The 70362-nt window shown below is 36.8% G+C and overlaps 9 protein-coding genes, 1 long non-coding RNA gene and 1 pseudogene across 13 annotated transcripts in view; 6 read left to right on the forward strand and 5 right to left on the reverse strand.

The window, feature by feature from the left end:
- The first annotated feature begins 4668 nt into the window (after positions 1–4668).
- LOC121784776 (LOB domain-containing protein 38-like) lies at positions 4669–5779 on the forward strand. Its single transcript, XM_042183008.1, has 2 exons — positions 4669–4934; positions 5080–5779. The coding sequence occupies exons 1-2, from the start codon at positions 4751–4753 to the stop codon at positions 5514–5516; spliced, it is 621 nt and encodes a 206-aa protein (XP_042038942.1). The 5' UTR covers positions 4669–4750; the 3' UTR covers positions 5517–5779.
- Positions 5780–12793: 7014 nt separating this feature from the next.
- LOC121784770 (molybdate-anion transporter-like) lies at positions 12794–16726 on the reverse strand. The gene is made up of 9 exons (XM_042183002.1): positions 16325–16726; positions 16078–16222; positions 15676–15844; positions 15331–15589; positions 15106–15194; positions 14369–14551; positions 14190–14275; positions 14006–14090; positions 12794–13288 (listed from the first exon to the last, which is right to left on the reverse strand). The coding sequence occupies exons 1-9, from the start codon at positions 16512–16514 to the stop codon at positions 13157–13159; spliced, it is 1338 nt and encodes a 445-aa protein (XP_042038936.1). The 5' UTR covers positions 16515–16726; the 3' UTR covers positions 12794–13156.
- Positions 16727–17527: 801 nt separating this feature from the next.
- On the reverse strand, positions 17528–22684 carry LOC121784066 (casein kinase II subunit alpha-2-like). Its single transcript, XM_042182248.1, has 9 exons — positions 22679–22684; positions 21213–21407; positions 20347–20504; positions 19174–19264; positions 19021–19086; positions 18586–18668; positions 18378–18441; positions 18184–18252; positions 17528–17833 (listed from the first exon to the last, which is right to left on the reverse strand). The coding sequence occupies exons 1-9, from the start codon at positions 22682–22684 to the stop codon at positions 17774–17776; spliced, it is 792 nt and encodes a 263-aa protein (XP_042038182.1). The 3' UTR covers positions 17528–17773.
- A 1415-nt stretch (positions 22685–24099) lies between these two features.
- Positions 24100–28116, reverse strand: LOC121784771 (molybdate-anion transporter-like). Its single transcript, XM_042183003.1, has 9 exons — positions 27694–28116; positions 27447–27591; positions 27045–27213; positions 26699–26957; positions 26474–26562; positions 25737–25919; positions 25558–25643; positions 25334–25418; positions 24100–24612 (listed from the first exon to the last, which is right to left on the reverse strand). Exons 1-9 carry the CDS (start codon positions 27881–27883, stop codon positions 24481–24483), a joined length of 1338 nt encoding a protein of 445 aa, XP_042038937.1. The 5' UTR covers positions 27884–28116; the 3' UTR covers positions 24100–24480.
- Positions 28117–28894: 778 nt separating this feature from the next.
- On the reverse strand, positions 28895–34771 carry LOC121784774 (casein kinase II subunit alpha-2-like). Its single transcript, XM_042183005.1, has 10 exons — positions 34327–34771; positions 33283–33412; positions 32580–32774; positions 31714–31871; positions 30541–30631; positions 30388–30453; positions 29953–30035; positions 29745–29808; positions 29551–29619; positions 28895–29200 (listed from the first exon to the last, which is right to left on the reverse strand). Exons 1-10 carry the CDS (start codon positions 34410–34412, stop codon positions 29141–29143), a joined length of 1002 nt encoding a protein of 333 aa, XP_042038939.1. The 5' UTR covers positions 34413–34771; the 3' UTR covers positions 28895–29140.
- A 5921-nt stretch (positions 34772–40692) lies between these two features.
- LOC121784775 (probable esterase D14L) lies at positions 40693–42191 on the reverse strand. The gene is made up of 2 exons (XM_042183006.1): positions 41801–42191; positions 40693–41284 (listed from the first exon to the last, which is right to left on the reverse strand). The coding sequence occupies exons 1-2, from the start codon at positions 42169–42171 to the stop codon at positions 40831–40833; spliced, it is 825 nt and encodes a 274-aa protein (XP_042038940.1). The 5' UTR covers positions 42172–42191; the 3' UTR covers positions 40693–40830.
- Positions 42192–45647: 3456 nt separating this feature from the next.
- On the forward strand, positions 45648–46127 carry LOC121784067. Its single transcript, XM_042182249.1, has one exon. It carries the CDS (start codon positions 45648–45650, stop codon positions 46125–46127), a length of 480 nt encoding a protein of 159 aa, XP_042038183.1.
- Positions 46128–54427: 8300 nt separating this feature from the next.
- Positions 54428–56025, forward strand: LOC121784777 (annotated as a pseudogene).
- Positions 56026–59354: 3329 nt separating this feature from the next.
- Positions 59355–63565, forward strand: LOC121784764 (pentatricopeptide repeat-containing protein At4g20090-like). Of its 4 annotated transcripts, none has more exons than XM_042182991.1 (4): positions 59355–59602; positions 61068–61113; positions 61199–62998; positions 63405–63565. In XM_042182991.1, exons 1-3 carry the CDS (start codon positions 59407–59409, stop codon positions 62976–62978), a joined length of 2022 nt encoding a protein of 673 aa, XP_042038925.1. In that variant the 5' UTR covers positions 59355–59406; the 3' UTR covers positions 62979–62998; positions 63405–63565. The 4 variants fall into 4 exon arrangements, with proteins under 4 accessions (XP_042038925.1, XP_042038924.1, XP_042038926.1 ...); XM_042182990.1 differs by adding an exon at positions 59734–59913 and having other exon boundaries at positions 59468–59602; positions 61068–62998; XM_042182993.1 differs by lacking the exon at positions 59355–59602 and adding an exon at positions 59761–59913.
- Positions 63566–64533, forward strand: LOC121784780. Its single transcript, XR_006046780.1, has 3 exons — positions 63566–63620; positions 63759–64101; positions 64195–64533. It is a non-coding gene; the product is annotated as an uncharacterized LOC121784780 (long non-coding RNA).
- A 4470-nt stretch (positions 64534–69003) lies between these two features.
- Positions 69004–70362, forward strand: part of LOC121784768 (xyloglucan galactosyltransferase XLT2-like) — a 1940-nt gene continuing 581 nt past the window's right edge. Inside the window, exon 1 of the mRNA XM_042183000.1 lies at positions 69004–70362. This exon is cut by the window's right edge and continues 581 nt beyond it. Within this exon, the coding sequence (XP_042038934.1) occupies positions 69113–70362 (1250 nt within the window). The 5' untranslated portion in view covers positions 69004–69112.

The following is a 70362-nucleotide window of genomic DNA, read 5'->3' on the forward strand; positions in this document are numbered from 1 at the left end:
ATACAGAGAATATTAGCATGACACTTGATTATGTGAATAAATCCTATGTACTTTTGGCTTAGCTTATGCAGTAACTTTTTCTCGAACAGTAGATATTATAATTGACTAGATAAACTTTGATTTGTCATTGGCTACATAGTAGAGACACTAGGCGATTTGGGTTTAGATTGGGCTAAGACATTGGAGGCCCAGTGGAATTTCAGGTTGGGCACTACAGTTGTTGGCCTGGTGAATTTTTGAGCCGGACCGACCCGGCCTAGTTTGAGGAAAAGCCGGATTGAGCTCGGTTCGATGCAGCTCAGGTAGTTAAACATTTTCATCGGGGATCTACTAATTCATACTCCCTCCGTTCCAAGTTACTTGGATCGTATTCCATTTTAGGTTACCCCAAGTTATTTGAGTCATTTCTCTTTTTGACTAAAAACAAAACATCTAATCACACTTACTTTATTCTTTCTTTTACTTTACCTTCTGATCACCTCTTTTATACTTTATTCTCTCTTCTATTTTATTTAACTCACTAAACACAACTTTCTTAAATCCCGTGCCGAAAAGAAACGCCTCAAGTAACGTGGGACGGAGTGAGTATATTCATAATGTCATGAGATCATTGCCATTTGAATAATTATTTTGTATCCCAATTTTGAGTTACTATTGGAAAATTATCAAGTACTACCAATCTTTAAACCATTTGCAAATTTAAACTCTCCAACATTTTTTCCCAACCAAATATTCAAAACCAATTATTCCAGATATTGATTTCAAAAATCAAAATTATTCGAGATGAAGATTTGATGTATGATATATGATTCAACGTGTATTGGTGACTCGTTTAGAAAAATTCATTGCTAAACAAGTACTAAACGTCATGTAACAAACTATTTCAAATAATAACAATAAATCATTTAAGTTAGCTCTCAAGGCATTGGAGCATTAGCACTGGGCCGTCTAAGGGATGCCCTAAAGCCCGCCCTATGCACCGTCACGTCAGCATTTTATCCTCTTACCCTTTCACCTGCAGTGGGACGCCCTATAAGCCGCCCTATAGGTTTCACTATTGTTTTGTTAATTAATTTAAATGTTTTCAAATATGTCAATGCAAAATAATTAAAAAATACCACGATTAATTAAAAACGGCAAATCCTACATTGATTAAAAAAAAGTTTTACACGAGTTAGAAATGAAAAAAAAAGTTTTACACTAGTTAAAAAAACTCTCCGTATAAATCCGTACTGAATTTGGGATCGTACTGCGTGTTGGAGACGGCTCCATGTCAGACAAACAGTACGAATCCGTACTGAATTCGGGATCGTACTGCGTGTTGGAGTCGAACGGCCGATATTCGTCAGGGTCTGTACCCGGCCAACGTGCACTACCCCCAAACATCGGACTATTCGGACTGGGGTATTCACCGGAATCCATTTTATAGTGTAAATTTTTTTTTATATAGTGTAATTTGAGTGTGGAAAAGTGAATGGAAATGTTACAAATGAAGGTGGGGTAGGGGTATTTATATAAATAAATTTTTCGGAATTAAAAAAAAATAAAAAATAAAAACGCGTTGTATCGTCCGCGCGATCGTCCGCATCGCCCACAGTGGGCGGACGATGCCGCGGACGATGCCTTATCGTCCGCGTATTGTGGAAAATGGATAAATTTTATCAAAAGTGACTAAGCATGGATTTGCAAAAGCATTCCCAAATCTTTGCATTTAATTTGTAGGTGGAAAATGGGGATATTTGCCTATTAATAGGCTCTGCTTCCTTCATTTGAAAAGTCAGCAGAAAGAAATCAAAACCAATTTAAGAGCAGAGCTTCTTCAAAGGAAAATTGCTCTTTGAGTTAGAGTAAGAGAGTAGCATTGGATGGCTATGATTCTATGTGAAATAATTCCATCCAGATTATATATAAATTTTATAATAAAATATAAATAAAATAACTTAATGAAATATTGATGAACCAATGAAATGATATGAAAATTTTATTATACAAATAATAGTATTAATAAATGTATGTACGATATTTTAAGTATAGGATAATAAATTTGAATATTAAAATACTAACAAATTATATACTGCATTTATTATAAAATGCTCTCTGTCCTATTAGTGTTGAAGTGTTTCAAAGCAAGAAATTTTCTCTAATAAGTAATCTAAAATGTATCTGCATAAATACATTTATGATTGCTGTTGCTACATATTCTTTGTTTTAAATTTTAAAAATATGCACAAATAGCTTACAAACTTATAAGCTAATTCCAAAAGCCAAGATAATTGTGTGGTTTGTGGAATCAATTAATGTGCCCCACACAATATACTCATAGATATTTCTCTATTTTGTTTTTAACTTTTTTTTTTTCTGTCGGAATCGATTTGTGGCCGTAGACGCAACCATGAAAAAGGTAGGACATTCGTTATTGCTCGTTATTGTGCCCTCGTTTTAATTGTACAACTAGTAAGGGCACCCGCAACGCGTCTCGCGGGTGTCCCTTATCTCGTCCCTCCGAGACGAGACGGGCGGGGGCGTGTTGCAGCGTCCCGTCTCGTCCCCAGCCCGCCGAGACGCTCGTCCCTCCGAGACGGCGAGCGAGATGTCTCGCCACGCGCTCGCGCGACGTAGCGCGCTCCGGAGCCATGCGTCACGCGCACTCGCCGGCCCACGAGTAGGCTTTGTCACGCTGATGCAATAAATCTTTTTTTAAAAAATTTTAGTTTAATAAAAAAAATTAAAATTAAAAACGGTCATATGACCGTTCAACGATAATTTTCCTTTTTTTTAATGTTTTTATTTTTTTACTCTATAAATACTCCTATTTCATCCTCATTACACACACAAACACACATCTATTCTTCTCAGATCATCTTCATTTCCTCTCCAATTTTCATCTCAAATCATCTCTTTTATTCTTCCACCAAAGTTAATCCATTCATGGATCCATTTGAGCAAATGCGTCGAATAATGGAAGAATCACTTGAAGAAGACTGACGTAGAGAGGCGGAGGAAGCCGCGCCGCCCCAAAGACGATCCCGGACTTACATCCATCATAACCGGGAGGAAGCCGCCGCAAGGTTAGTTTTCGACTACTTCTGTGTTTTTATTAATTGAATTTGTTGGATATAAAAATAAAAAATGAAATTGAATGAATAGTAAGTTAAGAGATAGTTAAGAGACGGATAAGAGATGAAGGGTTGCAGGTTCTGTCTCTTAGTTAAGAGATGGAGTGAAAAGTATAGTGAGGCTCATGAATAGTTAAGAGATTAGACGGTTAAGAGACGGATAAGAGACAGCGTTGCGGATGGCCTAAGACGTCTCTACGCACGCATCGCAAATGATAATTTTATAATCAATTTGTTTACAAAATAATATTTCATTCGTCTCAATTAAGTTGAGTCAAAATTTTTAGACACGGAGATTAATAAATTGTGTTCAAAAATAGAAAAGAGAAATAAAATAATAGGAAATATAAGAGGAGAGTAAAGTAGGTGATATAATAAAATAAAAGTGATTTGATGTTTTGTTTTTTATTAAAAAAATACTCTACTTAATGAGATATCTCAAAAAATAATATGACTCAAAATAACCGGGGCGGAGAGAGTATAGTCATTTTGTCGTAACCTACTAATATTCAATTATAAACAAATACTACTAACATTGTCCATAAAAAATAGTTTCTCTATTTATAATAATAAAAAGTTTCTAGAAAGGTGATTCTCATTTTCACTAGTTACACTTTTTTTCCTACTTTTTTCTAGCTCTTATTTTATCAATTTTGTATTAAAACTCATGTTATTTATTATTAAGCCAATTTTTTTAGACTGAAATTGTATAAGACCATCTCCAAATCTTTACACCAAACTCATACTCATTTTTTAGTATATGTCACACTAAAAAGTAGTTTTCTCCAAGCATTTACATCAAATTCAAAATTTACACCATTTTTTAGTTTTTATCTCACAAATTTTTTGCAGTAACACCATATTTGGTGTTGTTTTATAAAAAACATAAAAAATGAGTTTGAGTTTAGTGTATGGTTGGAGAAGATTTCTACGCCAAAACTCATTTTTGAAGTATGGTTGAAGATGGTTTAATAAGCCATCCGCCACATAAAGATAGACTAATTGAAGATGACACTAATTTAAAGAGAATGAGAAAAAAGTAATTGAAACAATGTTATGGAGGATGGAAATCAATAAATTAAAGAGAAGGAGAATAGTTCTATAAATGAATTTGGACTATTTTTATGAGACAAAAAAGAAAATTCAGCCTAATTTTACACAACGAAATGAGTATATAAATAGGACTCATACACGTTGTATTATTATTTTCATCAACTTTCCTTCATATTTTTAAAACTCATGCCAATACCAATTCGGGACTTTAAATCATAGACGGATGAGGTATATTTTATACGTAATGTTTAAAAATAAAAGTGAAAGTGATAGGTTATGTAGAGCAAATGAATGGAGAATCCAACGGTTGAGGATAGCCATCCGCGGAAACTTGGAGCCGCTATTGCCCAATACTTTGGGAATCTAAGCTAACCACGCACCCACTCCCACTCTCCTTCCTTCAACTCAACTCAACTCAACTCAACTCTAGTTAACTACTCCAAAACTTCAACCCCACTCTTCCCATTTCCTCTTTTATATATATCCCTCTCCATCCCCTCATTTCAATTCCATTACATTCTCTTTCCCCCTTCCTATATTTCACTATTTCTCCAACAAAGGCGTTTGATCGATCTAAGAGCATGAGTTGCAATGGCTGCCGCGTCCTTCGAAAAGGCTGCAGCGACACCTGTATTTTAAGACCTTGTCTCCACTGGATCGACTCCACCGAAGCGCAAGGCCACGCCACCGTCTTCGTCGCCAAATTCTTCGGCCGCGCCGGCCTCATGTCCTTCATCTCCGCCGTCCCCCACTCCCAGCGACCTGGTAATTCATTAATGATTGACACCGACCTTTCAATTTCTATTTATTTATGAATTAAAAACAATATTAGTGGCCTCTAAATTTATGTTCCTTTATCAATTTAAAAAAATTATGTTCGTATTTACTAATGTGGTTTTTTTTTGCGCAGCTCTATTTCAGTCGTTGCTGTTCGAAGCGGCCGGAAGGACGGTGAATCCGGTGAACGGGGCGGTGGGGCTGCTGGGGACGGGCAATTGGCACGTCTGCCAGGCGGCGGTGGAGACGGTGCTCCGAGGCGGCGCGTTGAAGCCACTCCCGGAGCTCCTCGGCGGCGCGTCGGCGCCCGACGACGCCTCGGACTGCACCGATGCGTTCCGCCTCCACAGCCCGGTGAAACGGCGCCGTTTACCCGAGGAAGCAGCGGCGCCGAAGGTCGCGCAGGTGGCCGATCTCGATCTCAGCTTGACGCCGGGTTTCCGAGGCGGCGTTTTGCCGGAGAAGCCGCGGCGGCTTGGGAGCCCGTCGATGAATTCGGAAGAATCTGTGACGACGACTTGTGGAGATCGGCGAGCGAATGAAGTGAAGTTGTTGAATTTGTTTAGTTAAATTAGGTTTTTCGATTTCTTTTTTATTTTATTTTGGTCCTCGTAGAGAGGTTTATTTGCCGGAGATTTTTTCCGGCTGATTTTGAAGTCGTCGGCGCAGGATTTCCCTCTTTTTGCTGGTTGATTATGTGTATAAGGAAAAAGTAGGGGAAAATGAATGTATTTCCAACGATAGCTTTTGCTTCCTTATCTGTATCTTCTTCTATTTTCTGCATCCAATGACTGTTGGAATTTGAATAATTGAGTTGCTTTTAGCTTTTTCAACTTTCTTGTTTTCTTATGCATCATACTATTTCTACTCAATTGAATATTGATTGAGAATTGTTAAATTTAATTATGAAGATATTAGTAAATTTCAGTACAAGATTTAATTAAACTACCTTCAAGGTGGGAGGACTATTGTTTTAATTTATAATTAAACGTTATATAGTCGTAGAAAATAATGTACGCCTCACAATATTGATATTTTTATAGGACATGTACCACGTCACGATCCATGTTACTAGCATTCTCCATTTTCCACGGTAACTTTGATCAAATGAATTATTCGATGCTGCTATTTTTATCCACAAAACTGTAAATTAGTCTCGCATATATGCCCACTAATGACTAATCATGTCGTGTCCATCGATAATTTTAAGGAATGAAACTATTTAAAAATATAAATCAAATGTGCCCTCTACTTTGACCTAAAGACACCTCAAATCCATGTAAGAATTGCGTGGCAAATAGGCAAGTTTGCTTATAAAAACCAAAATTTCGTACTTATCCAGACTTCAAGAATATCATTGGGCAGAGATAGTTCCAGGAAAATTGTGTACCTTTTAAATATTTTATTTGAAATGTTATGTAAAGAAATTTGGACAAGTTGGGGTTTGGAGGGGCACTGTTGGGGTGTGAGTTTTGATTGGCTTTAATTAGGGTTAGGGTTAGGGTTAGGGTTGAATCTTGGGGACCTTTCGGCGGACAGAACAGCTTCTTAAATTTGGTCGGGGTGAAGCAATTTGTATGAGAGAGAATCAATGAAGTTGGCTTTTGGAGTGTGTCAAGAGCTGCACCTAAGCATATTACATCATCTGGACCTATTTCACTTTGAAATTTATGTCCTTGTTTTAACATATTCTAAAATTTTAATACTACTGTATTGAACTACCACCTTTTAAATTATGAGCAAACGTTTATGGTTCTGGCGGATTGTTACGTGGTGTGGGGTGGGTTCAATTAATTATACTTTATTCATCTCACCATAAGAGTTATATTTTTAATAATATTTCACTAATTTTTCAAACTTTCTATACTTTATATTTCTTAGTATAATTGAGTTTAATTTTCGAACAAAGTTGCACCAGACTTTTCAGCAATATTATGTTTGAGTCTGTTGGGCTGCGAGCGTAATTTTCCAATTGATAACCTTAATGTGCATATGAATGTAGCCCAATATAGGATAGTTGTACTTAAGAAGATGAGTGTGTAGTTTGAAAAAGAGTGAAATGTATAATTGTGAAAGTGAATATGAGTGTGTAGTGAGAGAGAGAGGGACGTATAAATGAGAAAGTGAATAGTATTGACTATTTACGAGTTGAGTTACTTCGTTACGTGTTGATGTCTAAGCTCAAAAGTTGAATTAACGTTTCAGTGAAGTCCACAACAATTCACTTTTATGAATAACATGTTTTAATCTTAGAGTTTTTTGTGTTCAAGACGAAGGAGATGCTTCGCCTGCACTATTTAAATTAATTGAAGGTTCTGAGAAAACTGTGACAATCTCTCTATATAATAAAATAATATTGAAATAACATCTACTACTAGTATAAAACCCCAACAAATCTCATCATTCCAAATAGAGAGGAAAACAAATTAAAAATGTTGAAATAGAGAGTGCAGTTAAACTTGAGTTAAATATATGTGACATGTTGTGAGGAACAAAAATATTTGGTTGGACATTTCTTCCTATATTCGAGGGACTTGTGTGGGGCCCATAGGTAGGTCAAGTGGTGCTTATATTAAAATGATCCACATATTCCAAAACAGGGACTGTGATGGGTGGGGTTGGAGGCACCGCGCCACGTCAGCGGACCCCATTCATTTTGGTGTGGGCTTGCGTTTGTTGACTTGCGTTTTCATATCATTATAATCAAATTGTGCTCGTTTTATTACTTGAGTTGATTGCATTTTGATCATTATAATTAAATTTTGCTCGTTTTGTTAATCGAGTATAAGGCACTTTACATAATGAGTTCAACATAATTTTACCACAAAAAAAACATTTTGTATAAACATACCCACAAAACTATAGTGCTTCATAGCTACAATTCATTTTTTTACTTCTTAGTAATTCATTCCTATTTGATATAATTTGCAATAGTAAACCATTTCATATAGGTACGATAAAAATAAAAGTAATGGATCCAGAAAATAAAAAATCTTTGGGTTGGATATAGTGAAGAATTGACCATTTTTATACTCCTATATTTAATAATTCTTTCTTTTAAAATAATTTATTACTATAATTTTTAAAAATGTAATATTTATTGGTATATGTTGAATATTATTATAAAAAACTTAAAAGTAAAATTAAATCAAAGAATTATGTTTTAATTACATTTTAAAATATTTTACACATGGTTTATTTTAAAATCAAACCAAAAAAACAGTCCATATTCAAGCATTTAATATAAATATTAAAATAGAAAATAAAATCCCAAATTTCTGAATAATGTATAAGTCAGGTAAATATAAATCTCCAATCCTTTCGGATACTGGGGGAAAAATCGAAGAATCTAAGATGCACGAGAAGCACGGTGCAAGAATCAAAATAAAATTTAAAATAATACTCTAATAAAAAAAATATTCTAGATTTACTATACTAGGACTCTAGGAGTACAAAACAGGCCGACCGTATTGTTCTCTAAGAGCATCCACAACCGTGCTCTTGCCAGCGGCACGGTTGTGGGCCCGGGCGGTACTATTCATGCCTGCTCTCTGGCAAGAGCACAACACCCACAACTGTGCTCTTCCGCAAGGACGAGCACAATTAATATAAAATTCAATTACACAAAAACATTTTCATAATACTAAAATTCATTAAAAAAACCACAATAAAAATAACAAATTACAAATAAAATAAAAAGACATAATTAAAATCCTAAAAATTAAAAATTACATAATTAAAATACTAAAAATTAAAAATTACATAATTAAACTCCTAAAAATTAAAAATTACATAATTATTGGCTAATATAACCCGAGGAAGACTACGCATCCGGCGGCACCAACCCCAATTGTTTTTGGAGACCCAATATCATGGACTCGTGCGTTTGAAGTTGCGTGGGGGTCATAGTTGACCTATCGGCCATATTGAGTTGGGCCAAAAGGGCCCACAACGAGTTGTTCGGGGGTGGAGGTGGAACATAGGGTGCGGGTTCGGGAGCAGGGGCAGATGGAGTCGCGGCGCGACGTCGTTCGGCCGCCGCCTTCTTCCTACCTTGCGGTCGGCGTCGGGAACCGCTTGGTTGGGCATCGGGGCTACCCAAGTTAGCTTCGGCGAGTTGGCTAGCCACTTCTTCGCCGGCGTCGGATAGGGATGCCGACCGTGAGCGTTTGGAGGAGCCGCTAGAGGAGGATGTTATGCCTCCCTTATACTTCGGGTGCGTCCGCGTCTCCTGCCAAACGTTAAGATATTTGAACGACTTACCGTTCATGGATTGGTAGGTGCTCAGCGAGGCGGTGATGATGTCGACCTCGCTTCGGCCGCTCCCGGCATTCCGGGACTCCTGGATGAAATAGCCGTTGAACTTGCCAATTTCTTCGTTGGCTCGGCCGATGCAGTTGCGCACCATACTCTCGTTGCGCTCGATCGTTCCCGGCGGCCGGTGTGCATTGTACCGGCTAGAGACGCGCCACCAAAAGTGATCGCCGGATTGGTTCGTTCCAACCACCGCATCTTCGAAGATTTCCAAGTACGCCTTGAACAATCTTTCCATCTCCCCCGGTGAGTACGGTGTGCGGACACCGACGCGAGATGGAGGATTCGGCATTTGGGAAGGGGCGCGAGGCCTAGGCTCCGGTGTCCACCCGTAGCGCCCATCGGAGGCACCTTGATCGTCGATTGGGTATGGCCGGTAGCCACTCGGAACGCCCGAATCTTGGGTGAGAGGAGGGGCCGAATATTCCGTTTCCGGACTATGAAACGGTTGCGAACCGAACCATTCGGGGTTCCAACCGTGAGAGCCGCTTGGGTTGTCGTCGTTACCGGACATAGTGGTGTTGTAGGGTGTGAGAGGAAGATGAAAATGGATATGAGAGATTGATGATGAGAATTGTGTAGTGAAAGTGTGAATTTTTTGGAGTGAAATTGGGGGTATTTATAGATGAAAGTGTGTATTTTTGGGGTAAAAAAAATAAAAAAAAATTAAAAAGTGGGGAAAAACGGTTATAAACGGATATAATTTTTTGGGGAAGTGAAAATTTTTTTTTTTATTTTTTATCGATTTTTTTAATAAAAATCCGATTTTTTTAAAAAAAAATAAAAAATGTTTGAAACCAACGGCTATGCCGTTGGCGAATGGGAGACCGCCACGTGTGCGTCCGCTGGCACGGACGTGCTCGATACATCGAGCAGCGCCGTGCCAGCGGCGCGGTTGCAGCGGTGGCGGTCCTTCGCCTTGCCGCTGGCACGGACGGCGGTGGCGCCAACCGCCACCGCTGCGGATGCTCTAAAATTCATATTTAGTAAACTCAACAATTATTTAGAGAAAATTGCAATACAAAATACAAATAATGAAATTTAGTCATACGGAGTATATTTTTTCAATTATACTATTTCAAAATTAGCTAATTACTAATTCCATATATCATAATTTTGACATTTTTTTAATTGTTCCATTCATTTAGGTTTTTGGGAGAAATTATTTATGACGTGAAAGCCAAAATACTTTATCGAATCTTACAGTCTTTATTTTTCATACTAAAATTAAAGGTTATTATGAGTGAGATACAAAATTGTAGAAAGATCATGGAATTCGACATCCAAATCATACACAATTTCCCCTCAATTCTAAATCAATGGGATAATTAAGAAAATATCAAAGTTATGATATAATTGACTAAAGTTACCAAATTAATCAAACTTCGACCAAACTTCATGGTTTTTCCAGCAATTAGTTCATTTTCTTTATTCAAAATTTTTCCTCGAACTTTCCTCTTCAGTTTCACGTTCTTCTCCTAAGTCCTAATTTTCTTCTCAATTTTTCAATCCACATTGATATTTTTATTTTTCTTTACCTTTCTAGTACGCACTTCTTAAATTTTCGTGAGGTTGGAGGCTAAGTTGTCATGGCTCGTGGCCGATTACGGACTCATCGGCCGGCAATGAGGCCGACCGACCACAGTACATGGATCGGTCATTAGTTCATCCTCTTAAACTTGGTAGTGAATGCTAGAGATCGACATCAAACTAGGTTTAACTCTATATGTGTTTTTACATTCCAATTTATTTGTCAAACTACACACAACAAAGCATTGCTTCATAAACCTAATGAAGTCACACATCTAGGTGACATTACTATTGAAAAAGTAAATGTTTTCGCATCAAAACACTAGTTAAACCACATTCACACAACGCCAATTATTTGTCTTACTATTAAGCTCTCAGTTATTTGTAGAATGTTTAATTATCTAATATTCCAGTTATTATATTCTTCTTCTACTTTATTAATTTTGACAAATAAAATTTGTGATCGTTTTGTGCCAAAATTGTTGATTTTGACAAATAAAATTTGTGCTCGTTCACTGCCAAAATTATTGCCAGGTGTATTTTTTTTACCTCCATTCTATCTTATTCATAAACACAATCAATAAAATACATTATCCAGTTGTAGCCATTTAGAACTTCGAACAAGAATAATTTTCCATTTATAATGCATATCACTAGATGGGGTCAAGGTTTTATTCATTAACTAACCTTGTTTCCAATCAATTAATTACTACTACTACTACGATATTCAGCACTGCCTCATATTTTGGTTTTGATTTTTCCGTTTGGCGTGAGTGTGACTTCTTGAAATTATATATACTAAAAAAATAGTAATGGCTTAAAGAGTTGGATTTTATCATGCAAGTTGGCACTACTAGTTTGGGTGAAAGTGGATGGTATGACGTTAACCCTCTTCTCAATTTTAATGGATTAAACCAAACAATGCTTTCTTAAAAAGCGTGCTTCACTTTTCTTGGCCACGAATGGGCATATACACGTGTACAGACATCCGGCCTTTCATGGGGATTTAAGGTCATTTTATCTTATTCCAGTAACTAGATTAGCCAAGAAATAACTTTTAGTTCCACTTTTGCCCCTTTCGTGGTTCGAAAATGTTGGATTCGGACCCGGACCCGGACCCGGACCGTGTAAGACGGTTCTGGTTCAAACCGGGAACATGGTTCCGGCTCAAGAAGTGTAACCACTGATTAAGTCCGGTTACGGCTAATCCGACATCTACGGGGGTGTTCGGTTGGCAAGATTAAATCTCATGATTAAATATGTATCATGTTTGGTTCATAAGATTGAACCCTTCAACTTAATCCTAGATGTATAGTCTCATGATAATTAGTCATAGCCTCCCCCTCCAACTAAAATAATCTCACAACTTAATCCTAGATGGATAGTCTCATGATATTAGTCATGGCAACCGAACACCACAGTAGTAGAATAGGTGTATATAGGATAAATATAATATGATTTCGAGCCGCAAATTTTAAATAAAATCTGAACAATTGTTGGTCCTTATCACAAGCTATATTTGATTTTTTTTTCTCAAGATTTTAAAATTTAACAACTAATTTCAGCATTGAAAAATTACTACAATCTGACAAGTTCACAATTTTATTTACCAATTTTAAAGTTCATGAAAAACCATATTTCACCCTAAATTTTTGGTTTTAGCCACCAATTGCTAGTTTTCTATTGTGTGCACGAGCCTTTTTAATTAAATTCTTCAATTTTGTGCTTGACCTTTTCTAATAAAGAAATACTTAACAAAGAAAAAATAAACTTAAAAAATTAAAGAAACAATTTTGTTGACCTTTACATCAAAAAATTAATGCGTAGCCAAAATTCATTTGAAAATAATTTTTGCGTTGTAAATAATTTTTTGTTAAGTCCGTTACGCTTTGAGAGTGGGTTTTCCAACTTTTAACAAGAAAATAATTTTTGGGTGAATTTCTATTATGTTTTCAGTTCGCAATTTCAGGAGAGAACAAAAAACATTATTAAAACACACAAAATTTGATCTTTTTGTTAAATTACCATATTTTGCACAAATGACTACAGGTGGTAATGTTCAGCAAGTCGCAATCCGGAGCATCAATGCAATGGGCTACCATGTACGCAACTGATGACTGCATCTAACACTACCTCTTCTTGAAACTACCAAACCCGTAAGCCATTAAAGAAAGATCGTTTGCAGCGTTCATCCCCCTCTTCCGTCACTCTACATTGGCTAGCAAAAACATGCTTCTCGCAGTTATCGACATATAGCACCACCACCCATCTCTCTCGCCAATCAGATATTTGATCGTACAAGAAGATGCAAGCCTTCTACTTCAGAGGATTGATGGTCGAATGAACTTTCGAGGAATGGGTTGGGATCACAAGTTGCGTCTACTCGGCTGGAGTTGTTTTCCCCATTTTTTTAACGAATACATGCAGCCAGCTGCTGTAAACAGCCCAAGAGCCGCAATAGAGGTAATAGTTGAATTTGCGATGTAGTGATGACCTCTCTGCAACGTCAACACGGTAGCAACAAATCCATGTCAAGGAAAAAATGGATCAATAAAGGAATTACAAAAGGAAGCTATGCAATTTAGTTCAGACAGCAAAAAAAAGGCAATCGAAAACCCCAAAATTTTACATGTGCATGAAAATATGTAAATATACACAGGATTGGTTATTGTTACAAATTTTTTTTATTGTAAGAACACAGCACTATAAAGTATCTACACTGTAAACTAAAAATTACATTCAGTGTATATATACTCTGTATGGTCAGTGCAATTGGTTCTCACGTTCTCATTTGAAGAAGGTTCTTATTTGAACCTTTCCCTATATATATATATAGACTTCCAAACAAGCTGTGAAGCCCTCAAGGCCCAAAATCCTATATATTTTCACTCATGCTTCATGAAGTACTGTAAGATCCGCAATCAACCAATTCGAGGTAGGAGGGTTTTTACTTTTTACAAAGTACATAAAAGTTTCTCAACCTATTATTTTCTACATGTATAATATGCCCTCCTAAGTCCTAGGGAAGAAAAAGAATTACATACGACAGGCAATTTCATTAACTTTATCAATTTCCAGTCATCTTAAATGCAATTTTGTACCCAAAGAGACAGGTTATAGTGAACAAAGTAACCCTTCCATAGTAAAAACAGCATAAACCCATTGATTCTATTATAATTATCTTTACGAATTTGAGATGTGATAGTAGAATATACCAGGACCAGAAGAAACAAGATTGCTGCATTTGCAGGCATGAGAGATAAGCTCATCATCCCGCCACGAATTTCATTTGGCAGATACCTGCATGGGATAATTAGAAGGATAAGATTGCAAACAACACTTGTTTGAAATAAGGTCAACATAGGGTTCATAAATAAGTAGAAAGTACTGATAGCTTACGTTGTTCTCAATCGGGCAAGAAACGGCAAAACCATTCCCAGGCAAGTTTGAAATAAGCAGAATAATGCCACAAGAAGCCCTATTTCCTGAAATAAGGAAAACCTTAAACCAAAATACTACAACAAGAAGATTAAACACATTAATACTTAGCTGTAAGAATGAATATGAAGTTGTCTCACCTGATAATCATAGGCCACAATTGACAAAGCAAAGCCCATTATGGTGAATGCATACATTAGGTATTCCTCTGTCCGAAGCACTAATGGCACGTGGAAGAACCATGGGAATCCAGTACTACCAAGCATCTTTGAACCAAGCAAACAAGGATATATCAATCCCAAAGACACCTCCCTTCCATCAGCCTGTAGCATAATACTGGTCAAACAAATTTTTAAGATCTTTTTACATAGTTAATAGGAGTATAATAAGAAACAATAGCAATCAAAAGAAAGTTTTCAAGCAAATACACCATAGTTAATATTTAGGTTGAACCAAAAATACAACTTAATTGTTGAAAAGAAATTCTAGCACGTGTCAACTCTCTATGCATGTGCGAGCATTATAAGACACACACACACACACACACATACATATACATTAATATACATAGAAGAACATATGGCTAGATCATGACAAGAAGAAACATATGGATGATCTAGCAAATCCAGTATCTATGAGCTGCAGATAAATTTTTTAACATAAAAGTCAAATGACCTCGCAAGTTTCACAATTTTTTCCAGATACTGAACACTATCAGTACCATCTACTTTTCTAGGACTCCAAATCCATAGCATTATAAAAGGAATTAAAAAATGTGCTCCAAATTAGCAAACCTACAAATTGCACCTTGCATAAATGTGACATTGCAGGCTATAATAAAAGTGTAGGGGACAAACTGATGCCTTCATAATCATACCACTATAGATGGGGCCCAAAGAATCCAAAATGCTGCAACAGAAAAATGCACGCTAGATTGTGCCCACGACAAGAGCCATATCCTTTTATCTGCAAAATGAGAATACATTGTTACTCACTAGAAGATTTTGAGCCAAATGCCAATAACAAAAGTTCCTCTTATAATTCCTTAAGGTTGCAAACCCAAACATATGCCATAAAGGAAAGAACATGAATTTTGATATACCACTAATAACATGTCTGTGAAATGAAACACGATAATCCTTCAAAATCGTTGTTTGAGTAGCTTCTTGCCAGCCTCGAGTGACAAGACCAACAGCAAGAACAGCCAAAACTCCAGCTCCAATCCACAAAGATTTAATATTTCTGATCACATTATCATCAATAAGATAATTTGCAAGTGCCTGGCTTCCGATAAAAGATGCAGACTCCAAAAAAGTCATCATCCAAAACATGTCATTCAGTACCTCTTGCCTCTGCCCAAGCTGCAAAATACAAGTATCATCATCATCATCGCAAAAATCAAATAAATATAAATAAATGATAGTCTTCAGTAAAATCCTAGACCAACCTTGTCCTGCTCAACAACCATCCATGCCTCGAACCCGAAGGAAAATATCGACGATGCCAGTGAAAGAAAGATGCTTGTTAACAAAAACGAAGATGTTCCAAAGACTAGCTTCCATAAACTCACCAAAAGGTGTAGCAAGAAAAACAATAAGCACAGCTTCTTGTGACCTCTGCGCATACAAGATATTTATAGAAGGTGATTAATTACTCAAAGCAATCGCAAAATTGTCACAATGTTCAAAATAGCAAAACTTATAAGGTAGTTTCCAGAGGTATAACTACAAAAAATACTAATTTAGATTTCATTTCCTGCAAAATTGAGCAACACATTTCCAACCAACCACACACAAAGAAAGGCCACAACTTGGCATAACTATTGAGTTATATTATGCACCATACTCACAATAAATCAGATAGCACTCCGATAAAGCTCCCGATAAACAGAGAGACCGCAAATCCAACGGAAATAACATTCAGCAATTGATCTTTACCGAATCCATAAAACGTCAACTCGTATTCTCCGAACACAGCCCATAAACCCTCCATCACTTTTGACACACAAATAAATTTTGTCAGCCAAAGGGGAAACAAGTAGAAGTTAATTTAGCAGGAAATAAACCTACATTACAAAAACACAAATTTAGAGTGACCTGAGGAAATAGAGAAGAGGAGGAGAAATTTGCGCTGGAAGCGGAGAAGAGAAGCGGAAGACGCGTGATCGAGCACATTTGCACTAGATTTGGCGGGCAAACAGAAGATTGAAACCACAGAGAAGATGAATAATAGTATATAAATTGATTTGTTTGGTTCCCATATATCAGATTCAATCACAACCCCCATTTTTTTACACAGATTGTCGCATGAATGTTGATTTGTTGAGCTCACAAAAAACGGTGAATCCAGTCGAAAATCGTGGTGAAATCAGAACAGAGTATAATCAGCCGGGAAACACTTGTGGCCGGATTGAACTAAATTCAGCGAACCAAATCAAATTGAAAGTGAATACAGAGCATAAACTGAGCACGAGACTTGGTAAAATGGTGGGTTCCTTTTGGTGAAAGTTGTTGAATCCCATTTAATAAAAATTACTAAATTTATTGAAGTATTTAAAATTTATATAATTAAAATAAATAAAATATAGATTTAAATAAACAATATGCTATAGCAAATAAATTGGGGACCAAAACGTGTCTATATTTCTTCAATCATGTCGTTTTGAATTTGACCATGTTGGTTTTTATCGTGTGTTATTCACGACGGTATATATAAGTTTGGAAATTCATGGGTGCACCATGATTTGGGGGTTGCTTCCGGGTGAGGAGTTGGGTATGTCTACGTCCACCCAACTATAATTGGCTCCTTCATACTTAATAATTATATTGTGCAATGTGACGCACGCATACATGTTATCGGCTAACACATCCTTGAATCACATACGCCTCAGACCTTTTACGATTGCAAACCATCTTTGGAGTACGATAAAACTTCTTTTCTAGTCAAATCATGCTTCCGCAGCAAAAAGAACTCTTTTCGATATGTTCGAGACGAAAAGGTCTCGACAAAAGTCGACCACCAAGGATAGATGGCGTCTGCAGGGTAATATCCATTGTTGCACCAACATAAATTGAGCTTAAAAGTTTACAACGAGCACATATATTACTTCAGTAGTCGATTTGATTTGCTTCCATTGTAATTTGTAAGACGTTTTACATAGAACAAATAAGTCGAGGGTTCGAATTATTATAGAAATAGATGAAAAACCATTATTGATGCTATTAAAAAAAGTTAATCTATGCCACGGGCTATATGGGTGGGAGAGGTTTCACTCAAAAGTAGTACTCCATGTGTGAAGCAAAACAATCAAAGGGAATCTTCCACTCAATTAATGGATACATAAAGTAATATTGCAAAAATATACTCATAATACACAGAAACTGGAAAACTCCGACAAATGAGAGGGTTATGTTATGATAGCTAGTTATAAAACAATTCCTTAGAAAGTGACAAATGATCAAAATATAAGATCACAAGGGTATCAACGGCTGCATTTGTTACATTACCACAAAGATATGCTGTGTTTTGCGGGCAAGGAGGTTGAGCTATTGAGTTCGGCTCCTGCTATTCTCTGCAGCCCTTACTTGCGAGAAGTATGGATGAGCCTAGAATAAGATTAGTCGAGCACAAGATTAGAGTTCGGAAAAGAACATACCAATGAATAGACATAAGATAGGTTAACAAGCACTGTGACGGAGCCAGACATTTCACGATGGGGCCAAAAAGACATTTCATAGCTTCATCAACAAAGTTTATCTTGAAATCAAAACATAAGTTAAACTCACATTTTCAGTTTTTTAACAAATGTCAAAAAGTCAGATTCTTTAAAAAATTAATTGCATGTAAATATACAAAGTATGCCCAAATTTTAGTTTTCTGCAACTAGAATGCAGTAGAAATTTTCAAAATGCAGGGGGCAGTGTAGCTCAGTCGATGATAACAGTGAAGAACATACCATAGCTTCTCTTGCTGTGAGCCTATCTTGATGATCATATCGCAGGAGTTTGTCGAGGAAATCGATGGCCTGTCAGAGTAAGACAAAATTTCTAAACTTGGAAAAAGAGGAAATTGATTTATGAATTTCACTTGTGTAAGTAATTTTGCTTATAATTTAAAAGGTTGAAGAAGGGATGAAGAACAAAGCATGACCTCTGGTGACACAAGATGCTGATTATCTGAATTAACAAACTTCGACCATGGTTTCCTGCTATGCCTGAGAAATGGAAAGTGGTTAAATGGAAAGCATCTAGTTAAGTCACAGCCAAAGACCAGCTTTCATCTAAAATATTTTACTACAGATAGGATGAGTTAAAGGTTAAATTTGGATTCATTTTGTAACTCTTAGCAAATAGCATACCTTCCAACAAGAGCTTCTAGTTGAGGATCAAGCTCCAACCGGTATTTGTGTAGACACGCATTTAACTCATCAGTCCCAAGGACCTGGAGGAGAAAATCTCAAATCAGATGAGTTGCATAGGAGATCCGCAAACTTTAAGAGATTGTCAGCTGCGCCACTATATTACTTTTTGTCTCTATTAGTACAACCCATTTAAATATATGGAAGTTGAATTACATACAATGTCTCAAATAAATTCAGGTGCGGAGCTAGGAAATTTGTAGGCATATGAAGGAATTTTAAGAATTTGAAGAGGGGCATTTAGTGAAAGATTAAAAGAAATACAATTTATGATAGATAATATATATGTGAGTGAGAAAATATGAGGGGCAAATTCCCCACCTAAGCCTTAGCTAGATCCGCCCATGGTCTCAATGGGCAAGCCAACGTATTTACCTTAGCGATTTTCACAAGTTGATCCTGGTTATCATGTCCATAGAAAAAAGGTTCTTTCTGAAAAATCTGCATTATCAACATGAAAAAAAGATAAGGACAAACAAGGAACAAACATCGATGGGACTGATAAAGTGACCCATTCAATTATCTAACCATCCCGGCAAACATGCAACCCAGGCTCCACATATCCAAGGAATAGTCATAGTCTTGCAAGTCAACGAGAAGTTCTGGACCCTTGAAGTATCTGAATCAATAGAAGAGATTTAACATAATCATATCAACCAGCTAACAGTTTCTGAGTTTCATTCCAAATACATACAACCTCTACTACTATTAACAAGCAAAACTGAAATGAAGAACATAATCCTTCCAATAATCCATACTCTGATATTACAAACTCTGAAATCTACTATTCTCAAGCAAATTGAAATGAAGAACGTAATCCTTCCGATAATCCATACTCTGATATGCTAACTGAGTAGCAAGTAGTACCCAATTGGGGATTGGATCCACCAAAATCCAATAAAATAAATGGGAAACCCATACCCGCACGGCTCTATGCTAACAACATACAAAAATTAATTTAATCCAATATAGAATACAGAGATTAAGTCATTTATATTGGTTTCTGTAGAAAGTTTACAAATCAAAGGTAGGGTCAGCTAGGCAGGTAGGGTATCCGGTCGAAATAAGTATTCATGACCCCAAAGTTATTATAGGTATGATACGACTGAAAGTGAGTAAAAATGAAAATAAGCATGTGATGTCATCCAACATATACAAATATAAATTTGTATATGCACTAAATATATGAAGTAACGATACTTAACCTATAAAGTACATGAACTTTCATGATCCTGGGTTTGAAATTCGAATCACATAGGGCACAATTACAAGACCATGAAAGTGCAGTTACCTTATATGTCAAGTGCATTTACTCTATATTCTATAGGTTAACTGCAAGATTCATAATTTTACGAAAAAACAAGTTTTTACCATAACCCTAACTATAAATGAGCTACTTAGTTCTACTTATAGTCTCCAATTCCTATGTTTTTTCTTCACAAACGCAAGTCCAACTGGAACAACCTGTAGGGAAGAAAATTCAGGAAGGATATTGTATCCATATGTATCCTAATGGCATGAGTCGTCTCTGGAAATGAGAAGTCAGAGCATCAGATGAAAAATATCATACTAAGGATAATCAAAATGAATCATGAAAATAGTAACTCAACAAATCTAGTTAAGAAACATGAAGAAGGAGAAGAAAATATATAAAGGAAAAAAATCACTACCAATTACCCTAAGCAAATAGCCACAATGTACCTTGAAGCAACACGGACATTATACTCCTTGCCAGGGTGGTAAAATTCTGCAAGACCCCAGTCAATCAAGCGAAGCTTTCGCAATTCATGGTCTATCATTACATTATGAGGCTTAACATCTCTGTGCATTATTCCCTGGGAGTGAGAGTAATCCAGTGCCTACAAAGTAATCAATGACAATAGGTTTGAAATACTATCAAACAAGACAAGTGATAGAGACCATTATTTAGTTATAGTTATCTTTTATTTCTGTAGTTTACTAATTTAGGGCTAAGTTATTGAGGGCTGTAATAAAATAATGCATTGGTGAGTGAAGAAAGAATCTCACATCAAGGGCAGTGTTAGTACAAGTAATGAATAATATATCTGATATCACTTTCCTTTTTGGTTCCTCCCCCCACTAACATATGGTGGCCCCTTTCTCCACTAAACACACTTTTACCATACATTTATTAAAACTCATGCCGAACCCAAAGTGATACACTTATAGTGGAGGGATGGAGTAATTGCACTGTAAATGGAGAAAGTGAAGGTCATGTGGTGGAAATGGTATATAAATGATATACTACAAGATAAATCCCTCATATAAAAATTATAATACATTTTAAAAAAATCAGTCAATGCAAAGCCACCTAGCCTGTAGCACATGCACAAGCACCCTCCATATATGATAAATAAAGTCAACCTATGGTGGGGGTTTCTAAGGTACATCCTAAACAATATATAATCTTTCTTAACATAAGAAGTTTATGATAAGCATATTTTCATGAAAATATGTAGCCACTAGCTGAAAGGACAAAAGTATGAAAGATAAGATTTCATAGGAAATTGAATTTTCATGAATATGTCATTGAAGCATATCCTCACCTTGAGAAGCTCATATATGTAGTAGCGTATGTCATAATCGGTTAATGTGGGGTACAGAACTTTGAAATCTGTACTATTAACGAATTCGAATATCAGGCTAGGAGTTTTAGAGTGCTGATCTCTAACAATGTCAAGGAGTTTGACAACATTGGGTCCCCCACATAGGTTCTGCAGAATTTTGATCTCTCTTTTTATCTGCACAGAAGTTTACAAGAAAACATTATAGACACAACATTGAATCACGGGACATAAATATGTAATTGGTCCAGTTACATGAAATTTTTTATATTTCTCATCGAAGAAGAACACTTTGATAGATAATCAAGAACATCAGAAATGACATTGAAGAACAAAAAAATGAAATGAGATTGTAGAAGAAAAAAGTTATAAAAGAAGCTATAAATGGATACTTTCAGCAATGTAGAAAAGCAACCTTTTTCCATGCAGTTTCCGTTTACAGTTCAAACAAATACTTAACGAGTATGTAAGACAAAAACTTGAAACTGTGCACAAGTACTATCCAAGTACAGCAAACTCTTTTTACATGAGGAAGATTCAATTTCATTCAGTTTAAAGCTAATTTCGATCAAACATTCACCATAAAAAGTCAAAATTAATGGTTATTATGAGTGACATACAAAATTGTAGAAAGATCATGAAATTTGGCATCCAAATCATACACAATTTCCCCTCAATTCTAAATCAATGGGATAATGAAGAAAAATATCAAAGTTATGATATAATTGACTAAAGTTACCAAATTAATCAAACTTCGACCAAACTTCATGGTTTTTCCAGCAATTAGTTCATTTTCTTTATTCAAAATTTCTCCTCGAACTTTCCTCTTTAGTTTCACGTTCTTCTCCTAAGTCCTAATTTTCTTCTCAATTTTTCAATCCACATTGATATTTTTATTTTTCTTTACCTTTCTAGTACGCACTTCTTAAATTTTCGTGAGGTTGGAGGCTGAGTTGTCATGGCTCGTGGCCGATTACGGACTCATCGGCCGGCAATGAGGCACACCAACCCCAGTACATGGATCGGTCATTAGTTCATCCTCTTAAACTTGGTAGTGAATGCTAGAGATCGACATCAGACTAGGTTTAACTCTATATGTGTTTTTACATTCCAATTTATTTGTCAAACTACACACAACAAAGCATTGCTTCATAAACCTAATGAAGTCACACATCTAGGTGACATTACTATTGAAAAAGTAAATGTTTTCGCATCAAAACACTAGTTAAACCACATTCACACAACGCCAATTATATGTCTTACTATTAAGCTCTCAGTTATTTGTAGATTGTTTAATTATCTAATATTCCAGTTATTATATTCTTCTTCTACTTTATTAATTTTGACAAATAAAATTTGTGATCGTTTTCTGCCAAAATTGTTGATTTTGACAAATAAAATTTGTGCTCGTTCACTGCCAAAATTATTGCCAGGTGTATTTTTTTTACCTCCATTCTATCTTATTCATAAACACAAATCAATAAAATACATTATCCAGTTGTAGCCATTTAGAACTTCGAACAAGAATAATTTTCCATATATAATGCATATCACTAGATGGGGTCAAGGTTTTATTCATTAACTAACCTTGTTTCCAATCAATTAATTACTACTACTATATTCAGCACTGCCTCATATATTGGTTTTGATTTTTCCGTTTGGCGTGAGTGTGACTTCTTGAAATTATATATACTAAAAAAATAGTAATGGTTTAAAGAGATGGATTTTATCATGCAAGTTGGCACTACTAGTTTGGGTGAAAGTGGATGGTATGACGTTAACCCTCTTCTCAATTTTAATGGATTAAACCAAACAACGCTTTCGTAAAAAGCGTGCTTCACTTTTCTTGGCCACGAATGGGCATATACACGTGTAGAGACATCCGGCCTTTCATGGGGATTTAAGGTCATTTTTTCTTATTCCAGTAATTAGATTAGCCAAGAAATAACTTTTAGTTCCACTTTTGCCCCTTTCGTGGTTCAAAAATGTTGGATTCGGACCCAGACCCGGACCGTGTAAGACGGTTCTGGTTCAAACCGGGAACATGGTTCCGGCTCAAGAAGTGTAACCACTGATTAAGTCCTGTTACTGCTAATCCGACATCTACGGGGTGTTCGGTTGGCAAGATTAAATCTCATGATTAAATATGTATCATGTTTGGTTCATAAGATTGAACCCTTCAACTTAATCATAGATGGATAGTCTCATGATAATTAGTCATAGCCTCCCCCTCCAACTAAAATAATCCACAACTTAATTCTAGATGGATAGTCTCATGATATTAGTCATGGCAACCGAACGCCACCGTAGTAGAATAGGTGTATATAGGATAAATATAATATGATTTCGAGCCGCAAATTTTAAATAAAATCTGAACAATTGTTGGTCCTTATCACAAGCTATATTTGATTTTTTTTCTCAAGATTTTAAAATTTAACAACTAATTTCAGCATTGAAAAATTACTACAATCTGACAAGTTCACAATTTTATTTACCAATTTTAAAGTTCATAAAACCATATTTCACCCTAAATTTATGGTTTTAGCCACCAATTGCTAGTTTTCTATTGTGTGCACGAGCCTTTTTAATTAAATTCTTCAATTTTGTGCTTGACCTTTTCTAATAAAGAAATACTTAAAAAAGAAAAAATTAACTTAAAAAATTAAAAGAAACAATTTTGTTGACCTTTACATCAAAAAATTAATGCGTAGCCCAAATTCATTTGAAAATAATTCTTGCGTTGTAAATAATTTCTTGTTAAGTCCGTTGCGCTTTGAGAGTGGGTTTTCCAACTTTTAACAAGAAAATATTTTTTGTGTGAATTTCTATTATGTTTTCAGTTCGCAATTTCAGGAGAGAACAAAAAACATTATTAAAACACACAAAATTTGATATTTTTGTTAAATTACCATATTTTGCACAAATGACTACAGGTGGTAATGTTCAGCTAGTCGCAATCCGGAGCATCAATGCAATGGGCTACCATGTACGCAACTGATGACTGCATCTAACACTACCTCTTCTTGAAACTACCAAACCCGTAAGCCATTAAAGAAAGATCGTTTGCAGCGTTCATCCCCCTCTTCCGTCACTCTACATTGGCTGGCAAAAACATGCTTCACGCAGTTATCGACATATAGCACCACCACCCATCTCTCTCGCCAATCAGATATTTGATCGTACAAGAAGATGCAAGCCTTCTACTTCAGAGGATTGATGGTCGAATGAACTTTCGAGGAATGGGTTGGGATCACAAGTTGCGTCTACTCGGCTGGAGTTGTTTTCCCCATTTTTTTAACGAATACATGCAGCCAGCTGCTGTAAACAGCCCAAGAGCAGCAATAGAGGTAATAGTTGAATTTGCGATGTAGTGATGACCTCTCTGCAACGTCAACACGGTAGTAGCAACAAATCCATGTCAAGGAAAAAATGGATCAATAAAAGGAATTACAAAAGGAAGCTATGCAATTTAGTTCAGACAGCAAAAAAAAAGGCAATCGAAAACCCCAAAATTTTACATGTGCATGAAAATATGTAAATATACACAGGATTGGTTATTGTTACAAATTTTTTTATTGTAAGAACACAGCACTATAAAGTATCTACACTGTGAAAACTAAAAATTACATTCAGTGTATATATACTCTGTATGGTCAGTGCAATTGGTTCTCACGTTCTCATTTGAAGAAGGTTCTTATTTGAACCTTTCCCTATATATACATAGACTTCCAAACAAGCTGTGAAGCCCTCAAGGCCCAAAATCCTATATATTTTCACTCATGCTTCATGAAGTACTGTAAGATCCGCAATCAACCAATTCGAGGTAGGAGGGTTTTTACTTTTTACAAAGTACATAAAAGTTTCTCAACCTATTATTTTCTACATGTATAATATGCCCTCTTAAGTCCCAGGGAAGAAAAAGAATTACATACGACAGGCAATTTCATTAACTTTATCAATTTCCAGTCATCTTAAATGCAATTTTGTACCCAAAGAGACAGGTTATAGTGAACAAAGTAACCCTTCCATAGTAAAAACATCATAAACCCATTGATTCTATTATAATTATCTTTACGAATATGAGATGTGATAGTAGAATATACCAGGACCAGAAGAAACAAGATTGCTGCATTTGCAGGCATGAGAGATAAGCTCATCATCCCGCCACGAATTTCATTTGGCAGATACCTGCATGGGATAATTAGAAGGAGAAGATTGCAAACAACACTTGTGTTCATCATTCTAGATTAAACATCAGGCAATAAAATATTCATCAATGAAGGTCAACATAGGGTTCATAAATAAGTAGAAAGTACTGATAGCTTACGTTGTTCTCAATCGGGCAAGAAACGGCAAAACCATGCCCAGGCAAGTTTGAAATAAGCAGAATAATGCTACAAGAAGCCCTATTTCCTGAAATAAGGAAAACCTTAAACCAAAATACTACAACGAGAAGATTAAACACATTAATACTTAGCTGTAAAAATGAATATGAAGTTGTCTCACCTGATAATCATAGGCCACAATTGACAAAACAAAGCCCATTATGGTGAATGCATACATTAGGTATTCCTCTGTCCGAAGCACTAATGGCACGTGGAAGAACCATGGGAATCCAGTGCTACCAAGCATCTTTGAACCAAGCAAACAAGGATATATCAATCCCAAAGACACCTCCCTTCCATCAGCCTGTAGCATAATACTGGTCAAACAAATTTTTAAGATCTTTTTACATAGTTAATAGGAGTATAATAAGAAACAATAGCAATCAAAAGAAAGTTTTCAAGCAAATACACCATAGTTAATATTTAGGTTGAACCAAAAATACAACTTAATTGTTGAAAAGAAATTCTAGCACGTGTCAACTCTCTATGCATGTGCGAGCATTATAAGACACACACACACACACACACATACATATACATTAATATACATAGAAGAACATATGGCTAGATCATGACAAGAAGAAACATATGGATGATCTAGCAAATCCAGTATCTATGAGCTGCAGATAAATTTTTTAACATAAAAGTCAAATGACCTCGCAAGTTTCACAATTTTTTCCAGATACTGAACACTATCAGTACCATCTACTTTTCTAGGACTCCAAATCCATAGCATTATAAAAGGAATTAAAAAATGTGCTCCAAATTAGCAAACCTACAAATTGCACCTTGCATAAATGTGACATTGCAGGCTATAATAAAAGTGTAGGGGACAAACTGATGCCTTCATAATCATACCACTATAGATGGGGCCCAAAGAATCCAAAATGCTGCAACAGAAAAATGCACGCTAGATTGTGCCCACGACAAGAGCCATATCCTTTTATCTGCAAAATGAGAATACATTGTTACTCACTAGAAGATTTTGAGCCAAATGCCAATAACAAAAGTTCCTCTTATAATTCCTTAAGGTTGCAAACCCAAACATATGCCATAAAGGAAAGAACATGAATTTTGATATACCACTAATAACATGTCTGTGAAACGAAACACGATAATCCTTCAAAATCGTTGTTTGAGTAGCTTCTTGCCAGCCTCGAGTGACAAGACCAACAGCAAGAACAGCCAAAACTCCAGCTCCAATCCACAAAGATTTAATATTTCTGATCACATTATCATCAATAAGATAATTTGCAAGTGCCTGGCTTCCGATAAAAGATGCAGACTCCAAAAAAGTCATCATCCAAAACATGTCATTCAGTACCTCTTGCCTCTGCCCAAGCTGCAAAATACAAGTATCATCATCATCATCGCAAAAATCAAAATAAATATAAATAAATGATAGTCTTCAGTAAAATCCTAGACCAACCTTGTCCTGCTCAACAACCATCCATGCCTCGAACCCGAAGGAAAATATCGACGATGCCAGTGAAAGAAAGATGCTTGTTAACAAAAACGAAGATGTTCCAAAGACTAGCTTCCATAAACTCACCAAAAGGTGTAGCAAGAAAAACAATAAGCACAGCTTCTTGTGACCTCTGCGCATACAAGATATTTATAGAAGGTGATTAATTACTCAAAGCAATCGCAAAATTGTCACAATGTTCAAAATAGCAAAACTTATAAGGTAGTTTCCAGAGGTATAACTACAAAAAATACTAATTTAGATTTCATTTCCTGCAAAATTGAGCAACACATTTCCAACCAACCACACACAAAGAAAGGCCACAACTTGGCATAACTATTGAGTTATATTATGCACCATACTCACAATAAATCAGATAGCACTCCGATAAAGCTCCCGATAAACAGAGAGACCGCAAATCCAACGGAAATAACATTCAGCAATTGATCTTTACCGAATCCATAAAACGTCAACTCGTATTCTCCGAACACAGCCCATAAACCCTCCATCACTTTTGACACACAAATAAATTTTGTCAGCCAAAGGGGAAACAAGTAGAAGTTAATTTAGCAGGAAATAAACCTACATTACAAAAACACAAATTTAGAGTGACCTGAGGAAATAGAGAAGAGGAGGAGAAATTTGCGCTGGAAGCGGAGAAGAGAAGCGGAAGACGCGTGATCGAGCACATTTGCACTAGATTTGGCGGGCAAACAGAAGATTGAAACCACAGAGAAGATGAATAATAGTATATAAATTGATTTGTTTGGTTCCCATATATCAGATTCAATCACAACCCCCATTTTTTTACACAGATTGTCGCATGAATGTTGATTGTTGAGCTCACAAAAAACGGTGAATCCAGTCGAAAATCGTGGTGAAATCAGAACAGAGTATAATCAGCCGGGAAACACTTGTGGCCGGATTGAACTAAATTCAGCGAACCAAATCAAATTGAAAGTGAATACAGAGCATAAACTGAGCACCAGACTTGGTAAAATGGTGGGTTCCTTTTGGTGAAAGTTGTTGAACCCATTTAATAAAAATTACTAAATTTATTGAAGTATTTAAAATTTATATAATTAAAATAAATAAAATATAGATTTAAATAAACAATATGCTATAGCAAATAAATTGGGGACCAAAACGTGTCTATATTTCTTCAATCATGTCGTTTTGAATTTGACCATGTTGGTTTTTATCGTGTGTTATTCACGACGGTATATATAAGTTTGGAAATTCATGGGTGCACCATGATTTGGGGGTTGCTTCCGGGTGAGGAGTTGGATAGGTCTTCGTCCACCCAACTATAATTGGCTCCTTCATACTTAATAATTATATTGTGCAATGTGACGCACGCATACATGTTATCGGCTAACACATCCTTGAATCACATACGCCTCAGACCTTTTACGATTGCAAACCATCTTTGGAGTACGATAAAACTTCTTTTCTAGTCAAATCATGCTTCCGCAGCAAAAAGAACTCTTTTCGATATGTTCGAGACGAAAAGGTCTCGACAAAAGTCGACCACCAAGGATAGATGGCGTCTGCAGGGTAATATCCATTGTTGCACCAACATAAATTGAGCTTAAAAGTTTACAACGAGCACATATATTACTTCAGTAGTCGATTTGATTTGCTTCCATTGTAATTTGTAAGACGTTTTACATAGAACAAATAAGTCGAGGGTTCGAATTATTATAGAAATAGATGAAAAACCATTATTGATGCTATTAAAAAAAGTTAATCTATGCCACGGGCTATATGGGTAGGGGAGAGGTTTCACTCAAAAGTAGTACTCCATGTGAAGCAAAACAATCAAAGGGAATCTTCCACTCAATTAATGGATACATAAAGTAATATTGCAAAAATATACTCATAATACACAGAAACTGGAAAACTCCGACAAATGAGAGGGTTATGTTATGATAGCTAGTTATAAAACAATTCCTTAGAAAGTGACAAATGATCAAAATATAAGATCACAAGGGTATCAACGGCTGCATTTGTTACATTACCACAAAGATATGCTGTGTTTTGCGGGCAAGGAGGTTGAGCTATTGAGTTCGGCTCCTGCTATTCTCTGCAGCCCTTACTTGCGAGAAGTATGGATGAGCCTAGAATAAGATTAGTCGAGCACAAGATTAGAGTTCGGAAAAGAACATACCAATGAATAGACATAAGATAGGTTAACAAGCACTGTGACGGAGCCAGACATTTCACGATGGGGCCAAAAAGACATTTCATAGCTTCATCAACAAAGTTTATCTTGAAATCAAAACATAAGTTAAACTCACATTTTCAGTTTTTTAACAAATGTCAAAAAGTCAGATTCTTTAAAAAATTAATTGCATGTAAATATACAAAGTATGCCCAAATTTTAGTTTTCTGCAACTAGAATGCAGTAGAAATTTTCAAAATGCAGGGGGCAGTGTAGCTCAGTCGATGATAACAGTGAAGAACATACCATAGCTTCTCTTGCTGTGAGCCTATCTTGATGATCATATCGCAGGAGTTTGTCGAGGAAATCGATGGCCTGTCAGAGTAAGACAAAATTTCTAAACTTGGAAAAAGAGGAAATTGATTTATGAATTTCACTTGTGTAAGTAATTTTGCTTATAATTTAAAAGGTTGAAGAAGGGATGAAGAACAAAGCATGACCTCTGGTGACACAAGATGCTGATTATCTGAATTAACAAACTTCGACCATGGTTTCCTGCTATGCCTGAGAAATGGAAAGTGGTTAAATGGAAAGCATCTAGTTAAGTCACAGCCAAAGACCAGCTTTCATCTAAAATATTTTACTACAGATAGGATGAGTTAAAGGTTAAATTTGGATTCATTTTGTAACTCTTAGCAAATAGCATACCTTCCAACAAGAGCTTCTAGTTGAGGATCAAGCTCCAACCGGTATTTGTGTAGACACGCATTTAACTCATCAGTCCCAAGGACCTGGAGGAGAAAATCTCAAATCAGATGAGTTGCATAGGAGATCCGCAAACTTTAAGAGATTGTCAGCTGCGCCACTATATTACTTTTTGTCTCTATTAGTACAACCCATTTAAATATATGGAAGTTGAATTACATACAATGTCTCAAATAAATTCAGGTGCGGAGCTAGGAAATTTGTAGGCATATGAAGGAATTTTAAGAATTTGAAGAGGGGCATTTAGTGAAAGATTAAAAGAAATACAATTTATGATAGATAATATATATGTGAGTGAGAAAATATGAGGGGCAAATGCCCCACCTAAGCCTTAGCTAGATCCGCCCATGGTCTCAATGGGCAAGCCAACGTATTTACCTTAGCGATTTTCACAAGTTGATCCTGGTTATCATGTCCATAGAAAAAAGGTTCTTTCTGAAAAATCTGCATTATCAACATGAAAAAAAGATAAGGACAAACAAGGAACAAACATCGATGGGACTGATAAAGTGACCCATTCAATTATCTAACCATCCCGGCAAACATGCAACCCAGGCTCCACATATCCAAGGAATAGTCATAGTCTTGCAAGTCAACGAGAAGTTCTGGACCCTTGAAGTATCTGAATCAATAGAAGAGATTTAACATAATCATATCAACCAGCTAACAGTTTCTGAGTTTCATTCCAAATACATACAACCTCTACTACTATTAACAAGCAAAACTGAAATGAAGAACATAATCCTTCCAATAATCCATACTCTGATATTACAAACTCTGAAATCTACTATTCTCAAGCAAATTGAAATGAAGAACGTAATCCTTCCGATAATCCATACTCTGATATGCTAACTGAGTAGCAAGTAGTACCCAATTGGGGATTGGATCCACCAAAATCCAATAAAATAAATGGGAAACCCATACCCGCACGGCTCTATGCTAACAACATACAAAAATTAATTTAATCCAATATAGAATACAGAGATTAAGTCATTTATATTGGTTTCTGTAGAAAGTTTACAAATCAAAGGTAGGGTCAGCTAGGCAGGTAGGGTATCCGGTCGAAATAAGTATTCATGACCCCAAAGTTATTATAGGTATGATACGACTGAAAGTGAGTAAAAATGAAAATAAGCATGTGATGTCATCCAACATATACAAATATAAATTTGTATATGCACTAAATATATGAAGTAACGATACTTAACCTATAAAGTACATGAACTTTCATGATCCTGGGTTTGAAATTCGAATCACATAGGGCACAATTACAAGACCATGAAAGTGCAGTTACCTTATATGTCAAGTGCATTTACTCTATATTCTATAGGTTAACTGCAAGATTCATAATTTTACGAAAAAACAAGTTTTTACCATAACCCTAACTATAAATGAGCTACTTAGTTCTACTTATAGTCTCCAATTCCTATGTTTTTTCTTCACAAACGCAAGTCCAACTGGAACAACCTGTAGGGAAGAAAATTCAGGAAGGATATTGTATCCATATGTATCCTAATGGCATGAGTCGTCTCTGGAAATGAGAAGTCAGAGCATCAGATGAAAAATATCATACTAAGGATAATCAAAATGAATCATGAAAATAGTAACTCAACAAATCTAGTTAAGAAACATGAAGAAGGAGAAGAAAATATATAAAGGAAAAAAATCACTACCAATTACCCTAAGCAAATAGCCACAATGTACCTTGAAGCAACACGGACATTATACTCCTTGCCAGGGTGGTAAAATTCTGCAAGACCCCAGTCAATCAAGCGAAGCTTTCGCAATTCATGGTCTATCATTACATTATGAGGCTTAACATCTCTGTGCATTATTCCCTGGGAGTGAGAGTAATCCAGTGCCTACAAAGTAATCAATGACAATAGGTTTGAAATACTATCAAACAAGACAAGTGATAGAGACCATTATTTAGTTATAGTTATCTTTTATTTCTGTAGTTTACTAATTTAGGGCTAAGTTATTGAGGGCTGTAATAAAATAATGCATTGGTGAGTGAAGAAAGAATCTCACATCAAGGGCAGTGTTAGTACAAGTAATGAATAATATATCTGATATCACTTTCCTTTTTGGTTCCTCCCCCCACTAACATATGGTGGCCCCTTTCTCCACTAAACACACTTTTACCATACATTTATTAAAACTCATGCCGAACCCAAAGTGATACACTTATAGTGGAGGGATGGAGTAATTGCACTGTAAATGGAGAAAGTGAAGGTCATGTGGTGGAAATGGTATATAAATGATATACTACAAGATAAATCCCTCATATAAAAATTATAATACATTTTAAAAAAATCAGTCAATGCAAAGCCACCTAGCCTGTAGCACATGCACAAGCACCCTCCATATATGATAAATAAAGTCAACCTATGGTGGGGGTTTCTAAGGTACATCCTAAACAATATATAATCTTTCTTAACATAAGAAGTTTATGATAAGCATATTTTCATGAAAATATGTAGCCACTAGCTGAAAGGACAAAAGTATGAAAGATAAGATTTCATAGGAAATTGAATTTTCATGAATATGTCATTGAAGCATATCCTCACCTTGAGAAGCTCATATATGTAGTAGCGTATGTCATAATCGGTTAATGTGGGGTACAGAACTTTGAAATCTGTACTATTAACGAATTCGAATATCAGGCTAGGAGTTTTAGAGTGCTGATCTCTAACAATGTCAAGGAGTTTGACAACATTGGGTCCCCCACATAGGTTCTGCAGAATTTTGATCTCTCTTTTTATCTGCACAGAAGTTTACAAGAAAACATTATAGACACAACATTGAATCACGGGACATAAATATGTAATTGGTCCAGTTACATGAAATTTTTTATATTTCTCATCGAAGAAGAACACTTTGATAGATAATCAAGAACATCAGAAATGACATTGAAGAACAAAAAAATGAAATGAGATTGTAGAAGAAAAAAGTTATAAAAGAAGCTATAAATGGATACTTTCAGCAATGTAGAAAAGCAACCTTTTTCCATGCAGTTTCCGTTTACAGTTCAAACAAATACTTAACGAGTATGTAAGACAAAAACTTGAAACTGTGCACAAGTACTATCCAAGTACAGCAAACTCTTTTTACATGAGGAAGATTCAATTTCATTCAGTTTAAAGCTAATTTCGATCCAAACATCACCATAAAAAGTCACGCGTCAGGATAGGTCAAATCTCCAAAGAGCTTAAGCTCATTGAGAATATGTGAATTAATCACCTGGCACCCATTAAGAGGATAAAAACAAACCTTTTTCTTCTTAACAGGCTTCAGAATCTTGATTATGCACCTTTCATTGCTATTTACATTTATGCCTTCAAAAACTTCACTGTATTTTCCCCTACCGACTTTACGAACAACCTCGTAATCATCCTGGTCTCTGGAAGCATATAGGAAACAAGTTTAAACATATTAATAAGTGCTCAAGGCCCCAGTGCTCGATAAGATATTTCTTTCAAAAATAAAAAAATGAAACTTCTATAGAGCCACATTGGCCCTTAACTCTTCAGACGTAGATAAGAACAGGTTGTAGATTGTTTTCACCCCAAATGGATTAAACATTCGTTCTTCCTTTTCCATGTAGTAATACAAAAATAATCTATGTTGAATTATAACACCTTATCAGAATAAGAATTGGGAAATTACAAGATGAAGAGTAAGAGATGCATTCCTATACAATCTTGATGTTGCAGTACACCATTTTCTTTTTCAAGAATGATCTCATAACTAAGAAACAAGTGAAACTCAATTGATAAGATGCCTTTGAGTCATTTGGGTGAGTGCATGTAAATCTAAACAAAGAATGCTCTCGAAAACTGACAACGAAGCCCAACTCAATTAATAAGCAAGCTTTTGAGTCATTTGGATGAGTGTGTGTAAGTCTAGAAAAGGATGATCTTCAAATTCTTTTCAAGGTCTCATATATTGATTAAATTACCTTCACAGCTGAGTTATATATCGTTACTTGGTTATCCAATACTCAGGAGATTTTATGCACACGAGCACTTCCTCGATAAGTGCCCGAAAGCCACAGTCTTCTTTCGTGTTCGACTTAGAATATATATTAGGCTAAGAATTCAGCACGGAGCAAACACAAATATATTCAAATTGAATGAAATAAAAGAATTTAAAATGCATTTACCAGACATATTAATTTGCTCAAAATGTTCCCATTAACAACTCTAGCTCAAAATCCGTACAGTTGAACATTTATCACAAATCATCCCTATTAACACAAAATTGCGGCGGTATAACTAATAAATTAAGCGCAAATAGTTGTGATTAACTACTTACCCCCACTGGACAGTGAGATTCTCGTAATCCCAGTATTCTCTGGGACGCAGCACGTTAATGTCCGCGTATACCCGCGCTTTCGACATCAGAGTGGCGCAGATCTCCGACGAGACGGCGTCTTTGGGCTTACTTATAGCAGCAAAGGAAGAGGCCGAAGCGGACGGTTGATTATGGAGCTGCGCGACGAGGGCGCAAAATAGCGAGATTTGGAGCAATAGGGCGGAGAGGTGCGCCAGCGGCGTCGATCAATTGCGATTGCTCCTTTTTTTCTGAGTAACGATCGGGAACGGAGATTAGCAGCTGATAATTAACTGTCGATTAGAGCAGATAAAATGCATGAAATCACAGAAATTCGATTCGATCTGAGGGGAATAAAGGAATTGCAGTATGGTTTTTGTTTGGAGGTGTGGATGAGTGTAAGATATAAGGAAATTATCGTTTGATTCCACTGATACAATTTATCCCAATTCAGTGATTTACACAATATTAAAAGAGCTTTATTTGTCAATTAGTTGACTTTTTTCAACTTGGACAATTAGTTTTTTTAAGTCTAATAAGCTAAAATCACAATGGCGATTTTTTTATTTTCTAAACTTTAAAATATTTAATTATATCACAAACTTTAAGGCGTTTATATTTTCTTTTTACGATGAGTTGTTTTGGCAAATAGTTGTTCTTGCGTGTCAATTTAATTTACGTGGATCCTATAGTGCCCATTATATGTGAAATTTCTATGTGGATCATTACGGTGTCAATTGGCCAAAGACTCCACACTAGAACATTACGGGAAATGAATTTTTCACATTTGAGATACTGAAACCTTTTAAATTTCTGAAATCCTACAAACCTCTGACAAATTTCTCACTCGTTACTTGAATCCTGACTGAGTGCAAAACATTGGTGGTGTGCTAAGGACCTAAATCCCTAACGTTCGGTATAACGGAGAACAACTATGAAGAGATAAATCCGACGCCCGTGGAGAACAACTATGAAGAGATAAATCCGGCGCCCGTGGGGGTCGGCGGAGGAAGAATCTGGGTGGCTGTGCGCAGGTTCCGACGGGGTTCCAACCCGTCGGGCAGTGACTGCAGATCAGATATACGTCCCGGCTGTGCGCAGTGAGATTCCGTCGGGCAGCAGGTGGCGTAAGGATTAAGGATTCAACGTATTATGCAAGGGACTTGGCCAAAATAATATATTCATTGAATGATTAAAATGATAACATCCTCTCCTATTTATAATACTAGAATACTACTACCCTAACTTATTGAATAAGAAAACAAAGATATGAAAAAGATACTATGAATAAAAAAAGATAACTAAATAAAAGACATGGAAGATATGAGAAGATATGGTAATGTCTCGTATCATGGTGGTCCCGCAGTTGTTGGCAGGGGTCCCACATGATCCCAGATTATTTGCATCATTTTGAGTGGTTGGTTGTCTTCATTCATTGTGTCGGGAAGCTGTGTATTTTGGTGGTCCACAATGGGGACGAACACCAATCCGAGTAAGATGGAGGTCCGGTCCCCTGACTATTTAATTTGATTGAAACTAGGATTTTGTTCATTTTAATTCGCAGATCTTAACTTTTTAACCAGATTTGTTTGATTTACTAGAGTTAGACCAAATCTTAATATGAAAGAACTAGGTAGGGACTTAAAGCAGATGGTATGCACACATGATGCTATAAAATGAAAGTTGTATGATACAAAGCATAAGGCAATTGAGTTGTTGAGGAGTTCTGTGGAAGATTATTAAGCTAAGATTAGGATTTAGGAAATACCTTCTTAAGTTGATTAGGATTTATGTTCAAGTATATGTACGTATGTTACAGACGTTCTCCGTAACGAGGCCGGATGGCTAACTTCTCGGAGAGATAAGGTGATCGAACCTTCGACGTGCTCGAAGGAAAGGCCACGATTTGCGGTTCCACGGACGTTCTCCGTTGGGCAGCAAATATGGAACGATAATATTCTTGTTGCTCAAGACAAGTTTGTAGAAAATAATATATTCATTGAGTTATTGATTGAATGATAACAAGCTCTGCTATTTATAATACTATAATACTACTACCCTAACTTAATGAACAAGAAACAAATATCTAAACAAATATGTGAAAGATATGGTGAATCACAATTAACTAAATAGAATAATATCCTATGAATATTCCCTAATAATATGTAGAGGATGATCGTATCAACGTACTCCCTCGGTCCCAAGATAGTTGAGATATTTCTTTTGAACATAAGATTTAAGAAATTGATGTAGTAAAGGTTGAAGTGGAGAGTGTAAAGTAGGAGAGAAGATAGACTTTTTTGCCAAAAAAGAACTCAACTATATTGGTATAACCCAAAAAAAATACGACTTAACTACCTTGAGACGGAAGGAGTATGATTTAGTGACTTGAGAAAAGAGTTGCATATTTTTTGTAGAATGGTCATTAGAGCATGCGTAACGCCATGGGCCGGACCGCAAATCGCGAGTCCTGCCCCGTCCCATGCATTACACGGAAGGCCGGCACGGCTCAGGCCCGTCCCGGGGCCGCGTTCCCGGCCTGGGGAGCGTCCCGCGTCACGGCCCGGGACGGCGTTGCACGGTGACGGGCCGCAACTGGCGAGTCCCGGCCCAGCGTTACACGGTCTTCGGGCCGGGCCGCAACCAATTTTTTTTTATTTTAAATTCGAAATTTTTTTCTATAAATACTACTCCATTTTCATACACATTCAACTTCACATTCAACTTCAAATCTCTTCCTAGAATTCGAAAAAATGCCTCCTCGTCAAAGAATATTCGAAGATCAATTGACCCGAGTGTTAGGAGAGGCGGTACCGGCAATCCAAGAAGAAATGAACAACGAAGTTGAACGCTTCCAAGCTGCTATTCAAGCTTGGAACGAACAACGAACCCGGGTACCACGTACCCGGATGTATATTCACCGAGACCGTGAACAAGCTGCCTTGCGGCTTTTCACGGATTATTTCTCTAGAGATCCGCGATGGAGTGATCAGATGTTCCGTCGCCGGTTCCGGATGCGGAGGCCTTTGTTCATACGCATTGTCAACGTCGTTGTAGCTCGTGACCCGTATTTCTGCCAAACTACCGATGCTGTGGGCCGGGAAAGCATATCGACGTTGCAGAAATGCACGTCTGCCATTCGTCAACTCGCTTACGGAACTACATCAGATATGTTCGATGAGTATCTCCATGTAAGCGAGCCTATTGGACGGGAGTCCCTCGCTAGATTCTGTCGGGCAGTCGTCGAAGCATTCAAGGATACGTACTTGAGAAAGCCAACGACCGACGACGTTAGCAAGTTGGTCAACATGCACGAGCGGGCCCACGGCTTCCCGGGGATGCTTGGAAGCATCGACTGTATACACTGGCAGTGGAAGAATTGTCCAACGGCTTGGAGAGGACAATACACTAGCGGGCACAAGGGCACACATCCCACGATTGTGTTGGAGGCCGTTGCCGATTGCAGATTGTGGATCTGGCATGCCTACTTTGGTGTCGCGGGGTCCAACAACGACCTCAATGTGTTGAACGAGTCTCCATTGTTCAACGACTTGTGTGCTGGGCGAGCACCGAACGTAGAGTTCACGGCCAACCACCGTCGGTATAGTATGGGGTACTATCTGGCAGACGGGATCTACCCTCGATGGCCCGTGTTCGTGAAGACTATCACAGCTCCGACAACCGATCGGAGGGCAATGTTTGCCCAAAGGCAAGAGGCGGCTCGGAAAGATGTCGAGCGGCCCGTGGTTGGCAGCGGTCAAACATCGCCGACACAATGTATGCATGTATCATAATGCATAACATGATCGTTGAGGACGAACAAGATAACGTCACTTTGTGGAGCGACGATCCGCTCGCCAGCACCGGGAGTAACTACGTTGTCACCGAGCCGCCCGTGCAGGGCCTTCCTCACGACATCCGCAATGTCATGGCCCGTTCAGCTGCGATGCGCCAAGAGGAACAACACACTCGCCTCCAAGCCGATCTAATCGAAGAAATTTGGACTCGCAACAACGTTTTCCAGCATTGACATTATGTTTTTATGTATTTTATTTTCAGTTTGAAAATTTATATGTTGTAATTTTGCAGTATTCGATGAAATTAAATTTTCCGTGTTATAAATTTTCAGCGTTTTTTATTTTACTTTCAAAATAGGTTGGAGTTGTGAATAGTGTTATTTATTAGTTGCGGCCCGGGCCGCAACCTGCAGGGTTACAGCAGTTGGGGCCTGGGCCGCAACTGTAGAGGAATGATGACGTGGAGGGGACTTGTGGCCGGAAATGGGGACGGGGTTACTGATGCCCTTAGCTTGGATGATGCCTTATTGAAGACAAATGGGAGATGTTCCTTATAGCTTGGGCAATGATTGAAGTTAAAAATACGAGATGTTGGAATTGGTTCAACATTTTGGCAGAAGAATTCGGTTTTAGTGAAGAAGTTGGCATAATTTTTATTAGTATATTAGTGATAAACAGATGGTATACTTTTTTTTATTTTAACAGTAATGTAAAAGTTGTAGATATTATTCTTGTTTTTGACCCTTGATTTCTGTAGGGTCTTGAGAAAATTGTGAAGCATTGGCCCCACCTAGCATGAAAATTGTGCAATGGGCATTTATGCAAAATGGAAGAAGAGCCACAAAGGATCTGTCTTGAATAGTCTATTATGTAGGCTGGTTAGGAGCACATATGTATAAGAATAGGATTACAACATGGCATGCTTGGAAATGGAGAAGGAAAATGACGTAGCGTTTGTCGACATTATGGATAAGAATCAAACTAAATTTTGTAAGACCTTATAATAGTACTTGTGCAATGCTCTGATTCTATGTTAAATAATGTTTGTGAAAGCTTCAATGATTATATTGTTAATTCTAGTTCTAGAGTTAAATTTGATTGATATACTTGAGGACATGAGAATCTCTTTGATGGAAAGACATTAGAGTGAGTAAGACGAAATTAGTTCTTGTACAGACAAGTTATGTCCAAAGATTAGGAAATAGCTCGAGGCCTTAAATTACGAGGTTGGACATAAAAATACTGAAACACTGTTATTACGCACTTATCGTACTGAAAAAAAATCAAATCTTTAGGATACCATAACTTTCGGTACGATATGATGCAGTACCGTAAAATTTCGGTATAATAATGACATGAATATTTTACACTTCGGTATACCAACCATCTCTAGTAAAGAAAATGTATGGTAGACCAAAGAAGATTAGGAAAAGATACCCTTTTGAAAATGATTCATCTAGACCATACACTGCTACCTCAACTAGGATTATGGGCCGGCGAAAACATTCCCACATTATATACATATGTTATGTAAAAATCGACATATATGGTGGGAAATCAAAATAAACGTCGGTTAATATCAAATAAAGTACAAACTTGAATAGAAACGATTTATATAAGTTTCAAGGTCAATCATGGAGAAAATCCAACCTCGAAGGTTTATGTATGGAGAAAATTCTTCAATAATAATAGACGAACCCTAGATAATTGAGGAAGAAAATCTTATAAATATTCAATTCTTGATTTAAACGTTTTCAAGTATAAAATGATGTCGTTTTCGGATACAAAAATAGCACCATTTGCTTTAATTCTAGGTAAGTCCATGTAAGTTTTTAGATCAAGCACGTAAAATCAATATCATCAAAAAAACAAAGATTCTAATCGGATAAAAAAAATTACATACAGTATACCCTCAAAGTTTGTAAGATAATTGACATTTGTTGAAAAATTTACCGGAAAAAGCGAAAAGTCTCCAAAGTTAGTGATTTAGCAGCTTTTACCCTTTTTCTTTAAATTGACATTTTCGAGGGTCGAAAAACACGATCCTATTTTTGCATTGATGGTCGTGGTTTCTCTCACCCTCTCTGATCTTTTCCAACGAAAATATGAGATTTACCGACAAAGATGTATCCGTCACTTGTTACCGACGAACTTCCAACAAAAAATCCCGACATCATTTTCGATGGGAGTTCGATCAATCGTTGTCTTGTAAATTTGAACCCAGTGAAATATTCATTTGGATGAGAATTCAGAGGATGAACTCAATTCATCCCAGACAATGGAACTCTACAATCCGAGGATTCTGCGGTGATATGGAATTATGTCTTGTTGGACGATTTCTCATGGACTAACGGTTCAATTTTAATCTTACAAGGTTGATATTCACAAAAAATATACATATAGCCTGTGAATTTCAAGGTTTTGGGTCTAATTCACAGCTTATAACATACACAATAATAGACGCAACTTGTGAAAATGAAGTACTAAGAATTTTACGTCTAAGAAAAAAAAATTCCATCCCTCAATTTGTACTAAACAAAACAGTATTGAATTTAAGAAATGTTCCCTTGATATTCCTCATACGAAAGTTGCCACAATAATTATCCAATATCCAACCATTAGGCCAAAATGGAAAAAATAAACCAAACAAAGCATGAAATGTCACGAACATTTATTTCTCGACGGCTCATCAATGATCACCATCTACAATATCATGCTGTATGTGGCGTAGCAGCACCGGGATGGTGAGCTCCGGCGAGCTGAGCTGCGGCAGATGACCCTCTGTGGGGACCACCTCGACGATGGACTTCCCGCCGAGGTTCTGGTGGAGATACTCAGCCACTGCGACCGGCACGGCCAAGTCCTTGGAGCTCTGGATGATGTGGCACGGCACAGTCACGCGCTCGAGGAAGTGCCTCAGGTCGAACGTGAATATCATCCTGAACATGCTCAGTGCTATATCCGGCCGCATGCTGAACAGCGTCCGGCTGAACTCCTGCACTGCCACTGAATCCATGTCGCCCCCCACCACCAGGGGCGCGAACCCCGACACCCACGACTTGTAGTTCGTCTCCATCGCGCCACACAACTCGTCGATGTCCTCCTGCTCGAACCCCCCGAAGTAGTCCCTCGTGTTCAAGAACCTATCAAAATTAAAGCTTGAGCTAAACTGTATCAAATTTATTTTAGAAATAAGTATAGATACCATAGGATATAGTTTCTATTTATTGAGAGACCAAATAGAAAATAAAGGATCTAATATTCACTATAAATATAAGCTAGGGTTATAGTGCCCAACGCGCCAGAAGAACGATTCCATATTTCAGTATTGTTACGTTAGAAGATCATAGCATTTGTAAAGCAATCATAGAAATCTTACATTCTCATTAATCATCACAGAGATGTTTATATAATTTTCCATTCCATTATTTCAATTTCATGATCTCATCAATTTCTGGTTAAATTTAATCAATTTTCAAATAAAAGCTATCAATTACTTCACAATTCATTAAATCTGATCAAATTCTAATATCCTAACAATTAAAAAAATAGAAAGAATTATAACATTTATTATAATCTACTACTTCCTTCGTCCCCTTTAATAAAATTTTCAAATAAAAACAATTAATTGTACTAATTAAAATGAAATTAGAAGAGACCTTGGGGAGGCGGAGAGCATGATGAGCTTGTGAAATAGATCGGGGCGGAAAATGGAAGCGACGGCGCCGGCCATGGAGGAGAGCGAGTGGCCGACGTAGATGCATTTTTGGACTCCGAACTCCTCTAAGATGGCGAGGAGGTCGTAGGCGAAGCCCTCGAGGGTGGAATAACGGTCGAAGTCGAAGTAATCGGGGCTGGTGGTGCCGGAGCCCATGTGGTCGTACACGATCACCTTGTAGCAGTCCACCAGGTGCGGGATCAGGTGCTTCCACACCGACTGATCGGTGCCGAACCCGTGCCCTAGGACCACGACGGTGTCGCCGCCGCCTAGCACGCGGACGTTGTGCGCTTCTGCGATCGAGCTCGCCATTTGCTTTGCTTTTACTTTTTAATTTTATTTGTGAATCGGTTTGGGGAAATGGAGGAATGTTAAGAGTTTGGGATTTGTGGCCTAGTTTTGGGTGTAGCGGGAAGGCGGTGGCTTTTGCTTTAATAAAAGTGATGATGCTCCGTCAGAATCTTTTCCTTTGATATTTTTAGCAATACTGAATAATGGTGATTCAATATAGGTACATAGGATAATTAAATTTGTGAATAATCGTGAACAAGAGTAAGCAAAATTAATAGTAGTAGTATATAAAATCAAGATTTGTCATTAATTAATTTTTTCACTTTCCATTATATTGATTAAAATCAATGCCAAATAAAAAATGAACAAATAACAAGGAAATGGGGGATATCTGTAATGTAGAAATTAAAAGATCATTCATCTTAAACTCATGTACTTAAAAACGTAGGGTTTCATATTTATCATTTAACTCCAACAAATCACAAGTATTAGCGTAGTATGCTTTTTATTAGCTATCTGTATTCTGCCATTTTCATAATCTAGAAACCAAAGGGAAGAATTAATATCGATAAACAATACCGGATACACCAAAGGGAAAAACTAATACTGAGTTATGTTAGTTCTGAATTAATCATGGAAAAAAGTAACAGTTTCTAACCCTCGACGGTCAAGCCAAGCCATGATTACAGACTTAATGTCCGTGTTGACTACGTCCACTTATGAATAGGGTAGCCATCCATGCATTCTAACACACAACTAACACCTTCTCTCTCCATAGCAAACTCTCTCCCCACAACTTTGTTTTTCTGTCAAAGTTATTTTCTTGCCATTATTCAGTTCGTCGGAGCTCTGCTGCTAGCAGTGCTGCTACTTTAGAGACGAAGCCGTTTTATCTTTAGGGACGACATGCCAATCCGAGAGCACTATTGAGGCGTATCTCGTCTTGCGTAAAGAGACTCATCGACTCGGTTTATTTTCCATTACAATTTAAAGTTTCGATTTGTATTTTTAGTTCAATTTATTTCAGTGTAAGCTCTTATCTTCTTTGGGATGTATTACGCCCGGATAATGTTTTATACTTGTTATACCCAATACTTAAAGCTTTGATCAGTAGATCAAATTGTCATGTTAGTAACAAAAATAAATACTCCTCTCTTCCCATTTTCTAAGTTGTTCCACTAATAATGAATGATTTATTTCTATTTTTGGATATCTTTAGTATTTATACGGTTTGAAATAATACCTAGCTAGATCATCATTTAATGGATATGGGACACAAAAGGAGTTTCAATACATGCATGTAATGTGTGAGCCAAAATAATCGTCGGACTTGCATACCTGTAATAAAGAAACTCATCACCAACTTAGGTCCGTCCGAATACCATATAAATGAGCTACTTTTTGTAAGGAAGGAGAGTTATTCACTCTTTTATAGAGGAGTTAGGATCATCATTTTGCCGATACAGAAGTGATTTCCATATTGTTAACATTAATAATGGGAGTGTATGTGTTTGGTTTGCCTTTTAGGAGGATTAAATGCATCAATGCAATCTATTTCTATCGTTTGATTTGCCTTTTACCATTTCTACAAGGCCCGCATTAATTGCTCGGGCCCGCCTAATTAAAGGTCATTCCTTTAGAGCATCCGCAATGGCGGACTTCCGCGCGGAATTCCCACGGACGTCCCGGAATTCCGTCGCGGACGTCCGCCATTAGGCGTGCCCGCCACGGATACGGAATTGGGCTGAGGACGTCGCAGGTCCTCGGCGTTAAGTGGAATTCCGCGAGGACGTCCGCCATTGAGTCGACTCCTGCGGAATTCCGCTTTATTTCGTTTTTTTTGTAATGTCTATATATACCGCTCGATGAACTTCGTTTCATTTTGCACAACTTGTTTTAACAAGTTTCTCTCTCTCTAAATTTCTTTTATATAAAAGTCCGTGCATTTGCCGACATGCGCCAAAAACAAGCCCACGTTCGACTCCAGAACGATATTATTGAAGAAGTGTGGCAGCGTAGGGGTCGTCGTTGATGTAGTTTTTAATTATTGAAATGTTTTTTATATTTGGTGAAATGTACTTTTCTTATTTTAATGGAATTTTTTCCTTATTTTCGTCGAAATTTTATTTTCGCCTAAATTTTAAATACGTAAATTGTTTACTTCCGGAAATTGTTTAATTTGTGAATTTGTGATTTTTTTTAATGTGGGAATTCCGTCGGGAATAGGGGTGTGCATTCGGGTTTCGGTTCGGTTTTTTGCCAAAACCGAGCCAAAACTGAAAAACCGAATTTAGTTCAAAATCCAAACCGAACCGAACCCGAAAAACCGAAACCGAAAAACCGAAAACCAAACTTAAAAAACCGAAACCCGGACAAAACCGAAAAACCCGAAAAAAAACCTTAAAACCTGAAAAAAATAAATATAATATAAATATATATTATATATGTGTATTTTATTTTATTTTATATATACTAATAGAATATTTATATATAATATAAAATTAATAATACATATAATATATATTATATAGTAGAATATATTAAAAGAATATATATATATATATATATTATATAGTATAATATAATATATTAAATTAATAGAATATATATATAATTCGGTTTTTCGGTTTTTTTCTTCGCCCGAACCGAACCGAACCGAAAAAACCGAATTTTTTTTATTTTTTTAAAACCGAACCGAAAAACCGAAAAAACGAACCGAATTTCAAAATTTCGGTTTGGTTCGGTTCGGATATTCGGTTTCCGGTTTTTTTGCTCACACCTAGTCGGGAATTCCGCAGGGGAATTCCGCCACTGTGCAGTGGGAAGTCCGTATGACGTGGCAGTGCAGTGGGAAGTCCTTATGACGTGGCAGGAGATGTTTTTGGGAAGTCCGCGGGGAAGTCCGCCGGGACATCCGCACCACTGCGGATGCCCTTAGTTATGATGACTACCCAATCTTGGCATGTTTCCGTTTTTTAAAGAAAGAGCAAATTTGAATTATTTAAAAGCCAAGCCAAACACAAAAAATTGAACTCGATAAATGATAATGGTCAAACCAAACATTTGTTATGTAGCATGAATGCCATGAAAATAAAAAACATTAACAATAGTCATTCCTTCTCTAATGAAGCCAAAAAAGCCTAGCCAAACACCTCCTTAAGCAAAACTACTGAGATAAAAGTATTTGTGCAAACTATCAACTATGCTCGGAAAGATCTTTAGTTTCTCCCATACTACATTTTTAGAGAAAACCCTCTAACAAGCAATCCCTTGCTTCTACTCGCATCAATGGAAGCAAATAAAGATATATTCTTGCATGCACAAGTACGAAAAGAATTCAAACCTCCAAAACCAAAATCCCCCACTAGGCACTAAGATTCTCACAACAAATAGTATCAACTTTTCCCCTTCATAAACCCCCCCACTTAACCTTCATTCACTACCCAAAAAAACTCAAAAATCCCATCAAAACCAAACCCCACTCTCTTCCCCCTCCCATGGCTCCGGACCTAAACAACGCCGCCTCTCCCACCGACCGCGAGAAGCAGAAGAATCTCGACCAAGAGGTTCGAGAGATGATCTCCACCCTCACCAGCCGCTTGGGCAGCATCCAACGCTCCCACGCCCAAGCCGACGACGACGAGCAAGGCATGAGGATGATCACGCTGGCCGGGACCAACCTAGGCGCCACCATGCGCGGCGACCTAGACGACAAGGCCACCGCCCCTCAGCTGGAGCAGGAGGACTCGGCCTCCTACGTCGTCAACAGCAACTTCCAAGCCATCAACAACTCCATCATGCTCGGCGGCAGCTACAAGACCAACGATCCCGGCGTTCATTTGGACATCACTGACTACGTCGACCACAATGACGGCGACAAGAAGGGGAAGAAGAGCAGGAGAGGGGGCCACGACGGCGGCCACCACCATGGCAAACGCTCCGACAACCTTAGCGACACGGAGAGTGAGAAGAACTGAGAGAGATCGGTCGACATTGCGCACCATATATATGTGTGTGTGTTTATGTGCACTAAATAAATATTGATTGTTTAATTTCTATCCTTTTCGAGTGCCTTGATCATTTGTGTCTTCATTTCGGTTATTTTTATGAATGACTATTTTTCAATAAGTTCGTTGCTCGAATCTTGTGATATGTAGATTGTAGACTTTGAAGGATGGTGATAACTTGAGAATTTGCATCAATCATATCCCTAATACAACTTCACGTTTACATTGATACCTATCAAAGATAAATAGGATTATAGTCATTGCTTTATTATTTTAAATTTAACTAAGTTCTCCAGATAATTATGAGATGAACATACAACGCTAACTAAAAGGTCACATATCTCAACTAATTGTATAAACAATCACCAAATTAGTTGATAAACAGAACAAGAATTGTATTATAAACATGAATTAATAATACTCCATCCGTCCTTAAAAAGTAGTAAGAACTTTTTCTTTATTAATTCATCCCTGAAAAGTATCTAATTTTAAAATAATTAAACAATATATTACCATTAAATATCATTTTATTTACAACTTATATCATACACTATACTACTAATTATGCGGAGTCCACTCCAATAACACTACTTATACTTTTATTGGTATCTCTTTTACTTTACCAATTATTTATTAAAATTTGTGCCGAATAAAATGTTAATACTTTTCAGGGACGGATGGAGTATATATTTTCCATTTTTCCTACTTTTTTTACTAAACATGCGACAAAGAGGTAGTAGATCTCCAATACTTGGCACAAGACCCGACACAGGTTTTTAAAAATGTAACAAGAAGTGGGATGAAAAAGTTAGTGGAATGTAGATCCTAGTTTTATTTTATATACTCCATTCATCCCACAAAAATATGCATTTTTGGTTGGACATGAGTTTTAATGTACATTGTTAAAGTAAGAGAGAGATAGAAATAAAAAGTAATTAGAGTATTGTTAGTGAAGAATGAGTCTAATCTCAATAGAGAGGAAAAAGTTTCCAAATAGAAAGTGCATACTCTTGTGGGACGAACTAAAAAAAGAAAGAGTGCATTCTTTTGGGGATGGGGGAAGTATTAGAGCATCATTAACCCCGGCTGGATCTAGCCCCCAAGTCCCATCCACATCATCATTCCCCTAATTTTCAGGGCCAGACCACAACTCCCATAACCCTGCATGCCCCATCCAGCAATAAAATTGTACTATTCACAACTACAAACTATTTTACTCGTAAAAACAGAAAACGTTGAGCAATTATAACATGGGAAACTCATAATTCATTCCAAAATTGAAAATTACAAACATAGAAATTCAAAATTTAAAAAATACATTAAAAAGTCAGCCCATTAAATTGAACAAATACTTAAATACATAAAATTGAAAGAAAGCCTAACCTATTAAATATATTAAACCTAAAATTTTCTCCTTTCTCTTCTTTCCCCTCCTCTCTTCCCACGCAATCATCTTCTTCCCCTCATCTATTTTTCATTTTCTTTCTCTACTTCCATTTTCGTCAACTACTTCTCTCCTCAACTCGAAAATACAACAAATATAAAGGTTCAAATACAAAAATTCAAATTTAAAAAAAAAATTTAATTGCGGCCTGTCCCGAGAGCGTATAACGTTTGGCCTGACCACAACCAGGCCCAGCCTTAGGCCGCTGGCTCGTCCCCAGGCGCGGCCCGGCCTTGTCCCGACCCCCTCCAACGTGCCAGGCTGCGGGCCAGCACCCAGGTGCGGTCCTGCCCGCAACGTTAATGATGCTCTTAGTTTTATAATAAAATGTGAGTGAGAATGAGTTTGTGAAATGTGTGGTCCATTACCAAAAGTAACAGTAAAAAATAAATGTGACAAGTATTGGCGGACAAACTAAAAAGGAAACTAATGACAAGTAATGGTTGACGGATGAAGTAATTTTTATTCCTAATTTTGAAATAAGTACTCCCTTCGTCCCAGAAAAATATGAACATTTGGTTCGACACAGATTTTAATGTATAATTGGTAAAGTAAGAGATAGAGATAAATGATAGTGTATGTAGTGTTATGGTGGAGAGTGGACTCCAGTGTACTATAATGGAGTACTAAGTTGTAAGTAAAATGATGTTTATGAGTAATGTCTTGTTTAACTATTCTAAAATTAGAAAGTTCATACTTTTCAATGACAGAATAATAAAGAAATAGTTTATACTCCCTCCGTCCCAAGGAAGATGACACATTTCTTGGGCGGCACGGGAATTTATGCAACTTTATTTTGTGTGTGAAGTGGAGAGAGTAAGGTAAGAGAGAGAGAATAAAGTAGAGAGAAAAGTATTTCCATTTTTAGTAATGAGTCATCTTGGTTGGGACAAACCAAAAGGCAAAATGAGACATCTTCAATGGGATAGAGGAAGTACTTTTCATGGACGAAGGGAATCCAATTTTTAGTTGTTTCTCGTTATATATATTTAGGCATTTTAATATCACGAAAATTTTAATATTATGTTCTTAAATCTATGTTATTTTGATATTTTATTTAATACTATAAAATTTAAAGAAAAATGAAAATGATGATGAAATAAGTTAGAGCGAATTTTTAAAATACTGTAGAATTTAAAGCTTTATTGTAATGCTAGGAAATTTATTTCAGATTGAGCGGAACAAATAGATGTAGCAAATTTGGTCTTATGTCAATTCCATAGAATATATTGATATTGAAATGGAATTAATATACACATATAGGAAGAGAATATTGCAGATTGATATATAGAAACTTAAGCGTTTATCTTTATTCTAGATTACAGCTTTATAGACTAAGAGATAGATAGTGATAGGAGGGAAAAGATGAGACTATGACTCTATGTGTGTGTGTCAACTGGCCAGGAGGGTACCTAGACCTAGCTGTGTCGTTGGGTCTGTGTCTATCTTCCCTATCAACAAAAAAAATACCTCAACCCACTTCTACTGGCTAGTATAGTGGAGTAAGGGTCGAATCCCACAGAGATGGATGTAGGCGAGATACACTTGCGATGACATTCTGGGAGCGGTTGGTTAGCTACCACGCTTTTTTGGGGTTGAGTTTTACCTAGTAGGAAAATGAAATGGAACCTATACCCCTCCTGACCAGTAGGTCAGGGTGGGCTCTAAATGCTGCGTGCTAAAAGAAATTAAAGTGCGTGTGTAAATTAGGGTACGAGTGTGCATGTGAGAAGCTACTAGACGAAACTTACTAAAAATGGCTAGACAAAAGGTAAAGAGAATCAAAGGACATGCTGGCAGACTGTCTCCTGGGTGTGCAGAAAAGCTGAAAAAGTGCAAGTACAAAAGCAAAAAACAACAAAAGCAACACAAGTGGTCCCATTCTTTGATTGTGACATTAGCTTCTTCACCAAGCTAAACAAACAAGATCTAACAAACTCTATTGATGAATGATCAAGCTTGAAAATTCGAAAATGCAATATTTAACCTGAAATCGAGAACGAAAGCTAAGAAAACTGAGATCTACGCAAACTGGTCAGCGGGACAAGGTGACAGAAGCAAGCAGAAACGATTCTCATGCATTTTTGAGGACCTTAACCCGATTAAAACTTGTAAACACTCTAAGAAAACCTTGATCTAACTAAGCAAAGCAGATTCAAGCACTTAAACAACAAAAATAAACGTAAAACTACCAGATCTAGTTACTAGGCAGAAAGAAATAATAAGCAAGCTGAAACATAAAATAAAACCACAATAAACTTCATTGCATTCAAGATTATCACCCAAAAGATGTTTCAACTAAGTAGCTACTGGAATCCAAGTCAAAGGCAGGCAAAAACAAGTTCTTAAACTAAGAAATCTTAAAAACAAAGCAAGTAAAAGATTGTTTGGCTCATCGGAAACTGAAACTGGAGGAATTTCTGGAACTACGGCGGCTGGAATGAATCAGGCATGATGCTCCTCGCCGGCAGGTTGCCGGAATCTTCAAGTCAGGCTGCTGGATTTAGATGGAACTAAAAGCTAGTGGAGCTATTCTCCTCAAAAGTGATGTAGTAGTGATGATAAGTCCTCCGTGAAGTGGTGTGTCGATTCCTCCTTTTCTTTATGTTCAGCTCCTATTTATAGGGTGGCTTGCCCTAATTTCTAGGGCTTTCTCTTCATGTGGAATGACAATTTTGCCCTTCTTTAGATAGGTGATTATTCCAAGCAAGTCCTTCCTTCTCGTGTCCAGTTCTGTAGCATCCATCCTGACCAGTTTGCGTATTTTCTGCTCATACTGACCAGTTTGCACACTCTTCGCAGCTTTTTCACTCGAATTCCTTCTGAACCTTCCCTCCTGATTTAGTACTTCAACCTGCACACCTTAACAACTATTTTGCAGATATTATCCAATAAAGCACCTTATACTGACCAGTAACCAAGGCCTAGAATGCGACTTATCAGATAGTAAAAACTGAACTTTTCTATCATACTATCTATCTCTTAGATAATTTCCGATTATAGTGTGCTCATTTCTTTTACCGACGCACAAATAAAATATTTTGTTGCGAATGAACAAGATATTGAGGAATTGTCCATACATAAAATCATAATTATTGATACGGGCCTTTTCCACAGAAAAGGGGAATCTTGTGTTACAGTAGAAGCAGAAGTGATGTGGATTATTCAAGAATCGAAGTCGATTTGCTTTATAAAAAGAAGATATCAATTGAAAGATAAATGTGATAGTACTCCTTCCGTTTCCTCATAGTTGAGTCATTTTTCCATTTCGAAAAGTTCCCTCATAGTTGGGTTATTTCAATATATATTAACTTTTTTTCTCTCTCTTACTTTATTCACTTTTTACTTTATTCTCTCTATCTTTTTCTTCTTCTTACATTTTTATCTATTTATTTAATACACTCAATATTCATTTCTTAAACTCCGTGCTAAAAAGTTTTACTTCATCTATGAGGGAACGGAACTAGTATTACAAGGAAAATTAAAATTGGAAAACAGGTGTATAGAACATTCCGGCCAATGGTAATAATTTGATAAAATTACGATTAGAACTTTGACAAAAAGTTAAAAATGGATGATAATAAAATAGACAACATAGATGCGGTATGATGTGGGTGGGGTCAGTGTGGGGATGGGGAAACTGTGTTTGTGTATAGCACAGCAAAGCCTTAGAGCATTACAAATGGGCGCCCTTGCGCGCCCTATGCACCGCCACGTCATCATTTTTATCCTCATACTCTCTCACCTGCAATGGAGCGTCCTAAAGCGCGTCCTATGCATTTTCTTTTATTTGAATATTTAAATAACTACAAAAATTGGAAAAAAACTTCATTTCATTTATAAAAATTAATACATTAGAATACGAATTAAAAAAATATGCAAACTCAACGACGGCAGTTACGGACCCACACTTCTTCAATCATGTCGTTCATGAGCTGAGCATGGTCTTGTTGGTTGCGCATTGAGACCTGTCTAGATAGAACCTCATTGAAGCCCGTCGGTAATCCTCTAGCGGTGGACGCGGTCGCCTTGCCGGACAAGCTAGATGCACATTCATCATCGTTCCAGTGGGTGATGCTCCCACCTTCATGCTCGACTATCATGTTGTGCATGATTATGCACGCATACATGACATCGGCGATGACTTCCTTGAACCAGAGACGAGCTGGCGGTGTCGTCGTCGTGGTTCATTTTGGTATATAAGAGAGGTAGAAATGTGAGAGATGAGAGAAATGAGAGAGGCGAGATGTTCGAATGAACAAGTGAATGAGAAACGAGGTTTAAATAGACAAGATTTAGAAAAAAAAATCAAAAACATGTGTCATCGTCTGTGCCTATCGTCCGCGGAGCCCACAATGGTGCCCCGATGGCGTGGACGATGGCCTATCGTCCGGGCTTCTTCCGCGCCCGAAGCTTAGGGCGTGGGCGTAGGGCGTGCCATCGTCCGGGCACCCACAATGAAGCCATCGGTCGCGCCCGAGAATGATGGTACGTATCAGGCGCCCCATTTTTGGGTGCTCTCAATGGAATTGTAAAATCATCGCCGCTCAATGGACCCACCACTCATACAATTCCAGCTGTAACGTATATATACTACAACAAATATCAATTACATAGTACATAACAGATAACTCTAGCTCTCTAGCTGTGTCTAGAGACAGACGATTCCTTTATTTGGAATTTTTCTATTTTTGGCCAATAATATTACTGCATTTCTCAATTTCATCCGCTAACAGTAGCTCAGTTCCTTATTAATAGAGACATTTCTTTTCAGCACAGAGTTTAAGAATAGTGTGTTAAATGATTGGTGAAAAAAGTAAGAGAGAATAAAGTAAAAAATGGAATTACTTTTTGCTAAAAGTAGAAATGACTCAATTAACTTGGAACTTCCCTAAATAGAAAAATGACTCTATTAACATAAAATAGAGGGAGTAATTTTTATACGTATGTCATTTAAAACGATTCATTTCATTGTTAGAAATGAGATTTTATTACTACAGCCTCCGTCATAAAAGTAAAGGTATCTGCGATGGTATGAGTTTTATAGCATCTAATTGATAAAATATGAAAGAGATTAAAAGAAAGATTACCATTAGAATATATTAATAGAAAATTGGGCTATTTTATTAGAGAAAAAGAAATTGCTAAATAGAAGAGTAGTAGTATTATTTTTATAAGATAGACCAAAATAGATAAAGTCTCTTTTTTATGGGATGAAATGAGGAGTACTATAATTTAACGTGTTAACCATAGAGAATTAAATAAAAATTTAACTTTTTGAATAAGAAAGTAAAATGTAAAATCGGTTAATATTAGTCGGTAGCAACTGGCAACTGCCCGTATAGCATTGTAGATAAAAATGAATACTACACATTTGATGGTTGATGATTTGTTTCTATTATTTTTCCTTTTGTCTTTGCTAGTACTTATACAACTTTAGAGCATCCACGTCGGAGAGCAGGCTCCGTTCGTCCATCCGTATCGCTGGCAAGGACACGCTTGTCTGCCGCTGCTCTCTTGTCGCTGGCACAGACGTGCTCTTAGCTAAGAGCACGTCCGTGCCAGCGAGCAAGGCGACGTGGCACGTTTCTATTGGCATTTTCTTTTCTTTTTTTTTAAAAAAAATCAAAAATAATACCAAAAAATAAAAAAATTATATTTTCGGATTCCCAAAAATAAACAAATTTTATTACTATTTTTTTGTTTTTTTTAAAAAAAATTAATCCCAAAATCATATATAAATACACACATTCATCATCCATTTGGGCGAAATTCCGCCACGAGTAGTGAGTTTTTTAATTTTATGAATTTAATTATGTAATTTTAAATTTTTAGGATTTAAATTATGTAATTTTAAATTTTTAAGATTTTAATTGTGTAATTTTAAATTTCTAGGATTTTAATTATGTAATTTTTAATTTTTTTGTAATTTGTAATATTATTTCGGTTATTTTTAAAGAATTTTAATTTTGTTGAAATGTTTATATTTAAATTGAATAATGGAATGATGGGGCTCTAGTGCTCGTCCTTGCGGAAGAGCACGGATGTGGGGGTTGTGCTCTTGCCTAAGAGTAGGGAGTAAAAGTGTGCCCGAGCCCACATCCGTGCTCGTTGGTAAGAGCACGGATGCGGATGCTCTTAATGAAGTCATTCCCTCAAATTACGGAGATTTTTAAAGGAATTGCTTAGAATGAAATGTGTGAGATTATAATGAAAAATAGGTCGTCTTTCAGATTAGCTGTGCTGCTATTACAGTTAATTGTTATTAATTGTTTAGATCGAATTTTTTTGTTTAATTAATTGTTATTCAAAGAAATTATAGCTGTAATTTTTTTTGCAATTTTACTTTTTATGTACATTAGTTGATCGTTTTTATTGAATATATTTTATTTAAGCTGGTTTTTGGTCCTAATTAATTGTTAAGTTCCTCATGAATTAATTAATTTACTGTACTATTTTTTGCTATGACATAATCATATACAATTATACATCACAAATTAATTTCAATTAAATATCAAAGCATTTCTTCAATTATTATAATTCAGTTTCCTATTAATTATTCCTATAGCTAAGGGTTTTAAATAATTTATTTTACAGCAAGTTTAAAAAATGTACTACTCCTAGTTGGTCAAAAAATGAAGCAATGATAAAAATTATGGAGTTAGTATAGTAAGCAATTAGAAAAACGCGGAAAAGAGCCGTTGGTGAGATGGCGGGTCCGGACCTAATCACATGCTAATCAGCCAACTCCACTCTGTTTAATTTCTTTAATCTCCACTCTCTTTCCTTTCTCATTATTTGTCCTTTATTTATAGTTTACACTCTCACTCACTGCTCACTCTCACCTCTTCTTCCCACTCCAAATTCTCTCTCTCTCCAAACCCAGCCATGGATAGAGGAACCGCAATCCTACTAGCATTCATCTGCCTCGTCGCCAGCGTCGGCGGCATTTCCCCCTCCTCCGCCCCCGCCTCTTCTCCCGCCGCCGCCGCCACCCCCCCTTCCAAGCCCACCACCCCCCGCCCCAGTCGCCACTCCACCAACCTCAACTCCTCCAGTCTCAACTCCCCCGGCCTCGCCTCCCGTCGTCTCCGCCCCGCCGCCGCAAGTGAGCTCACCACCATCTCCAGCTCCCGTGAGCTCGCCGCCGACAGCCACTCCCCCTGCCAAGTCGCCGCCGTCTCCCGCGCCGGTCGCCGCCACTCCACCCGCCGCTTCCTCGCCGCCCATCGAGGCTCCAGTCGAGGCTCCGGTTGAGGCGCCAGCACCTAGCAAGAAGAAAACCAAGAAGCACGCCGCCCCTGCTCCGGCTCCTGAGCTCGCCGGACCACCAGCGCCGCCGGTCGGAGCTCCCGGACCCTCCGACGCCTTCGCCCCTGGCCCTGCATCAGTTGGTGATTTGGTACGTTTCAGATCTGGAAATTATCTGCTCTTTTTTCTGCATTAAAGCTTAAACTATAGATCTGCTGCTCTAATTAACCAACTAAATCACAAGATTTAAATGCTAATTAATTGTAATTAAAGTAATCACTCTCTGGATTTTTCAGATCTGTGTAGCATTATATGCTTAGAAGTTACATTTGGAAACACTGAATTTGTTTTATTATGACTCGTGCTTAAAATGTCGGTGCATTGTAGCGTCATTACCAATTGATTGTGTCTTAGTGGTCCCAAATCGAACTAGATTTTTGCCTTATAAGTTAGATTTGGAAACACTAGATTTGTTTTATTTTTTGGGTAATGTAATGTAAGAGAACTCTGTCGCTATTTGAGATTAAACTTGCTCTTTGTCACATAATAATAAACAGTACTTTAAAATAGAAGCGAATATTGGCTAAGATCACAAACAATGAGGTGCTCGGATCTGAGTTTCACCATGATTGGTTAGTGATGTCAAATAATTAGAAGGGTAGATCTTGACTAGTTTTATATTTAGATCTTGTCACTGTAGTAATATGTAGTTAGAAAAATGGGTTCCAAATCTAAGATCCATGATTAAAATAGAAGAAGAATAGTAGTTGTGTGAATTAAAAATTATAAAGACATATTTTTTGAGAAATTGATGGTGGTTACTTATTGCAGAGTGGGGTGGAGAAATTGATGAGCATGAAGGTGTTGGCAAGTTTTGCAATGGCCTCCTCCGTGGTTGGGTGGATGTTGTTCTAGAAACTTCATTCTTTTTTTGTTTATTTGCTATTTTTATTTATATCGACAGGGCCCATCCACGTGCACATTATGAACACCATAATTTAGCATATTTATATGTGAATTATATATGTCAGACATCATGGGACTGTATTGGATTCTTTGTGCTTGGGTAGAGATTTGAGAGCGAGAGACAGGCTTTTCTTCATTTGTATTGTTCATTGCTTTCCTTCTGTCACGTGCTACTACTTTATTAAGGCTCATTAATTTTTTTGATTACTACTTCTGTCTCGGTCACTTTAACTATTTATTACTCCCTCCGTCCCGCACTACTCGCACGTATTTCCTTTTTGAGCGTCTCAAGTTACTTGCACTCTTTCCATTTTTAGTAAAAATTTTCATCTACAGCCGTCATTTTTGACTTTCCTATACACTCATTTCTTAATCTCCGTGCCGAAAAGGAAATGAGCGAGTAGCTCGGGACGGAGGGAGTATCATTTTTATAAAATATATGCTTAAAAGTGATTAGGAATGCTAAAGTGGGACGGAGGGAGTACTTATTATATTTACGTGTAATACGATGGCTTTCGTTTTAGAATGTACTATGTCAATATATTAGTGCCTTATTTTATTGCCAATGGTAAATCGGTAAATTTAATAGTACCACTGGTTGTGTTTTTCAAGCTTAAACATGTAGTAATATTGTATTAAAAATAGAAGTACCGATTAAAAATTTTGGAGAAAGTATTAAAGTTTTGGTGATAGGAAATAAATGAAGACAAGTTCTATAATGACGATGGTAAATCCCGCCATTGATTGTCAGCTGACAAGTCTTCAACAAATTCTCAACTGTAAACTAATGCCATTAATTAATCTTACCAATGGAAGTTAATTGCAATAAGTTCAGATTCAATTCTGACATTATAAGGCTACGCCTACACTACACCATTATGATTGCAGCAATACCAGTACATATATCAGGTTAGCTGTTTTACAAGAATCTCATGAAAAAAACCACAATTCGATTAACTAACTGGAAAAATGATTAACATTTCTAGTTTCCACATAAAGAAAATACTAACATAAATCAGCAAGCAATTAAATGGTAGTAAATAGTACTCTCTCCATCCCATAAAAGATGTTTCACTTTCATTTTTAGTTTGTCCCACTAAAGATGTCACACTTCCATATTTAGAAAAAGTTCTCTCTCACAATAATATAAATATTATATTTTCTCTTTCGATTTAAAATGCAAAACAAAACCTAATAAAATTCTGTGCCGTCCCACAAGTATGATATCTTTTATAGGACGGAGGGAATACTACTATAATCGTAAAAATACGACTTGATTTCCAAACGTATCAAATGCAGTAGATGTTTGTGTATTCTTCCAACCATTTATTGTAGCAATAACGCAATTTACTGATGTATCAGCCTACCTATACTATTTAGGCCTAAATGCAGTGCTAACAGCACATTTATTTTACGTATAAATAAAGTCCTTCTAGCTTTAAAAAAGATAAGATGGGATAACTCAGGAGCATATTTAATTATTTATAGTAAACTCAAATCCATTTTATTATAAATATTTCATTAAATATTTATTCTACTCCAACCATATCATTACACTGAATTAAAGTTAAAAGAATATTCACTATATTATGATTTGTTCACTCACAAAATTTTGAAAAGAGTTTTTGATTTTATTTTGTGTAAACCTAAAAGAAAAAGTATTTTATATTCAAAAATCAAAAATAGGATTAGTGTGGAGTATCACTAGAACTAATTACCTACTTCATTTTAAGTTTTAGTATACAATTGAAGATGATCTAATACAGGTGAATACTATGATATATAGTGGGATTAGAAAGGGACTTGTACACTTTGTATATTTGTGCAAGTATCCATCTTAAGATACTAGTAGTATATATATGAGTGCTGAGTGCACAGTGATTTGTTAAGAAAGGTTATTTATCTGGTAAAATTTTAAACTTTGTTCAATCAATCAAGATTGCAGCAATGTTATAAACTCAATGACTTATGAAATGTTAATATCATACGTCAACTATATGCACTGAAACGACTTTGTATTATACTACTCCAAATTAAATAAATTCATTTGTGTACTACTTTTAATCTTGTTTCTCAATTTTCATTTCTCATTGTCTCTATTCCATTTCATTCTTTTTTGATATAAACTATAATTCAATAAATAAAATTAATTAATTCAATTAAAAGATACTTGTAAGGGCCTTTGATCGGCCCTACTTCCACAATGGGGGGCCTATCATCGGCCATCACTCATCGGCCAAACTAGACATGCAGAAACCGAACCGGACCCGCTGTTCTGAACCGCCGAAGGGTCCGGTTCAGGTTCAACGAAAAGTGAAACCGGAACCGCCGGTTCAACGGTTAAATCGGCGGTTCAATTAAAATTTTAAAAAATATATTTTATTTATAAAAATTGATTTTTATATTTAAAAAATAATATTTACAAATAAATGAATATAAGAAATTCGTAATAGCCCATATATATTTGATGGGCTCGTGAATTCTATGAAAGCCAAACCGATCAATCGGCCAAAAGGGAGACAGAAGCAATGGCCGTTCTCTGGCCATTCTTCCGCAATGATTGGCCGATAAGGGCTAATCTCGAGGCCTAGAGATCTGCCCAATCATAATGAGTGCTCTAAAATGGGAACAGTTGTGATTATTCATAGGAAGATTTTAAAGCTAATATTCAAAATCGGAATTTGGCGGTTACTTAAAAGTTTATAGGGTAATTATACTCTTAAAACTAATCTTAAACCATTGTGATTTAAATTTGTAGTCACGTTTGTCAAAGTGTGCCCTTAAACCACGTTTCACTGAGGAAACCACGTAATTTTAAAGGGCGATGTATTTATTTAAAAAATGCATTCAAGGAGATGAATAGTGACACATTTTTTTTAAGTTAGAATATAAAGCTACATATCAATTTATAAATATATTGATATTAATTGACATCATAAAACATAATGTTTCAATATCATTTAGCTGATTCATCAATATTTTTTCTAACTCAATATCAATAACTGATATGTTTTGTAATGCTAACTACTGCTTTTGTTTTCGAATAAGAGTCTCGTTTTTCCATTTTGGTCCGTCGACGAATAAGAGTCCCGATTAAGTTTTAATATAAATGGTAATATGACTCACATTCCACTAACTCATTTCAGTTACATTTAATTTAAATCTAATATATACAAATAAAATTCATATGCCAATAACTTTTTTCCACCTTTTCTTAACATATTTTAAAAACTACGCTGAAAAGAAATGTGACTCATATTCCCGAGAGAGAATAATATTAATGTATCATAGAATAAATATGATTTTCAATTTTCAAAATTCTCATTTAAAAAAAGTTATAAGTGAACCAGATATTATAATTGCTTAATCTAGAATTCATTATACTATGAATTATAGATTTATAAATACGTCCGGGCCCTGATGAAACTGTTCCTAATTGGATAATATTGTGACAGCCCAAGTTTGATGTAAACGGCCCGTTAATAATAATAAAGTCTTAACAAATGGGATCTTTCACCACAGCCACTGTGTGTGTGTGTGTGTGTGTGTGTGTGTGAAAGCTTAATTGGGAGCAGGCACAGAGCTTCCATGGCGTCTTCGTTTCAATTGGTTCACTCCACCACATCATTGAAGAATTCAATTTTTTTCCGCCGCAGCAGAGTCCTAGCATTTCCTCTCGACCTATCTCCTTTCTCCACCTCCTCCGCCATTTTTTCTTCCGCTACACTACAGGCGCATAAAAGGTCGAGGCAACCCGCTGCCGGCGTGAAAGTTTGTAGAGACGGTAAGCGTCAAACCTTACATTTTATTGTTCACACGCACACGCATTCAATTTCCTACCAACTATGCGAACTAGCGGTTTCAGCATTGTTATGCTATTATTCTATGGTGATGATTAGACTTAGAAATTTGCAGAAATTGTGAAGGGTAATCCGACGAACAATGTTCCTGATTCCATTTCCTCAAAGCTTGGATTCCATAGGAGGAATAATGCAATGTTCAGCTATTAATGCAATGTTCAGCTATTTTGACACCAACTACGCCAAAAAATTTGCAAAGTTCGATAATTTATGTCCTATAGTCTCTGTGAAAGCGGTAGGTTGATTTCCTGATTACAGATTTCAAGTTTATGTCTCTGTTTTAATTGCATGTCTTCACACATCCAGTCTGATTCTTCCACTGAATCCAATCATGTTATTTCTTGCTTTCATCCAATTGATGATAATTCTGTGCTTTACATGTTAACCTCTATAGAAAGGTCGAGCTTATATGCTCTTAGCAAAGCGTCCTTGGGTTGGCAAGGAATTGTTTTTAGGTGCTTCCCCATAAATTTAAGATCAACTAAAAAATTATGTCTAAATTCTGATGCTCAGTTATGACAAAAATTAGCCTACAAAACATAAATATTTCCCCGTGCATTACTTATTTAACATAAGGGTGAAAAAAACTAGGCTTAAACTTCATGCAACTTGTAATTGTTGGGAAAATATCATCAGTCGTCACATACAGAATCAAGATGATCAGCCTATCTTTACTCAAACTTTGTGGACTGATTTGATGGGATACTGGAGTCAAATTGTCATGTTGGAAAATTAAAATTTTCCCTTAAATACTACAGATGATTCACCTAATTGGGATTTAGAAACGATTCAAATCTTTTTGTTAGTTTGAACCTTAGCTATCTGGCCTTACCTCCAGGGCTTAACTAGCAACCTAGTATAGAAAGTAAAAGTAATTCTCTACATCAAGAAATTAGCTTGGGTTTCTCTTTTTCATCTTGAAACCTACTGATATTGTCGTAATCTTGTTTGCAGAGATAAACATCTAACATTTTTTTTATCCCTTGTACTTCTCCAATCTTATTTCTCTATTGACAAATCTGTAAATTTATATCATGAAAATGAAAATATCTGGAAATAATAGTATATCTCTATGTTTAGCTAATTTTAGATATATACAGATTAGCTGCAGAGATATCCTCATAGCATATGTCTCTTTACAACTTGTACTTCTCAAATCTCATAGTATATGTCATTTTAGGTCATCCTTTTTAAAATTACCTAAAAACTAACTAAAAATGACCTCCATGAATTGGTTTTGTGTTCTGCTATATGATTGAGTTAAGCATATATATATTGTTTTTCTAAAACCTTAATGAAATCCTCCCACCCGTGGAACTTGACCCCCCTTCTCTTCTTTAACTTGAAGGTCGAAAAACCAAAATCTAATTGATATATGTGTGTGATCAGTACCAGGTGGAAATAGTCGGAATGCCTGTCGGAAAGTTGTCTACATGTAAGCTCTTCCGTCGATTCCTAACTCATCGCTTATTCTCTGTGGCTAGCTCCTTGAATGAACCAATTGCTGACTCAATATTCAGTGACACACACAAGTCGGGGTCCTACACGCGGGGCGACTCCACCTTTTACTCCCTTATTCAGCACCATGCCCACTCTTGTGATTTCAAGGCCTTGGAGCTTATCTTTCAACGGATGAAGCGCGAAAACAGAGCCTTTTCTGAGAAGATTTTCATCCTAGTCTTCAAGGCTTATGGCAAAGCACGTCTCCATCGTAAAGCTGTTGAATTGTTCAATAGCATGGAGGATAAATACAGCTGCTTGCCAACTGTTAAGTCCTTTAACTCTCTTCTTAATGTCATTATTCAGCAGGGATTGTATCGTGATGCTCTGGACTTCTATCACTATGTTCTTAACGATAAAAAGCATATTTCTCCCAATGGTTTAACGTTTAATTTAGTCATCAAGTCGCTGTGTCGATTGGGATTAGTTGGTAGGGCTGTAGATATGTTTAGGGAGATGCCTGCTTTCCGTTGTAAGCCTGATACATATACTTACTGCACTCTCATGGATGGTTTGTGTAAAGAGGATAGGATTGATGATGCTGTGGCTTTGTTGGATGAGATGCAAATAGAAGGGTGTGACCCCACTCCACCTACATTCAATGTGTTAATCAATGGGCTTTGCAAGAAGGGGGATTTGGCCCGGGCGGCTAAGCTAGTTGATAATATGTTCCTCAAAGGCTGTGTTCCGAATGAAGTTACTTACAACACGCTCATACATGGGTTGTGTCTCAGAGGAAAGCTAGAGAAGGCAGTCAGTCTTTTGAGCAGAATGTTGTCAAATAAGCTCAAGCCAAATGACATCACTTATGGAACCATAATAAATGGACTAGTAAAGAAGGGACCAGCTACTGATGCTTTGAACATGTTACTGGGAATGGAGGAAAGAGGCTATGCGCCAAATGAGTATGCTTATTCTGCTATTATTAGTGGGTTGTTCAGAGAGGGGAAATCGGATGAGGCACTAAAACTATGGGCCAAGATGTTAGAGAAGGGATGCAAACCAAATACAGTTGTGTATAGTGTTGTCATTGATGGTCTGTGCCAAGACGGAAAGCCCCATGAAGCCGAAGAGTATTTTTCCCAAATGATTGATGCGGGTTGCTTGCCAAATGCACACACATACAGCTCCCTGATGAAGGGCTTCTTTCAGGTCGGAGACTGTGATAAGGCAGTTCTTCTATGGAAAGATATGGTTGAGAAGGATTACAAGGATAATGAGGTTTGTTACAGTGTGCTTATTCATGGTTTCTGCAAGAATGGGAAGTTGGAAAGTGCTCTGGTGATATGGAAGCAGGTGCTGGCTAAAGGACTTACACCAGATGTTGTGGCTTATAGCTCCATGATTCATGGTCTATGCAATGCTGGCTTAGTAGAACAGGGTTTGAGCTTATTTAATGAGATGCTATACAAAGCATCTGACTCCAAACCTGATGTAATCACCTACAATATAATCATCAATGCCTTGTGCAAACAGGGCAGTATTTCCCATGCCATGGATATACTTAATCGCATGTTAAGTGAAGTCTGTGATCCTGATTCAGTTACCTGCAAATTTTTCCTGACAGCTTTTAGGGAAAAGCTTGATCCGCCTCTAGATGGCGGAGATTTCCTAGATGAGCTAGTTCTAAGGCTACAAAAATGTGACAGAATAATTGGAGCTTCTAATATTATACAAGTGATGCTTCAAAATTTTCTTCAGCCAAAGGCCTCCACTTGGGACAAGGTAATTCGAGGGATCTGTAAACCAAAGAGAACTGAAGCAGCCATTAACAAATGTAGGGGTGACTTATTCTTCTGATTCTGCCAGACCAACTTTTGGTATGAGTTCATACTCCTTTAATACCACCCGGACATGGTATTCAGCTTCGTTTGTAAACTTCCTTTATTGCACTACCTTCCTGGTAAAAATTGGAAAAATCTGAATGTTTTCTCCTGGTCTTTAGGCTGCTCGGAAACTGTCTTACTGATTTCCGTTAGATGTTTTATTTTCAAAACATTGTACAATATCTGCTTTAGTTCTCAAATCTTGGTCTTGGATCACTGCAATCAACACCTTCTTACAACTGTAGTTTCACTTATTGAGAAAAACAAATGACTATATTTTTTGTTTTTATTTAATAATAAGGTCATGTCTTATAAATAAGAAGCATCTTAAGTAAAATACTCAATGTTTAAAGCCAGTTCTTTTATTCTTATATTTTTGGCACTTTGTTCTAAAATGCAGGCAGGTCATTTATGAACCATGATCCTCAAGGTTATTTATAATTTATTAAGGTCAGTGAAGTGACCACTTCATAGACTGGTTGGGAAGACCTATCTGCGTCTAAAGATTGTGGAAGCTCAAAATGGAAGGGCTCATGAAGGCCACCACACTCAAACGTAGCGTCAAGCGTAGCGTCAAGCACCAACCAGAGAAGCATGAGAAGACAATCAAAATCAGGTTCCCTGCTTGCTCTGCCGCTGCAAACACACATTAATAGTAGTATTGCCAATCTGGATGTTCAAGCTATGATAATCACTCTTGTCTTGTCTTATCCAATAACTCACCAATTAGTTTTGTCTTGTATCACATGTTCAGAGCCTCGAGCAACTAGCCCTGCAGTAGATTCTTCTTCAGCTGCCCAAGGTTTTCTACGACAACTATCCTGCGGTTATGTATGAGTGTCTTTATAAATAGACCTCACAATCTGCGGAGGATTTGACAAAGAGTTTATATGTTATATTAGTGGAAACACTATGTAATTGGTGATCGTGAATGCCAGCCCTGATTTTGAGTTGCTTTGAAACGTTGTCAAGTGTTTCCTCAACCCTCGTACATTGTCCAAGATTCAGATATGTTTCCAACTGCTGCATCAGCCGCTTGTACCCCTCTCTAGCTTATAAGTGAAAATGGCATTTTTGTTGTGCTTGGTTTATCAAAGGTAAGTGTTGCTATCTACCTATGCGTGCTTGTGTTGTACTTGCACTAGCCCCATTTTGGTGTTTTTGTTGTGCATTTTTGGCGCTTGTTCCAGCTAGCTGGCCTATTTCATTGGGGGTAGCTGTTGCTGTAGGAAGTCTTCAACTCAGAGAGAGGCCCTTAGGCAGAAACATCTGTGGCTTAAATTGGAGAATGATTTATAAGGTATGGTTGGCTGGATTATGGCTTTGATGCTATATTAATTGTAAATAACTAAATATAGATACCAATAGAATAATAGTATCTATTTGAATCCAAGATTGATCCTCACAAGTACATTAACCTTAAGGATCAACACATTTAGAATTTACATTATACTCATTTTGATGTGGCTGTGATGATGCCCTATATGAGCCACCTCTTTCAACTTGATTCTCTAGTTTTTGGGTTCTTCTTTTTTGATTTTTCTGATTATGGACTAGCTGACGTCGTCGTTCTTCGTTCGCCGGAGTAATAAATATCAATGTTGATCGCAGGGATGTTAATTAAAGCTTATTCCCCATATATAATGATACCCACAATCTTGTCAAACTTCATATTTATATGGTGTGCACCTAACTGTTAATCCAATTAAGAAATAAGAATAGCTCTATATTAATGATAGGCTAAAAATATTTGACCTCCATTACATTATATTCATACTACTTCCCTCTCAAAAAACAGATCATTTCATTATTTGTGGGAGGTCTACTATACCTCAATCATCCATACCAATGTTAGAAAATCCCCAGCTCAAGTTGTGTTCAAGAAACAAATTCCATTCCCTCCTACTAATATTACTCCTCATCCAAATTTATTACCTAAGTTCCATTCTCTACTCTCGACAATCCCTCGGGCCGAGAAGATACGACGACGGCCTCATCTACGTCTACGATCTCCCCCCGCCTTCAACAATGACCTGCTCCTCAACTGCCCTCTGGCCACCACCATCCCCACTTTACCCAAAAGCCTCGCTCTGTCGTGGTACTGGACCGACATGTTCACCGGCGAAGTCATGTTCCATGCAAGAATCGTGGGTATCATTATAGACTAAGGGAAATTAAATAATTTTAGTGAAGAAGAGAGAGTAAATAGACTAAAATACTAAATTACCCTTCATGGCCTTAAGGATATTTCTGTTCAAAAAAATAAGAAAGAAGCTCAAATGATATTAAGTTGAAGTTGACAGACTTAAAAAAAATAATTTCAAAGTGTTAAAGAACAAAAAATGATATTAGTACTAGTTTACAATGAAGTTACTAGATCATAAGAAGAGACGAAACCAAAAACTTGAATGAGCCACTCTCAATTATCATTTTTTTTGTAAAATTATAAGTATTTGATCACTAGCAGCACCAATTCTTTCTTGATTATCGGACCAGGAATTAAAGTACTAAGATTATTTAGACCATCTCGATGTAAGGCTGATCATCATGGTCGACGTAAGCATGAGCATCGCCTGCCCTCTTAAACAACCCAGATCTAACGTAGTCTGCAATCTACTCGGTAGTTTTGATCACTTCAACCTCAGCTGCAGCCACAGAAGCAGCAACCGTTGAACTGTTGAAGGGACGGAGGAGCTATCGATCACAACTGCGGCTTCATTGCTCACCATTTTGAAGAAAGTTCTAACTAGTTTGATTTAATTTGCAGTCTCTCTCTTGACACATTTTTTTGGGCTGCTTGATTCCCTATTTTTAGGGGTTGCATTCAAATTGGGATTATATCACATATTTGTTGTCTTCTTCAAATATCATGCTTTAACTGAAGAGTGAAGACCTACGAAATCTGTCCTTAGATTCAATTTTTCAGTTACAACTCAAAAAGGTTGACAGACACAAAATATGGGCAAGGTTTGTATTTTCATACAAAGAGTAGTTAAAGTTGATTGTTTCTGCTGTTACAACTCAAATTCTTATGGTATGTAATTTTGAATGATTGATATTTTCTAGTTGATTGTTTATGTTATAATTAAGGGCCTAGTAATTTGTATGGTAACGACATAAACTATTTATTATTTATCATAGATTTGGCATGTGTGTTGAATAACGACGAACAACTCGACACAAATGTTGAAACTAGATTTTTACCAAAAAGGTTTTCCGACAACGTTTAATGATAGTACTAACAAACATTTTTACATCGTTCGTTAGTGAATTAGTTTGTAGGCTAGAAAGATCGTCGGTCATCTTACAACATGGTATAAATTTTCTATTTTGGAACTAATGTGTATAAAAAAAGTCACCCAACAAAGTTTAACCAATAAATGATTATTTCCTAGATTTTATATCGGAAAGAACATTGATCACAACGACATAAACAATGGTTCCTAACCAACCAAATTCCATATTTTCAATTTTTTAACACAATATAATAAATATGATGATATAAAAATAAAATACAAAAATTAAATATATAATAATAAGTAAAAGACAAAAATGTTGATAATTATTTCATGATAAAATATTTACAAATTACAAAGTTAATGTAATAAACAAAACTCCTAACTTAAATAATTGTAAATAATTTATAATTATAAGTTTACAATGAAGTTACTAAATTATAATAGGAAGAGACTGAACTAAAAGCTTGAATGAGCCGATGATAGTAATGTTATCGATCGATTGTCATGTCCCGAAACAGTTATGAATAGTCTCATTATTAATTTTTTGTAAAAAATTCTCTCACTAACAGCACTAAATTCTTTCTTGATTATCAGACCAGGAATTGAAATACTACTTGAAATTGACAATTCAATTATATTCCTTGATTTTTTGGGATATTATTTTCTATGATAATACTATAATCATATTTCTTGTACTAATATTACGTTGTTCATTAGTGAACTAGTACTAGTTTGACAAAGTTCACAAACTAAAAAAAATGTTCCCTCGAAAATACAAATGATAACGTGATGAGATTATAAAGAGAGAAGAACAATGGTAAGAATAAATACGATGACGTTTCATGAGTTTCCTCTACATATAATGATAATTAAATTATGGATTCCAGCTCCATGGGCAAAAATGATGAAGACAACCAGTCATTTGCATAGGAGGATTTTCATGCATCTTTGGAGAAAGGTTCTAGTCGAAAATTGTTAATGTTAATCTATTGCAGAAATTTTCTAGAATGAAATTGTAACACATGAAAAAAAATTGTAACAAAAGAAAATAGAAATCAACGTGAATAGAAAAATATTAGTATGTGACATTTTAATCGTTATATGGAATAAAATAATTAAACAAATTGACTTAAACTATAAAGTATAAAGTTTAATATTTTAAAACAAATAAAACTTTAGTAACCAATTCGATACAACTTTTTATAATATTAACCCGTATAACTATATCTTAAAACTTTCCAATTTGAGTTTAAAGTCTCAATTTTGCAGGGATGTCAATGTAGCCCGTAACCCGTGGGCTGGCCCGAATAGCCCGCCAAATTTATAGGGTTAGAGCTGGAAATTTCTAGCCCGATAAAATTAAACCCGATTAGCCCGCACCCGATTAACCCGCGACCCGTTAGGGCTAGACCCGAAAATCCGATGGGCTGGCCCGAAAACCCGATTTTATTAATATAATAATTGATAAATAAATTAAAACTTCAAATTCACTTAAAAATATTTAAATTTCTAAAACATACATTAAAATTTCATGAAATATTTCAAAATTTAGTATTTGATCATGTTTATGATTGAGTTTGACCATATATCTCAAATTTATCATAATTAAATATTTTACATTTTATGAATATAACTAATTTTCATCATTATTTATTACTTTGATCGCATGTTAATCTTATCGGTAGCAACCCGATTAACCCGCTGGGCTAGCCCGAAACCCGAGCTTTTAGGGTTAGGGTTGAACTTTTACAACCCGAAAGAATTCACAACCCGATTAGCCCGCACCCGATTGACCCGCAACCCGAGTAGGGCCGGCCTGAAACCGGATAGGCCGGCCCGATTGATATCCCTACAATTTTGATTTAGCTTATTTTATATCTTGAACCTTTTTGAAAAATTTCTTTTATAGGCGAACTTCAAAAAATGGTTAAATAATAGCCAACAAAAACTGATTTATTTAATAAATTTATTTTGAATGTAAAATATCTAAAATGTCCACAATTGTATATACAATTTTTGTTAATTTATCACCACTCTTTTGTTTTATGACATTGAGGTATCCCCCTTTAAATCAGCCGCGACGCGCGTCGCCCTTCTAACTTTTTACATTATACGTAGTAATTTATATTGTTGCATCGAAGATTGAGAATTAATTTCTAATTTATATCTCAGTTAACTAATTGCGTTATTTGCGCAGATCGTGACAACCACTGAATGCTAATCACATGATAAAATTTTAATTATGCTTGGTAATTATGATAATTAATGTGACCCTTCTATCATTATGTTTACTAGATACCCTCCCACGTTTTCACCCCTTGGACATTTAATATATTATCTGCTATTAATAATTACTTTTTTTTTTGCAGTGATGTTAATTAAACCGTATTCCGGATCTATAATGATACCCACGATCGTAATATTATTTTCTTAAACAAAAGTTAGCTCGATAGGTGTCCCCTCGTGGTTCGTCCTTGACTATGAATAAAGCCATGAATAATCTATACAAGTTTAATATTCAAATTTCTAATAATTATTATTCATCTCCACTTATTCTAGAGAGATAAGATTTGACCCTAATGAATAGCATTATAGTCATAACTTTTTAGGTGAATTATTTTTTTTTCTAAATCGATTTTTATTTACTAAATAGCACCATTCTTTTTATATGGTTGTTGACGTAAACAATGAAAATAGTTCCACATAGCTAATTAAACTTTGTTGTAGTGCGCCTACAAATAGTTAAAGAAGTCTTATTTTTGTATTGTTGCTTTGTATTATTCGTAGAGGTAGTAGAAGTTCTTCACCAAACACCTTTCTTTCTCTCAAAAACTCCCATTTCACTATTTGTAGTTATATATACCTCCCAATGTTGGAAAATCTCAACTTCAAGTTGGATAAATTTTTTCCAAGAAAGACAATCCATTCCCTCCTACTTTTTTTGTTCAAATGCTCACTTCTCCTACTAATCCTCCTCCTCCTCTTCCAAATCTATTCCCTACGCTCAATCCTCTCCTCTCCACCGCCACCACCCCTCAAGCCGCCGTCAAGATGCGACGCCGGCCTCGTCTACGTCTACGACCTCCCCCCCGCCTTCAACGCCGACCTCCTCCGCAACTGCCGCGATCTAGACCCATGGATATCTAAATGCAACACCCTCTCCAACGCCGGCTTCGGCCCCCGCGCCACCTCCCTCCCCGCCATGCCGGAGAGCCTCACCTCGTCGTGGTACTGGACCGACATGTTCGCGGCCGAGGTCATGTACCACGCGAGGATCATGAAGCACGAGTGCCGAACCACGGAGCCCGAATCCGCTACGGCCTTCTACATACCCTTCTACGCTGGGGTCGCGGTAGGGAAATATTTATTCACTAATCGCAACTATACCGCCAGGGATCGAGACTACCAATGCGAGGACATGCTGACGTGGCTCAAGGATCAGCCTCCGTGGAGGCGATCCAACGGCTCTGACCACTTCATCCTCCTGGGGAGGATGACGTGGGATTTTCGGCGGAAAAGAGACGAAGACTGGGGTTCCAGCTTCGTCTACATGCCGCTAATGAAGCAGATCGTGCGGTTGACAATAGAGCGGGACCCGTGGGACCACGGCGAGATCAGTGTTCCCTACCCCACCGGATTCCACCCAAAGTCAAAATTGGAAGTTGACCAATGGATTGATTTTGTTACATCTCGAAATAGGACTAGCTTGTTCACGTTTGTGGGAGCCAAGCGGAATAAGATCAAGGATGATTTTAGATCTTTACTTCTAAGCTATTGCTTCAACGAGACGGGATCCTGTCGCGTCGTCGACTGCTCGGGATCGCGGTGCTACAAGGGTACGCCCGAGATCCAGGAGGCGTTCCTGGGGTCGGATTTTTGCCTGCAGCCTAGGGGGGATGCGCACACTAGAAGATCGACGTTCGATTGCATGCTGGCCGGTTCGATTCCGGTTTTCTTCTGGAGGAGGAGTATTGAGCATCAATATGAGTTGTTCTTGGGGGATGAACCGGACCGGTTTTCTGTGTTTATTGATTGGAAGGATGTTAGGAATGGTGTGTCGATTAGGAAAGTGTTGGAAGGGTATAGTAGGGAAGAGGTGAGAAGGATGAGAGAGAAGGT

The sequence above is a fragment of the Salvia splendens genome, chromosome 21 (genome assembly GCF_004379255.2).
Source record: "Salvia splendens isolate huo1 chromosome 21, SspV2, whole genome shotgun sequence".
NCBI lineage: Eukaryota > Viridiplantae > Streptophyta > Magnoliopsida > Lamiales > Lamiaceae > Salvia > Salvia splendens.

Coding starts and splice junctions, on each gene's coding strand:
- LOC121784764 (XM_042182990.1), top strand. CDS start 59,761: ATGTTCCTGATTCCATTTCCTCAAAGCTTGGATTCCATAGGAGGAATA. Junction 59,914..61,067: donor CTATAGTCTCTGTGAAAGCG/GTAGGTTGATTT, acceptor GTGTGTGATCAG/TACCAGGTGGAAATAGTCGG.
- LOC121784771 (XM_042183003.1), bottom strand. CDS start 27,883: ATGGGGGTTGTGATTGAATCTGATATATGGGAACCAAACAAATCAATT. Junction 27,592..27,693: donor CCTCTTCTCTATTTCCTCAG/GTCACTCTAAAT, acceptor GTGTGTCAAAAG/TGATGGAGGGTTTATGGGCT. Junction 25,920..26,473: donor TTTGGGCCCCATCTATAGTG/GTATGATTATGA, acceptor ATTATGCTACAG/GCTGATGGAAGGGAGGTGTC.
- LOC121784066 (XM_042182248.1), bottom strand. Junction 19,087..19,173: donor GTTGCATGTTTGCCGGGATG/GTTAGATAATTG, acceptor TTGATAATGCAG/ATTTTTCAGAAAGAACCTTT. Junction 18,669..19,020: donor AACTTGTGAAAATCGCTAAG/GTAAATACGTTG, acceptor TTTCTCCTCCAG/GTCCTTGGGACTGATGAGTT.
- LOC121784774 (XM_042183005.1), bottom strand. CDS start 34,412: ATGTCGAAAGCGCGGGTATACGCGGACATTAACGTGCTGCGTCCCAGA. Junction 33,413..34,326: donor AATCTCACTGTCCAGTGGGG/GTAAGTAGTTAA, acceptor ATATGCTTCCAG/AGACCAGGATGATTACGAGG. Junction 32,775..33,282: donor AGCCTGTTAAGAAGAAAAAG/GTTTGTTTTTAT, acceptor ACTTCTGTGCAG/ATAAAAAGAGAGATCAAAAT.
- LOC121784067 (XM_042182249.1), top strand. CDS start 45,648: ATGGCTCCGGACCTAAACAACGCCGCCTCTCCCACCGACCGCGAGAAG.
- LOC121784776 (XM_042183008.1), top strand. CDS start 4,751: ATGAGTTGCAATGGCTGCCGCGTCCTTCGAAAAGGCTGCAGCGACACC. Junction 4,935..5,079: donor CCCCCACTCCCAGCGACCTG/GTAATTCATTAA, acceptor TTTTTTGCGCAG/CTCTATTTCAGTCGTTGCTG.
- LOC121784775 (XM_042183006.1), bottom strand. CDS start 42,171: ATGGCGAGCTCGATCGCAGAAGCGCACAACGTCCGCGTGCTAGGCGGC. Junction 41,285..41,800: donor ATGCTCTCCGCCTCCCCAAG/GTCTCTTCTAAT, acceptor TAATTTTGATAG/GTTCTTGAACACGAGGGACT.
- LOC121784770 (XM_042183002.1), bottom strand. CDS start 16,514: ATGGGGGTTGTGATTGAATCTGATATATGGGAACCAAACAAATCAATT. Junction 14,552..15,105: donor TTTGGGCCCCATCTATAGTG/GTATGATTATGA, acceptor ATTATGCTACAG/GCTGATGGAAGGGAGGTGTC. Junction 13,289..14,005: donor TCTTGTTTCTTCTGGTCCTG/GTATATTCTACT, acceptor TTGACGTTGCAG/AGAGGTCATCACTACATCGC.